General features: G+C 33.4%; 1 protein-coding gene across 1 annotated transcript; it reads left to right on the top strand.

Moving 5' to 3' along the window:
• The first annotated feature begins 2,785 nt into the window (after positions 1-2,785).
• LOC145319523 (uncharacterized) lies at positions 2,786-22,220 on the top strand. Its single transcript, XM_080161703.1, has 11 exons — positions 2,786-2,831; positions 13,585-13,696; positions 14,566-14,709; positions 15,211-15,300; positions 16,663-16,784; positions 17,243-17,363; positions 17,933-18,014; positions 18,522-18,657; positions 19,065-19,143; positions 20,012-20,074; positions 22,084-22,220. The coding sequence occupies exons 1-11, from the start codon at positions 2,797-2,799 to the stop codon at positions 22,177-22,179; spliced, it is 1,080 nt and encodes a 359-aa protein (XP_080017829.1). The 5' UTR covers positions 2,786-2,796; the 3' UTR covers positions 22,180-22,220.
• Positions 22,221-61,713: the final 39,493 nt, after the last annotated feature.

The following is a 61,713-nucleotide window of genomic DNA, read 5'->3' as shown; positions in this document are numbered from 1 at the left end:
GTGTCCACCTGGAGGCCTGTAGGACCTGAACCTGGAGGCCGATTTTAATTTTTTCAGCGGATATGTCAATAACATCCAAAAAGAAGAATATTTGGTTAAATAAGTGTACCTCTAACTCTTCAAATCAGTAATTTTAATTTTCACCTGTCGAGAGTGGACCTGGAGGCCTGCAACACCTGAACCTGGAGGCCGATTCTAATTTTTTCATCAGATATGTCAATAAAATCCAAAAAGTAGCATATTTGTTTAAATAAGTGTACCTCTAACTCTTCAAATAAGAAATTTTAATTTTTACCTGTCTCCAGAGGGGACCTGGAGGCCTGCAGCACCTGAACCTGGAGGCCGATTCTAATTTTTTCAGCAGATATGTCAATAACATTAAAAAAGATGCAAATTTGGTTTAATAAGTGTACCTCTAACTCTTCAAATAAGAAATTTTAATTTTACCTGTCTCCAGAGTGGACCTGGAGGCCTGCAGCACCTGAACCTGGAAGCCGATTCTAATTTTTTCAGCAAATATGTCAATAACATCCAAAAATAAGCATATTTGGTTTAATAAATGTACCTCTAACTCTTCAAATAAGAAATTTTAATTAAGGTTAGGTTCATTTTTAGGTTTTTTTGAGCCACGGGGGGCTAGAGGTTGGTGGCAGGGGGCTTCTTCTAAACTTAAAGTTAGTTTATAACCATAAAAGCTTAAGTTTAAGAAATCATCTCTATTAGTCAAGTGGTTCCTGAGAAAATTAAGGTTAGGTTCATTTTTAGGGTTTTTTTGGAGCCCCAGAGGGCTAGGGGTTGGCGGCAGGGGGATGACTTCTAAACTAGAAGTTAGTTTATAAGCATAAAAGCTTAAGTTTTAAAAATCATCTCTAGGTCAAATGGTTCCTGAGAAAATTAAGGTTAGGTTCATTTTTAGGGTTTTTTGGAGCCCCGGAGGGCTGGGGGTTGGCGGCAGGGGGGTGACTTCTAAACTAGAAGTTAGTTTATAAGCATAAAAGCTTAAGTTTAAAAAATCATCTCTATTGGTCAAATGGTTCCTGAGAAAATTAAGGTTAGGTTCATTTTTAGGGTTTTTTGGAGCCCCGGAGGGCTGGGGGTTGGCGGCAGGGGGGTGACTTCTCAACTAGAAGTTAGTTTATAAGCATAAAAGCTTAAGTTTAAAAAATCATCTCTATTGGTCAAATGGTTCCTGAGAAAATTAAGGTTAGGTTCATTTTTAGGGTATTTTGGAGCCCCGAAGGGCTAGGGGTTGGCGGCAGGGAGGTGACTTCTAAACTAGAAGTTAGTTTATAAGCATAAAAGCTTAAGTTTAAAAAATCATCTCAATTGGTCAAATTGTTCCTGAGAAAATTAAGGTCAGGTTCATTTTTAGGGGGTTTTTGAGCCCCGGGGGGCTAGGGGGTGGGGTTATCCAAAAAATGATTAAAAATACGTGAGCTACTACCCAAAAGTAAACTTTTATCCCAAATAACCTATAGTCTAACTTTAATACCTAGCCCAATAATCACGGAGTAAGCGAAAGTGGCAAAACTTCCCCCCCCCCCCCTTGGCTGAAATGTCCTCACTTATTTACTTACTCTAAAACTAATTGTTGTTGGAAACATGTTTTCTAACTATATAAAGAAATTTTTAAAATTTCTCTCTTCCTTGTGATTTTTATACGTTTATCCCTAAACAATAAGAAAAAATGGATAGCAAGGAAACCTAAGCAATGTAGAAAAACTATGCAAATTAAAAACATTTTGTAAACAACTTTTAGTTTAGTGATACTGATAACAATCAGCAAAAAAACAACAAAATATGCTAGACAGTTTTATAAACATGATATAATATTTCTTATGATTGATTATTACATTTATTTTTATGAGATATAAAATCCAGGGATCTAAAGGAATAAGACAATGGCAGATAAATTATTGAGATCCCCAAGGAGGATACACAACATCACCCTTTCTATAAGTGAGAATTAGTGGTTGAAACGTTCGAACACTCAGCTTAATGAACCATCAATTCAAAATAAACTAAAGTCCCCCAAGTTGTTATGTCAACGAGAAAGAAAACGTTATTTTAAACTTTCGGGACTACAGTATTAAATAGCCCATTGTCCCTTCCCTCTCGATGCATAAAATCTATCTTCAACAAGGATGAGAATCTTTGAAGCAAACATAAATTGTGGGAAAAGGGTTAAAAGGGATCAAGAAACTCCATAAGCATAGATTTACTCAGATGATCTATGATCTATGATTTAAGTTGTCAACACTCCCATCATTATGGGGCATGATTGTATATGACTTTGATAGCAGCCTGCTTTTTAAAGCATCCTTTAGCCGCTTTTATATTTTTTACCTTTTTTTTTAAAAAATTATCTTTGGAGTTTTTGATTCGATTTTTAGAATTTTTGTTGTTAATAGTACAACAATTGTATTTCCCTGTCGATCTTAGGGATTTTTGCGTTTTTGATGAAAGGACAAGTAGCTTTCTTTTTATTTGAATATATTTTTCATTTTTTCTGCTGCTATTGAAGATTTATTGGTGATGGTTTTTTGAAGGTTCTATTTTCAATATACAACTTTTTTTTCGCCAATAGATTATCCAAAAAAAATAAATATAATTTTTTTTATGATGGTTTCGCGATTTTTATAATTCTTAATATCTTTTATTCTCATGTTCTTCTTTCCCTTTCTTATTCTTAGTATCTTTTTTAAGACACAGAACATTTGCCTTATTCACTTTGTCCGTTTGTCAATTCATGTTATTTTCTGCTTCGGTACTTCGTTTTTTTTTCAGGTTCTTAAAATGACTGCTGAAAATGTTATTTCCATTGACCTTAGGTAGCTTACTTAATTTGATTTCGATGAAATAATTTGGTTTATTTTATATTATTGCAAAGTTGCTTGATTTTATATCAAGAACAGTTTTATCTGTCTGTAAACTTATTAATTTTTTATCCTTTGAGTATTTCTTTATGTACTCTTTTATACAAAGTAGTAAGCTTTTTTTGTCTGTAGCAAAGGATCTCGCTAACCGCTTAACCAAAATGGCTCTACTTAACATTGAAGGCTTTTTTTAAGTCCAGGAAAGGTTTTTAACTAAATGGGGGGAGGTTATCTCCACCCTCCAGAAAAACCGATCCCCACTACTTTAAAAAAAATTCTTTCAAAAAATTAAAAGAAAATGTGGGGATGGGGTGGAACGCCCTTCCCCCCCCCCACCTTCAAGGCTTCTAGGGGCATAGCCGCTAGTATCTGTATAAGTTGTCAGTAATGATGTTATGGTTATTGCCAATGAGAGAGGGTAAATTAAACTGCATATTACACTGGTACCCAAACTTTTATAATCGTATTAGTTCAACAATTTGGTTTGTTGGTTTCCAACTAGTAGTGTTCAAACTTTTCAAACAATATTTTTTAACTACAGAGCGTGTAATTTTGTCAGAGATGATCCTATACTAGTACTGAAGTTAGAGATGATGTTTTAGAAATGATCCTATACTACTATCTAACTATATATCTGCCTCTGAGATAAAATCAACCTTATTCGACGTTCACTCAAAGCCCAAAAATAATGGACTTAAAAGTGTATTAAACTGTATATAAGACATTCGCAAATATATTGATACCATTAATTTGCCTCTTAGATAGAAAAAAAGTATGTTTTTTTAATATTTTTCTCTTGCTACAAATCAAATTTCAAATTTGAGTCACCAAAAATGCTAAACTAATTTTTGCTCTAGAAGAATCAATTTTTGGAGTTAGAAAGTGCTTAATACCTCATTTTAATTGCCTGGCATTGCTTTATAATATACAGGTAATGACTTGGTTTTTTATGGAACAGCTGACTAAAAAATCGAGGTTTTGTGATAAACCCACTTTTATTGTTGCTCCATAAATGATATTTTTTTTCCCAATTTTTTTGGCTGTAAAGAAGCTTTATATATTCATATAACATCCACCTAAATTTGACTTTTGATATTTCATTTATAACATCACCAGAGGGAATTGAATTTTGGAAAAAAAATATCAATTTATATTTTACACTACTATGCATTGTTCTCGTTCTTGTTTCTAAAAAATATTTTTATAATTAAAAAGAGAATTATTTAATGCTTCTATAGGTATGTTAATCATTTTTCTAGTCTAAATATAACTATAATTTCAGCATTTTTTAAACATCATTATGTTTAAGTTATTGTAATTTTTAAATAAAATATCAATATCAAGAACTATTGGAACAATTTTTACCATGCAAAACAAGGTGTTATAAAGTGTAGGATCCCTCACAATATCTATCTGTCTGTCTATAATGCATTACACATGTAATGCTAATAGAGAGGATGCTATAAGAGTGCTCTTATAATGTGAACTTCTCATAATTGAATGGGCTTCCTGAAACCAGAGACCATAAAGTTGGCCTAGTCACTACAAGGGGGAGTGCAGGAGTATCCAGGGGGAGGTGCTTGTAAAAGGGTAATTTTTTTAGGGATGGGGGTAATCACCCCCCGTAATATATTATGGGGGGTATAAAACCAGCCTTTTATTAGGCTGGCAACCCTTAAAACAGCTGCATTTCATTATCCTATTATAGATAGTAATTATTATATGTATAAACACACTTAATTTTTTAACTTTTTATTGATGGAATACATATGTTTCTCTATAAAAATAGATCATCAGTTCCAATTAAGATGTATAAAATAAGAGTTAAAAAAAATATATATATATGTCAATGCATTTTGAATCCTTTTAAAAGAATAAATAAGAAAGAAGTGTAAAATAAAAGAATAAAAAATATTAATTAATTTGGGGCAACCCCATAATTTTTAATCTTCCCCTTCCCCCCCCCCCCAAAAAAAAAAAAAATATAAAAAGCTTTGACGTCCTTGCCTCTATTATATAAAGATTACCCCACAAAATGAACATGGGGATGCCCAAATTTAGATATTTCAATTCCCCCCCCCCCTTCCCCCCAAATCCAAAAGCTTGTACGTCCTTGATTAAGTAAGCTCATTTAAAACATACTGAAATCAATTTGTGTACAACAATTATCCTATTTAGTTTTTTAATAGTAAAGCTACTCTATAATTCAAAATATTTGTCCGTCCATTGTCTGTCCATTCATCTGTATGTCTGCTCATTGGTATGTCTGTCTGTCTGAGACAGAAAGGGGAAAACGATATTTTCTCGGCTTCTATAAAAGATAGAAGGCTGAAATTTTCATGGATTGAATATTCTCTCTCTCTATCAATACTCCATATTTTCATCAAGTTTCATTAGGATTTGCCAAAAAAATGGGGTGGGCTATATCGGTTCCTACATTTCAAGTTTTCATGATTTTCTCTACTCCTATTCAAGTTAGATGGTTGAAATTCAGGGATTGAATACTTTGATATTTTGCATAATTTTATCAAGTTTTATTGAGATTTACTTATTTGGGTTCTACCTCAAACATAGGAGTCCCAAATGTCGGAGTGGACAAATGCAGGAGTCCTAAACATCGGAGTGGACAAACATAAGAATGGGACAAACGTCAGAGTGGACAAACATCAAGGTAGACAAACGTTGGAGTGGAAAACATTGGAGTGGACATTGCTTAAATAAAACCTAGGAGTGTCTACTATTTTATAATATTACAATTTTGAAATTTTTTATACCCTTGTCTACAAAATAATGACTATGGCTGCAGCGCTCAGCCCCCTAGCCTATATCCTAACCTAACCTAACTAAGAAAAGTAACAGGACGAAGGTAGGGGGGGCTGTGTTTGTATAAAAAAAATTCAAAATTGAAAAAAAAGTTTGGGACTCCTGTGTTTGTCCACTCCGATGTTTGTCCCAAAAATCCTGCGTTTGTCCACTCCAACGTTTGTCCCACTCCTGCGTTTGTTCCACTCTGACGTTTGGGACTCAAGCATTTGTCCCTCCAATGTTTTTCCACTCCTACATTTGGCATGGAACTGATTATTGGTTGGGGTGCTAGTTTGATTCCTAGATTTGTAAGTTGTAAGGATTTTCTTTACTCCTATTAAAAAAAATTTAAAAGGCTGGTTTTATACCCCCCATAATATATTACGGGGGGTGATTACCCCCATCCCTAAAAAAAATTACCCTTTTACAAGCACCTCCCCCTGGATACTCCTGCACTCCCCCTTGTAGTGACTAGGCCAACTTTATGGTCTCTGGTTTCAGGAAGCCCATTCAATTATGAGAAGTTCACATTATAAGAGCACTCTTATAGCATCCTCTCTATTAGCATTACATGTGTAATGCATTATAGACAGACAGATAGATATTGTGAGGGATCCTACACTTTATAACACCTTGTTTTGCATGGTAAAAATTGTTCCAATAGTTCTTGATATTGATATTTTATTTAAAAATTACATTAACTTGAATATAATGATGTTTAAAAAATGCTGAAATTATAGTTATATTTAGACTAGAAAAATGATTAACATACCTATAGAAGCATTAAATAATTCTCTTTTTAATTATAAAAATATTTTTTAGAAACAAGAACGAGAACAATGCATAGCAGTGTAAAATATAAATTGATATTTTTTTCAAAATTCCAAAACTATCCAGGGTCCTATAAGAAGCATCCATAAAACACAGAACTCAATAGGTACTGTAATGGTCGAAATTTTAAGCTGAAGACAAAAAAGATTACTACTTTATATAATAGGATAATGAAATGCAGCTGTTTTAAGAGTTGCCAGCTTAACCCATTAGTGCCGAACTTCCCCCCTGTCGTCAGAATCACTTGAAATTTTAAACACAGCTTCCTTGAGGGATTGTAAGACATTTGTATTTTTAGATTTTTTGATTTGTGGCATACCAAAGAAGTTTTTTTTTTGCGTCGTTTCCGACGCATTCGGACTAATCATTTTTCCCATGCGTCTATTATGTACCATATCGGACTAATCATCTTAAGCTTTTACTGTATAATCTATTAGTTGCTTCGCCCCTAACCTCTAGGGTGGGTGGGGAATGTCAGAAAAATAGCATAAAACCATCCCAAGATATTTATAAAGCTTCCTGATAAGTAAAACCAATTCAGACCCGAAATTTCTATAATCTTTAGCTTCAGACAAAAACCTTACTACTTTATAGTATGGAACACTATACTAGCAGCGGCTACGCCCCTAGAGGCATTAAGGGACCCTTGGGTTGGGGGGGAGTCAAACCCCCTCTTTTAATTACAGTTTTTAGAGAAAAATTGAAAAAAAATTTTGAGAGGGGTTTATTATTTTCTAGGGGTGATTTCTCCTAGGGTGGTTGTGGTACTCTCCCCCAAAATAGTTATAAACCTTACCAGGTCCTATGAGAAGCTACCATGTAATGGAGAACCATATCGGTTCAGTGGTTAGTGAGATTCCTTAGTACACACAGACACATATATATAGAATGTATATCCTGTTACTTTATTATAAGGATACATAACACAGATACTTTACAATCAGTGTCTGTCTGTACGTCCATTTGTCTGTATAAAACAATTCAGAATATAATTATTTGCTACTAATGACTACGCCCCTAGAGGCCTTTAGGGGCATTTGAGATGGGGAGAGGTCATTGAATTCAACAACAATATTTTTATTTTAGATTTAAAAAGAATTAATTTAATTAAGTTAATTCTATTTTTTCTTGTGTTGGCGATTTCTCTTTGGGGGGTCTTTTTTAAGGGGCGATTTCTCTGTGGAGGGTGGTGTTACTTTCCCACAAAATAATTATAAACCTTACCAGGTTTATGAGAAGCTACCATGTAAAGGAGAACCATATCGGTTCAGTGGTTAGTGAGATTCCTTAGTACACACAGACACATGTAGAATCTATATCCTGTTACTTTTTTATAAGGATACATCACACATATACAATCAGTGTCTGTCTGTACGTCCATTCGTCTGTATAAAACAATTCAGAATATAAGTATTTGATACCAGTGGCTACGCCCCTAGAGGCCTTTAGGGGCACTTGAGATGGGGAGAGGTCATTGAATTCAACAACAATGTTTTTTATTTTAGATTTAAAAAGAATTAATTTCATTTAGTTTATTCTATTTATTATTTTTCTTGTGTTGGGGGTTCTTTTTTAAGGGGCTATTTCTCTTTGGAGGGTGGAGGTAACCTCCCCAAAAATAGTTATAAACCTTCCCAGGACCTATGATAAGCGACAAAATAAAAAAGAAGCATATCAGTTAAGCAGATACACAGAGAGATATCCTTTCACTCTATTACAATGCTTTAGCTAAGAAATATGATTTTGTCGACAATTATATTGAACAACCCAATACATGACAAACCCTCGACCCCCCCCCCCCCAGCCACTGATAGTCCCCAAAGTTTTATAATAACTTTTTCTTATTGTTGTCTTGACAACTTTGGGGAATTGTTTATTAAGTTAAGTGTCCAAATGTTTCAACCACTTAATGTAATCTACAGAAAGATTTGGTATGATAGCCCTGAGTAAGTACATCATTTTATTGGTCATTGACTTATTACTTTAGATCCCTAACAAATACATTCCTTAGTTGTAGAGTAGTTGTTAATTATTTGGATGCAATTGTATATATACAGACGGACTTATATACAGACAGACCATAATTGTAGAGTATCTGCGCTATTTTTATGAATCCCTTAACAGCTAGGCTGCAATAAAAATTACAGAAGTATAAACATATTTACAGTCTTTAATTGGCTGTAATTTTGATATATAGACAGACATACATACATTCCCTAGTTGTAAGGTAGCTATTATTTATTTGGATGCAATTATGGAAATACAGACAGGTGGACGTACAGACAGACCCTAGTTGTAGATTATCTGCGCTACTACTTTTATATCCTTAAAATAAAGTAACATGTTATTGTATGTCTTTGTGTGTGTACCAAAGGACCTTGCTAACCACTGAACCTATATGGTGCTCCGTTACATGGTAGCTTCTACTAGGTCCTGGTAAGGTTTATAGCTATTTTGAAGGAGGGTACCACCACTATCCCAAGAGAAATCACCCCTAGAAAATAAATTAAAAATAATTTTTTTTTAAAATTTTCTTTAAAAAATTTTAATTGAAAGAGGGGAATTGACTCCTCCCACAACCTAAGGTTCCCTAGATGCCTCTAGGGGCGTAGCCGCTGCTTGTATTGTATTCCATACTATAAAGTAGTAAGGTTTTTTGTCTCAAGCCAAAGATTATAGAAATTGAAGGTCTGAATTGGTTTAACTTATCAGGGAAGCTTTATAAATATCTTGGGATGGTTTTATGCTATTTTCATGACATCCCCCATCCGCCCTAGAGGTTAGGGGCGAAGCAACTAGCAGATTTAAGGAGATTATACAGAAAATTTTAACATGATTAGTCCTATAAGGTCAAAAAGGACGCAATGGCTAAAATGATTAGACCGAATGCGTCGAATACGACGCACAACAAATTATCAAAAAAAAGTATGTAAACTAACTAAAATTAAAGAAAACTTAGCAGAAACTAAAAATATATAATAAATGCTATAATTAATTATGAATAAGTATGTTTTAATTCTTTAATAGAAAAAAGTTAGACCTGGTGTGGAAATATTTTCCTATTTTTTCCACCTCTGCCATGAAAATATGATTTCATCTGGTCATCGAATTAAGTGAGAGCCCAAGCAATGTAGAGGCCAAAACTTGAAGCTCTATTCAGTTATTTACAAACATTTAAAAAGGACAGCATAAAAAAATAGAGTGATAGTATAGGTTTGAATTTGTGCGTCGTTTAAGACCCTATTGTCATTAATGGGTTAATAATACAGACCGATTCAATAATTGTGTTAATATGTTATGATGTCTAACTTTAAAATGGTGTAATTATAGTTATATTTAGCCTAGAAAAATGATAAACATACCTATAGAAGCGTTAAATAATTCTCTTTTTTATAATATAAATTTTTTTTAAAAACAAGAACAAGAACAATGCATAGCAGTGTAAAATATAAATTGATATTTTTTTTCCAAAATTCAATTCCCTCTGGTGATGTTATAAATAAAATATCAAAAGTCAAATTTAGGTGGATGTTATATGAATATATAAAGCTTCTTTACAGCCAAAAAAATTGGGAAAAAAAATATCATTTATGGAGCAACAACAAAAGTGGGTTTATCACAAAACCTCGATTTTTTAGTCAGCTGTTCCATAAAAAACCAAGTCATTACCTGTATATTATAAAGCAATGCCAGGCGATTAAAATGAGGTATGAAGCACTTTCTAACTCCAAAAATTGATTCTTCTAGAGCAAAAATTAGTTTAGCATTTTTGGTGACTCAAATTTGAAATTTGATTTGTAGCAAGAGAAAAATATTAAAAATACATACTTTTTTCTATCTAAGAGGCAAATTAATGGTATCAATATATTCGCAAATGTCTTATATACAGTTTAATACACTTTTAAGTCCATTATTTTTGGGCTTTGAGTGAACGTCGAATAAGGTTGATTTTATCTCCTCTAGGAGTGATACAGTTACTAAGCCCTCTGCAGAGATGAGAGCAGCTATAGCTAGTACTGAAATTAGAGATGATGTTTTAGAAATGATCCTATACTACTATCTAACTATATGTCTGTCTCTAGAAGTGATACAGTTACTAAGCCCTCTGCAGAGATGAGAGCAGCTATAGCTAGTACTGAAATTAGAGATGATGTTTTAGAAATGATCCTATACTACTATCTAACTATATATCTGTCTCTAGGAGTGATACAGTTACTAAGCCCTCTGCAGAGATGAGAGCAGCTATAGCTAGTACAGAAGTCAGAGATGATGTTTTAGAAATGATCCTATACTACTATCTAACTATATATCTGTCTCTAGGAGTGATACAGTTACTAAGCCCTCTGCAGAGATGAGAGCAGCTATAGCTAGTACTGAAGTTAGAGATGATGTTTTAGAAATGATCCTATACTACTATCTAACTATATATCTGCCTCTAGAAGTGATACAGTTACTAAGCCCTCTGCAGAGATGAGAGCAGCTATAGCTAGTACTGAAGTTAGAGATGATGTTTTAGAAATGATCCTATACTACTATCTAACTATATGTCTGTCTCCAGAAGTGATACAGTTACTAAGCCCTCTGCAGAGATGAGAGCAGCTATGGCTAGTACTGAAGTTAGAGATGATGTTTTAGAAATGATCCTATACTACTATCTAACTATATATCTGTCTCTAGAAGTGATACAGTTACTAAGCCCTCTGCAGAGATGAGAGCAGCTATAGCTAGTACTGAAATTAGAGATGATGTTTTAGAAATGATCCTATACTACTATCTAACTATATATCTGTCTCTAGGAGTGATACAGTTACTAAGCCCTCTGCAGAGATGAGAGCAGCTATAGCTAGTACAGAAGTCAGAGATGATGTTTTAGAAATGATCCTATACTACTATCTAACTATATATCTGTCTCTAGGAGTGATACAGTTACTAAGCCCTCTGCAGAGATGAGAGCAGCTATAGCTAGTACTGAAGTTAGAGATGATGTTTTAGAAATGATCCTATACTACTATCTAACTATATATCTGCCTCTAGAAGTGATACAGTTACTAAGCCCTCTGCAGAGATGAGAGCAGCTATAGCTAGTACTGAAGTTAGAGATGATGTTTTAGAAATGATCCTATACTACTATCTAACTATATGTCTGTCTCCAGAAGTGATACAGTTACTAAGCCCTCTGCAGAGATGAGAGCAGCTATGGCTAGTACTGAAGTTAGAGATGATGTTTTAGAAATGATCCTATACTACTATCTAACTAAACTGCGAACCAAAAAAATAAGCAAATCCGAATTTTCAAAATGGCAGCTTCATTATTCATTTGGGACGAATTTACTGTAAATATAATATGTAGATGCATCTTTTTGTTACAAGTTTCCACCGTTGATTTTTTATTAATCAGCACCAATGAAGCACAAGATCTCAAAAACAGCATTTTGGATAAAAACTGGTGAACCAAAAAGATATGCAAATCCAAAACAAATCAATGGAAAAACGATTTTTTTGCACTTTTCTTCTGTTTTAAAGATTGATTCTGATAAATTCACAATTTTTTAAGGGATTTATGCATTAATTATTATGAAATGTAGTATAAGGTAGAAAATAATGATTTTTTAAAATAAAAAATATTAGAAAAAAAGAAATTCATCCCCTATCACTTTAGAGGTCAGCTGCTGACCTCCAGTTTAATAGATGTAGCCTAATACATGTTAAAGATAAAAATTACCCTGAAAAGTATACAAAAATGCTTTTTAATGTGTTAAAAAAAAATATTTTAAAATCCTGATTTTGAGAATGATGTCCTTTCAGATGCTCCTATTGGTGATGACGGTGAGCCAAATGTTATCTAAGTACATGCCCATTACAACAACTTGTCTATCAACCTATGTACCATTTTTTGTAGTCATAGCAATCTCCACTGGAGCCAGCCGACAAGAAATATATTCATCTTCTTAAAACGACAGTATTTACCTTATGCATTGGAGTAATTAAAATTGCAATTTTTTTCTTTTTTAATACTGCTTGGCTGGAGGCTGCTATGAATACAAAAATTGGACCATAGTTCAATATATAAGTTGTCATCATGGTCATGCACTTTGATAACATTTTGCTCACCATCACTACCCATAGGAGCATCTTAAAGGCCATCATCCTCAAAATCAAGATTTTAAAATGGATTTTTCAACACATTAAAAATCATTTTTGTATACTTTTGGGAGTAATTATTATTTTTAATATGTATTTAGCTTCATCCATAAGACTGGAGGTCAGCAACTGTCCTCTAAAGTGATAGGGGTCGAATTTCTTTTTTTTCTAATATTTCTTATTTAAAAAAATCATTAATTTCTACCTTATACTACATTTCATAACAATTAATGCATAAATCTCTTTAAAAATTGTTAATTTATCAGAATCAATCTTTAAAACAGAAGAAAAGTGCAAAAAAAATCGTTTTTCCATTGATTTGTTTTGGATTTGCATATCTTTTTGGTTCACCAGTTTTTATCCAAAATGCTGTTTTTGAGATCTTGTGCTTCATTGGTGCTGATTAATAAAAAATTAACGGTGGAAACTTGTAACCAAAAGATGCATCTACATTTTATATTTACAATAAAATAATCCTAAATGAATATTAAAGCTGCTATTCTGCAAATTCAGATTTGCCTATTTTTTTGGTTCGCAGTTTATATATCTGTCTCTAGAAGTGATACAGTTACTAAGCCCTCTGCAGAGATGAGAGCAGCTATAGCTAGTACTGAAATTAGAGATGATGTTTTAGAAATGATCCTATACTACTATCTAACTATATATCTGTCTCTAGAAGTGATACAGTTACTAAGCCCTCTGCAGAGATGAGAGCAGCTATGGCTAGTGCTGAGGTTGGTGATGATGTTTTCAGAGATGATCCTATACTATCTATCTATCCATCATTCTATTATTTTTCTGTCTTTTGGAGTGATACAGTTACTAAACCTTCTGCGGAGATGAGAGCAGCTATGGCTAGTACTGAAGTTGGAAATGATATTTTTTGTGATGATCCTACAATCTATCTATCATCTTATCTGTCTGTCTCTAGGAGTGATACAGTTACTAAGCCCTCTGCAGAGATGAGAGCAGCTATGGCTAGTGCTGAGGTTGGTGATGATGTTTTCAGGGATGATCCTACCATTCTTGCCCTTGAGACTAGAGTAAGTCTTTAATAACATAAATGTATAACCATTTATTAACATTATTACAGTGTCAGAAATTTATATTACTATTTTTCGTTTAGAAATAATATTTTGGAATAGTTATTTCTCGCATCGTATTATAAACAACTTTCCGCGGATATAGAATGTACAATTATAAGATTAAAACTAGTTTTTTTAGCCCCGAGGTGCCGGAGGCACCGGCTAAAAAAACTGGTTTTAATCTTATGATTGTACATTTCTATATTCGTAGAAAACTGGATAAAATACGATGCTAGACATAGTTTTTTCGTATGGATGAGAACCGGTTCCTATCCACCGGATTCGAATGAATACGAGAAAATTTATTAAAATAATTGCTTCCTAGATGGCTAGGATGTCAGGAAAAGAGGCAGCTTGGGGCTAAAAAAACTGGTTTTAATCTTATGATTGTACATTTTTATACTCGTAGAAAGCTGGATATAATACGATGCTATACATAGTTTTTTTTGTATGGATGAGAACCGGTTCTTATCAAACAGATTGGAATGAATACGAGAAAATTTATTTTCGTATTCATGAGAACCGGTTCCTATCCACCGGATTCAAATGAATACGAGAATAGTTATTTCTCGTATCGTATTATAAACGGCTTTCCACGGATATAGAATGTACAATTATAAGATTAAAACTAGTTTTTTTAGCCCCGAGGTGCCGGAGGCACCGGCTAAAAAAACTGGTTTTAATCTTATGATTGTACATTTCTATATTCGTAGAAAACTGGATATAATACGATGCTAGACATAGTTTTTTCGTATGGATGAGAACCGGTTCCTATCCACCGGATTCGAATGAATACGAGAAAATTTATTAAAATAATTGCTTCCTAGATGGCTAGGATGTCAGGAAAAGAGGCAGCTTTGTTTGTGCCCAGTGGAACCATGGGGAACCTTATCTGTGTACTTGCACATTGCTCGGAGAGGGGATCTGAAGTTCTCTTGGGTGATAGAGCTCATATTCATCTTTATGAACAGGTTTAACATTTTTGTTTTGACTTGTGGAAATGTAACAGGCAAAATATGTTTTTTCTTTTCTTTTTAAAATACACTGATATTTATCGGTCCTAAAGCAGGCACGTTTCTAATGATAGCAGTACATTTTCAGCACTGAGGATTAGGTGGTTAAAAAAAACTATTAGTTTTCAACAAAACAAGGATGACAACACTCATAAAAGCGAAGCTCTGAAATGTTAAAACATAAAACATTAACACTGTAGGATGCCAGAACTAAATAAGCAGAACATATGTAGATGTATGAGTCTTAATAAATTTGCACGTTAGTAAATTTTAATGACATACTTTTTGGACCTGAATGAATGAGATAATAATTTCAAATAAAAAATTAAAAAAAAATTCTGGTAGCGATTATAGAGGTGCTGCGTTTTCTAAATCGTACTTAACTAGTACAGGAATGACCTTGTCAAGCTTGAAATCAGAAAAAGAACTTGTCAATATTTAGACAATTCAAATATATAGGGAGGAGTGTCTCAGTTAGGTGGTGTACATCCAAGAACAGTCAAGAACAACGATGATGGCACTTTTTGCCTAAAAGAACTTGAACTCAAGGTAAGCTATGTCCTAAATTTTCCCCATTGACTAATACTAATTGAATCCTTATAATAAAGTAACAGGGTGTTTATCTGTCTGTCTGTACCAAAGAATCTCGCTAACCACTGAACACATAGTTCTCCTTTACAGGGTAGCTTCTTATGTGAAGATTTATAACTATTTTGGGGGAGGGAACCACATAAAAACATAACTAACCCCATCTAGAGGCCGAGAAAATATTTTTGGTAAACAGCTGGAAGTAAATTAGAAAAAATAAACATTTCGTTCGGTTAGATGTCTTTATGGTCGTTGTCGCTAGTAAAAAATAAAGGATTAAAATATCATAGCAGCTGTTCTTCAAATGTTTAAATTAACGGTAATTGCCTAAACTATCCAGTGACATTTAAGATATCTTTTCATAAGCGTTTTAAATATCTAAACTGTCCGATGTAGCAAAAGGCAGAAACAAAATCATATTCTATTTTTATATAACTGTTTAGATTCGTGGTGATGACCCTCACTATCCACTTGAATAACTGTTTAGATTCGTGGTGATGACCTACACTATATACTTGATTAACTGTTTAGATTCGTGGTGATGACCTACACTATCCACTTGAATAACTGATTAGATTCGTGGTGGTGACCCCCACTATCTACTTGAATAACTGTTTAGATTCGTGGTGATGACCCTCACTATCCACTTGAATAACTGTTTAGATTCGTGGTGATGACCTACACTATCCACTTGAATAACTGTTTAGATTCGTGGTGATGACCTACACTATCCACTTGAATGACTGTTTAGATTCGTGGTGATGACCTACACTATCTCATTGATTAACTGTTTAGATTCGTGGTGATGACCTACACTATCCACTTGAATAACTGATTAGATTCGTGGTGGTGACCCCCACTATCTACTTGAATAACTGTTTAGATTCGTGGTGATGACCCTCACTATCCACTTGAATAACTGTTTAGATTCGTGGTGATGACCTACACTATCCACTTGAATAACTGTTTAGATTCGTGGTGATGACCCCCACTATCTACTTGAATAATTGTTTAGATTGTTTGTGATGACCTACACTATCCACTTGAATAACTGTTTAGATTCGTGGTGATGACCTACACTATCCACTTGAATAACTGTTTAGATTCGTGGTGATGACCTACACTATCCACTTGAATGACTGTTTAGATTCGTGGTGATGACCTCCACTATGTACTTGAATAATTGTTTAGATTCGTGGTGATGACCCCCACTATCTACTTGAATAATTGTTTAGATTCGTGGTGATGACCCCCACTATCTACTTGAATAATTGTTTAGATTCGTTGTGATGACCTACACTATCTACTTGAATAATTGTTTAGATTCGTGGTGATGACCCCCACTATCCAGTAACAAGACTGGTGGCATTTGAAAATTCACAAAACAAATGTGGAGGACGTTCAATTCCTGTTCAGTGGATTAAACAGCTTAGAGAACTTTGCAAGTAAGATCAAGATAAAGAAATAGCATAGCTACACTGCAATTATCTTTTCTTAAAGCGAAGTTTTCTATGATTAGGGTCAGTTCGTCCGTCCGTCTGGAACGGATAGCTTGTTTTTACAGTACAACTTATTGTATTAGAATACTGGGAGGGAGTGGACATCAGGCTGTCTATTACTCTAGTCTCCAAAGTCTTATTATAACGTTTTCTTATTTGTTTGCCTAACAACCTTGGGACTTTTATTAAATTTTGATTGGTTGGTTTATTTATCTGAGTGTCCAAACGTTTCAACCACTAATTGTAATCTGCAGAAGGGGTAATTTTGTGTATCATCATTGGCAATGTACATCAATTTATCGGCCATTGTCTTATCCCTTCAGATCCCTGATTGGAATATCGCATTCACATTACTATGACCAAGCCTTATTTCTGAAAATTCTACAAATCATTATTTTTTTTTGCAAATATGGACTGGCACTGCACTGTGATGGAGCTAGAATATTTAATTCTTGCATAAGCCAAGGCATATCCTTGGAAACTTATCTTGAGGACTGTGACTCGGCTTCTATTTGCTTTAGCAAGGTATATTCAATTTTAAGAAGGTTGGTTATATGTTTTTATGGTCAGATTTATTATCTATTATAGAAGTAATTTTTTTCGGAATTGTTTATTTATATCAATTAAAAATTTTCATCCTCTACTTAAAAGATAAAATTAGCTTATTCATTATTTTTAAAATCTTAAACCTGAAGATTTTAAAAAGAGTTTTATGGAATATTGCAGTATATTTGCTTTCAATAAGATGTTATTGCCTAATTTAATTTGCCCTAATTAAATTTAAGGTTTTTAAAGTAAGAACAATATTGCAACAAAATTACCCTCATACATATAACATTATGAATAAAACAAGAATGGCAACATCCATAAGTAGCGAGGCTCACAAATTTCGATTTAGTTTCAAGAATGGCCGACATACATATAAGAACAAAACATTGTATAGACCAGATGCACATAGGTATATTTACTGAAAATTTCAGTTGTTTACCTTCAATAACAGCAGAAAAATCACATTTCATCATTGCGTTACGGACTGATGGACTGAGAGACAAATTAAATACAGAGTAGTTTTGTTTAAAAATCTGTTTAATAAGGGTCTCGGTTGTCCAGTTGGATCTGTTATTGTTGGAACTAATGAGCTAATTAGAAAAGCTATCAGGCTCAGAAAAGTTCTAGGTATACATCTTTCAAAGTTTATTTTTCATTTCAAATATTTTACATAAAGTAGTAAGTTTATTTTTGTCTGTAGCAAAGGATCTCGTTAACCGCTGAAACGATATGATCCTGTTTTACAGTGAAGTTTTTTATAGGTCAAGGACTTTTTAGGGGTTATTTAATTTAAGTCTCGTTATGGTTTGAGCCTATTTTTCTGCCCTTCCATATCCCTTTTTAGATTTCCTAGATGGTAGGGGCACAGCCGCTAGTGTATTGCAATGCAATTATATTCTTATTCTGAATTAATTTATCTTTGTAATATATAAATGTATTTTCACTTGGATGTTGCACCAGATTTTTATTTACATTAATCTAGCGATACTTACAGCTGTTTAAAAGTAGCGATACCCTTACTACCACCCTCTTTAAGCCATCCCCATCCCAAATAAGACCCCTAGTGTATCCCATCCATTTTAGGCTATCCAAGGCTAACTGAACCATAGTTTTCAACAAAAGAAAATATTTTAGGTGGTGGTATGAGACAATCTGGAATATTGGCAGGAGCGGCTATCTATGCTCTTGATAACATGATTGACAGGCTTGCTGATGATCATAAACATGCTAAACAACTTGCCCAGGCTATCAATGATTCTGGAAAAAACAGGTGATTTTACTTCAAACACATGAGCATCAACATCAAACCGTATATTAAAGTAATAGGAACCCTGTTTGTCTTACAACTAACCACTGAACCAATAGGGTTCTGTTTACAGTGTAGCTTCTCATAGGCCCTGTGAAGGTTTATAACTATTTTAGGGGTGGGAATCCCCCCCCCCCCAAAAAAAAAGAAATCGCCCCTAAAAAATTACCATGAAATTATTCCTGAAATCTGAAGCTTTTTATAGTGCCTATAAAAATGACGTCATACTGGCCTACTATTGGGTAATTCATTCTGTGTAGTTACCTTGGCCCATCATTTGTCATTTGTATTGTATGACGTCATTTTTATTGGCACTATAAACAGGTTCCTGGAATCAAATATTTTATTCTTAGAAAGTTATTTATCTGCAGGTTTAAAGTTGATCTGAGTGGAGTGGACACAAATATTGTTATAATGTGGGTAGATCCTGACACAACTACTCCTGATCAGGTACACATTTGTCAATGAAGAGCCAGGATGTATGTCTGTATGTCTTACATCTTCTTAGTAGCAGCTTATAGTGCTTAAAAAATGTTTTACCATACAATGGAAATGACCAGTAATAGTCCGATACACAGACCTAAATACCAATGGCAGGCCAGTATACAAAATTTTAATTGACCAATGGTAGGCCAGTATGCCGTCATTTTTTATAGTCACTTTTGTAAAGCCAGGATGTATGTCTGTATATCGAGTTTTCTCACAGCCAAGTATAGAAGTCGCATAAGGATTACCATCCCTAAGCATTAAACATAATCTTTGCTAAATGTGTAATAGAATTATTTGAACATTTGGATCATGGAAATAAAACAAAGTATTTTCATGGTAGCCTTTGATAGGCTATTTTAGGTTAGGTTGGGTAAATATTAATGATTGCCCCGCATGGTTAGGAAATTGTCCCCGCAGGGGTTAGCAATAGGAGAAAAGCTACTGTGAAAATACAACGAAACCCGTTACTTCATTTGCTTTACATGATCTGAACATTTTTATACTTGAACTGTTTCAAAATAAATTTTTGAATTTATACTTCAACCTTAATTTTGAGACATTTACAAAGGTTATTGTTGTCCATGTGAGCTTTTGAAAAGGAAACCCTTAAAGACACTTTAACGTTAAGTCCAACACCCAACATGAACTAAGGAAGAAGTCTCTCCTTTTTCAAACACCCGGAGTTTTAGGTCTGGTCAAGCAGCCAATAGACAACTAACAATTTATGTCACGCACCTGACATGACATCCATAGGTACATTTTTAACGTCTCTAATATGACGCAGACACCTCCTCAACAAAGAAAATACATGTTAGTTTGCATATTCTAGGTTGTAAAGGCCTTGGAAGAAGGAGAAGTTAATGTGAGAACAATTCAGTTTGCTGCAGACCTTGTGAGTAGTTGTTTTAAGCTTATACCAACAATAAAATTAATTCGGAAAAAATCTCGAGACCTATACTTGACTTTCCAGCTGTCGTTGGAAGGCAACATTTATTAGAATTGACAAGCTTTTTATCTGCCCCCCCCCCCCTCTAAATATTATATTAGTATTATTTTGCTTTTTGGCTATACGTTATTTCTGAGTTGTTTTAGTTTATATTAAACAACTGATATTACTGTATGAATAAGGAATGGGTATTATGATAAGGAAAAATTAACATCAATTGAACTCGTTTATGAAAAAGTAGATAAAAACCACTACCTTGGCTTATTACAGGCAGCCACACACAACTCAGCACTCACCCCCATCTTCCTAGGTTCTGTAAAACAACACATATTCGTGTAGGACACCTGCCACAGGAATAATACAAAAACCCAAGGACTTGTGTGGAATTGGACAAACATTAAACATATTAAAATGCACAACATAGTTTATCTTACAAGTACAAATAGTGTAATAATCACGAGGTAGATTGCTTTGCTAAAGTGTTGATGTATGTATGTATGTATGTAGCCTTGATTCTCTGAAGTTAGGATTCAGATGCACGAGGAGATTGGAGGTGAGAATCCTTTGATCAATCCTAGATTGGTAAGCCTCGCGCACAGCTGAGTGTATTCTATGTTACATTACAAGCTGACCCGCAATTCTCGTGGAAGCTACTCAATTATTACATCACCCTGGCCTAGAGTTTTGGCAGGTGTACCATATTAAGCCACCCTAATTAATGGCACTCTCATATGAATGAGGAGCATGGACGAGGGAAAGCACGATTACAGTTGCTTGATAGGTAGGATCCTAACTTCCTACAAATCTCCCTCCTCACAACCTAAGGGCATCACAGGGAAGGTTGCGTGATTATATACTGACAAATTGCAACAGCATTTGTCATCCAAGTACAATATCTATGAGGGGACTTGAACTCGGATTTTCCCAACCACAGCGTAGTGCGCTAACCACTACTCCATGGGACACCCTTCTAAAGTGTTGATCTTGAGTAAGCTTGGACGTCCTCTCCTCCTCGGTAAAGTCCTAGATCAACATCACAGATAAATATAAAGATTCACAGTTCATTGGTCAGTTCGTTCATCTAGTAGGAGGGGACGGGATGGGGTAAAGAGCGCGGAAGGGGAATTCTTTATTTCAGCCCGCTGAAGTTTCAATTTATTAGAGGTAGAATCTTTATAATCAAGTCATAAAAATGTATGTAAGTTCTAAAATGTATTATCTATTTTAATAGTTTTGCAGCAAATTTATTTAAAATTTTGTTTACACCTTTATATTCCTCTTTCCAGTTCTGATACTCTACAAGTGTTAGTATTCGCTTGTCCTACCGTTTCAAATCTTTACTTTTATGTATGTTGTCATCCTCGTTTACAATTTTTTTGGTTTACCAATATTTGAACGACTATTTACACAGCTGACTAATCACATGAAAAAATATCTTTACTTTCGTAACATTCTTTGAATACTTCTTAACCAATAATGTGGGCAACTTGTTCCTTTTCTTATTGGTCAAAAAAATGTGAATGATCAATGATCATCTAGACTTTTGTTTCTATATTTATCACTAGCAGCTACGCCTTTGGAGGCCTTTAGGAGGAACGAGATAAATTCGTTAAGCCAATTTTTAAAAATTAAGTTTAAAAAGGAAAAGTAAAAAAATAGTTGGGGGGTTAGAATTTTTTTGAGGGGAGGGGGTTGATCCTACCTTATTTTTTTAGTTTAAGAAAAATTTTTAATTTTTTTTTAGGGGGGGGGGTTGGATTTTTTTTCTACAGGTGATTTCTCTTGGAAGGGTGGTGGTACCCTCCCCCAAAGTAGTTTAAAATCTTCCTAGGACCTGTAAGAATTTACATTGTACCAAATAGGTTCAGCGGTTAGTGAGATCCTTCCTTACAAACAGACAAACACACACACAGATCCTGTTAATTTATTATAGGGATGAATATTGTTTTGTTTAGGTAAGATTTGTGTTTCATGCTATGATAAGCACAGCAGAAGCAGAGATGGCCACCAAGAAGACTGTTCAAGTTATTCAACAATTTATCAATCAATAGATTTATTTATGTAGAGAAAATATAGGATATAATTACCTAAATTCTATTTTATTAAAAACATTTAGAAAAACGCTTAAAACAGCCTTGTTTTAGTGAAACAAGGATGACAACAAGTGAAGCTTTAAATCAGAAAAAGGACAAACAAACAATAACTTTTGTAGAGTGTCAGAACATAATAAGCAGATCATTGATTTGTAAGTCTAAACAAAATTGTAAATAAAGTTGTGGCAAAATTGCAGGATACAGTTAAAAGACATAATTTTATTTTTACCTTGGTGTTTTAGGAATCATTATTTCAAATATCAGATTTATCGGTTCTATGCCATACTGAAAAATCATGTATGGCATCCGTATTACAGGCAATTTTTCATAAATATTAAAATACAAATGGTAATATGAATACCAGCTTTGTTTCTCATCATTTTTCATTTTAATATCCGCGGAAACTTTCCAATTATCATTCTGCAGCTACCAAGTGCCCACCACAAAATTGGCGGTTAGAGAACCCTGAATAAATCGCACAATAGTACCAGATATATGCATTTTTTTTTTTTTTTTTTTAAATATTTCAGCAGATATACAATCGACAGGATTTGTAAAAGTATAAATTCCTGATTATATTCGCATGAAAATAATTTGATCTAAAAGTAAAGAATCAAATTCCTCACAATTTCAAACAGGAATTTTTATTCCTTGGTTTTAATGTTACAAAGTTTACATTTTCTTAATATTCAAAAAAAAGTTTTGAATGTGTTTTAGTTGATATTAATCTACACTGTGTTTACTTTCTTTTCCTTTAAAATTTTATTTTCTATTTACAATACTGTCCTTGTTTTAGCTAAAAACAAAGCAAGCCTTTCTGTAACATTTACTGCGCCCATATGCTCTACAATCGGACAAGCCATTTTAGTGATGAGAAATAAGAGTAAGACAATAAACGATCAGGCACAGACAGACAGACACAGATCCTGTTACTTTTAAGTAAGGATATAATTGGATTTGAAATTTTAAGGAAGTTTTAAAATTGTGAAGTCTATTGTCATACTCTTCGGCCAATTTATCGGCATAGTATATAGACATAAAAGAAAAAAAGGTTTGAGTGTCAAATTATCAATGATTACCATAAAGGCGCATGCATAGAATTTTTCTAAAGGGGTGCGCGAATGTAAATTTTTTTTACATTATTAAAGATCTTTGGGGATAAGACAATGGACGATAAATAAATAAAAATAATTGACAATCGATATTATTTATTTTGTATAATTATTTATGGAATAATATAAACTCTGCTAGTTTATACCAACCAATCAAAATTAATAAAATTATCCAAAGTTTTTAAGCCAACAAATAAGTGAACTTGTTTAAAATAAACTTTTAGTATCATCCTATTATATAAAGTAGCAAGTTTTTTTGTCAGAGGCTTAAGATCTCAATTACTGCTGTACTGATTGGATTCTCTACTTTAGGTAAGCTTCATATTGGTCCCGTAATGGTTTTAGGTTTTAGGTTTTAGTACATAAATTTACTTAAAACTCCCATATTTTTCAGAGAGGGTTATATGTTTAAGACACCCTTCCTGCACGCCCCTGTTACCCCATTATCATGCCTATTACCTGTAATATTACCAAATATGCAAGGCCTACCAATTTGATTTTATCCTTTCATTGCATTTGTAAAGAATTTTTCAAATTAACTTCTAAATTGTTTATTTTCTTGAATATATTTTGGTAGCTTTATTCTGTACGTGCAATATTTCATTGTTTTTTTTTGTATAAAATATTACATTTTAATTTTGAAAAATAAACGGGACAGTGGAAAGTGTCATGTGTGACGTCTTAAAAATACGTCCAAAAAAAGGAAGGATGAGAGGAAAAGTATGAAAGGAAACCCTAAAATAGAAATGGATAAAAGAAAAATCTTTATGACGTCACAAATGACACTTTCCGCTGTCCTGAAATAAATAATCAAAATTATGTTTGGAGATAAAACTTTTAGAGTTGCTTTGGTTACTAAGGTTCTTGTTGTACTAATTGCCATTACAAATTATTTTGTAATGGCAATATAATGTGTCTAATTAGAGAGTTTTTTTATTTTAGGGGGGGGGGGGGGTAATTGCCCCATTACCCCCCCCCCCCTTGGACGTCTATGATAGTAATACTAATATTTTTTTTTCAATTTTAGTTTCTTCTGTTTGACCCCTTTGAAACCTCCTGTATATGTTAAAACAAATGGTTTCTATAGCCGTTTTTAAGTCGCCAACAGTTTTGAAATACATGTATTAAATGTCAGCATTAAAATGTAAAATGAATGGCTGCTTAACATCTTATTACATATTATATTATTTTATATATTATATTGTCATTTAGACAGCCATATGGCTGTCAACTGCCGGCTAGTTGGCTATGGACTACAGGAACTACAAGCAAATTATAGTGCCTAATAAAAAATGACGCCATACAAAACAAATGACCAATAATAGGTCAGTTACTATACATTTTACGATTGGTCAATCAAAATATTTACTGGCATATCATTGGTCATTTATAATGTATTACGTAATTTTTTATTAGGCACTATAAGCTTCTCCCAGAAAATACAATATTTTGACAATAAGTTTAAGCACCCCCTAATTCACCATAAAAAATATGACCCTCCCAATCATTAACCTTGTAACTTGTTTATTGTTTAAACACAAAAAATAAAAGTTACAAAAATTCCCTCCTATTATGTAATAGGTTTTTTTGTCTGAAGATTTCAATTACTATTGAAGTTAGGCTATTTTTCTTTCCCCTTCTTATTAAGTTAAATACAGAGCCTCTAGGGGCGCAACCGCAAGCATAGGCGTCCAAGGGGGGGGGTAATGGGGCGATTACCCCCCCCATTTAAAATTTACTCCTACTATGGGGGTGCCGTAAGCACCCCCAACCATTTAGGAGGGGGTATTTACCCCCCCCCAAACAATTTTGGGGGGGTAAATACCCCCCCCAAAATAGAAAATCTCTAACAAAAAAAATTTTTGCGCGCTTCGCGCGCATTTTTAATACTGAATTTTTGATAAAATTTAAACAAATTTTACCCCTGCCAACAGATTTCAGGGGGGGTAATTACCCCCCCCCCAAGCAAATTTTACCCCCGGGGTAAAAATTTTGGGGGGGGTAAAAAAAATTTGCGGCGCGCTTCGCGCGCCATTTTACCCCACCCAAAACCGAATTACCCCCCCCTGAAAAAAAATTTTACCCCCCCCCCAAAATAAAAAGCTTGGACGCCCATGACCGCAAGTCCTTAAAAAGTATGTTTTCGACTTACAACTATTAAAAGTTTATGTGGATGCTTATGTTTATGAACTTGATCTTTAAAAAATTCAAAGAATCACATGTAAGGTTTATAGCTACTCTTCATTTTATTAGCAAAGCTGTTCTATAGGTCTACAGTTCTAATTGATCAGTTAAATTTAGTCATCCTTGATCGTGGTATATAAGTCAAAGTTGCATAAAATAATCTTGAATTTATTTGTTTATTGTGAATTTTATAAGAAAAAAAAAATAATATTTCCTTAGAATATTCTCAATAAAAACGATAACATTCTTTATAAAAGTTAGTCAGACTGGAAGTTTGACTGATAACCAGATTATCAAAGGAAGCAACTTATAATGTCCTTTAAAAATGACGTTATACAATACAAAGGGCCAATGATAGGCATTTTACCGTTAGCCAATTAAAATGTAAACTGGCCGATCGTTGGTCAAATGTATTGTATGATGTCATTTTTTACATGCACTATAAGCTATATCAAAGAAAAATTATAAGTTTAATTATTATATTTTTAAAACAATAATTTGACTATATACTATAGGACAATTTTTTTCAACTAGATTACTAACAACTTATAATCCTGCGCTACTTATGGACATTATTATCCTTGTTGTTTTTATCTTAACTGGTTGAGATCAAAGGTTTGTGTAACAATAGTAGAATAAATCAAAAGTATGACAGTTATATCTCACTGGTCAACACAATAGGCTTGCCTAGGCATACGTTGAAACACAGGGCGAGATACCATTTATCCGCAGGGATCTAATGCAATAAGACAATGGAGGATAAATTTATGTACATCCCCAAAGCTGATACCCAAATTACCCCATCCGTAGATTACAATAAGTTGTTCAGACGTTTGGTCACTTAATTAATAAATCAACCACTTAAAATTTAAGAATAGACCCTAAAGTTTAACAGCAAACGAATAAGAAAACGTTAGAATTTGACTTTGAAACTACACTGTTAAAAATAAAAATAAAAATTTAGCATCAGATAATACTATATATTCATTTCATTACTGTATAGCATCATCCCATACGTTCTAGCAAAAAAAACTCATTATGATATAAGGAAGATTCCAATACTGTATTGAGTATTACTTAGTGTTCTATGGAGTAATATGTATTACAAAATAAAGATTGTGCATTTTATAGTATTATCTAATACTCTCTATGGAATAAAATTCAATACGCTAGAAGGAAGTTTTTAATACTCTTGTTTGTAATTTTTGTTACTCTTTAGGGTAAGAATTGTTGCTAAAAACATAATATCTCTGTATAGTAATAGTTATTATGGTATATAGAACTACATGGTGTTTGTTATATATTCATTTTGTTGTTAATACAGCACACTTACGGGTCCAGGTCTAATACAACCCCAGCGTATCAATTGATACTAAATGAAAAAATTATTTTTTACAGTGTAGTGTAATAATCCGCTCCCCCCCCCCCCTCCCTGATTTTCCAGCGTGACTTAACTAGAGCTTAAAATCATTTGTGCTTTTCCTCGAACTCAAACTGGATGTTATTTTTTATCGAAATGAAAGATAGGGGGGGGGGGGGGGGGGGGGTTGGATTTTTTTCCTATGTCTAAAACCTGCGGAATGACCTAACCCTTTACTTTACGCGTAGATACTCAGCACCTAACATAACATAACCTAGTCTGACCTATAAATAAACAAAAATTATCCAACCTCTTAATAATTTCAATTTATTTCAAAATAAGGAAAAGGGGACACTTTAAGAAAAATCGACATTGTCCTTTGTCATATCTCTTAACAGATATTAATTCTTTACATTACAGATGAATTCTAATATGTGTTTTCGAATTTCTTCTATAACACGAATTATTCCAACACTCCCTTCCTATTATAGTAAATTTCATGGCTTCAGGATACAGCAAATTTATAAAATTAAAATCAATATAACATTTTCCATTATGACTCTAAATCTGATTCATGTCCTTTTGATTAAAACTGGTTCAGAGCAATACAGAAAAATAATGTATCATAACATATTATTTACATTTTTGCACGAAAAATAAAATAACTATTCTACTCGTTTTCAGTAGCAAAGCTACTCTATAATTCTTAACTCCTTTCAAAGTATCTTCAAGTATGTCTGAACCGTTCATGTAAAGAATAGATTTCTTGAATTCCTTGTGAATCATTCCAATATTCATCAAGAATCTAGTCTATAATTAGGTTTGTCTGATCATATGTTTATTACAAATTAGAATATGTGGTGTTTTCTTCCATATTGCATCTGGACCACAAATAATTTTTTTGAAGAATTTTTAATGTTTATATCAGGTTAGGTTTATTATGAGATTCCTGCAAGGATAAAAACCTGTAGGGATAGGATATTCGCAGAATCTTGGATATTTCTTTTTCTCAAAAATTGAATGGGGAGCTTGGTGGTTGAGAAATAGTACTAAGTAAAAGCACCGAATATATGTGAAATAAAAATTTATTTTAATTTCTAATGATCCATCCCTTAATCCCTGGTATCTACCCATTGTTTGTATAAATTAAGTTGGTTTAAGTTTATGTATATTGTATTATTGTGTGTATAACCCCCTGTCAAATCTAATACAAATAATCATAAGAATTAACAAGCACAAAAATCTCCATAATAACATAAAAAAATTAAATCTCTGATAAAAGGAAAATACATAGACATACATTATCTGTATTAAACATTTCCTTTTCAAATATATTGGCGTTCTTTTTGCAATTTTAAAGGCTTATGTCGTATGTATGGCTTTAATTAAAAGTGGTTATAGCTGACTAAATTTAGACACTTTAATGATATTATAACTACATACCTAAATTAACATAATTACGACACATTTCTAACAGTATTGGAATAGCTACTGTAAGCGTGTACTTTGTAAAATATGATGAATACACAAGAAAAGTTGTGACGTACGGACCCACAGGAGCTAGTAATAGAGTAGCTACGCTACTACTAATAAAAATAGCAGGCAGATAATCATCATCTCACGATTTTAAATAAAAATCTGCTCATCAATTTCCTAGCTTAGTTTTCCAAACAATATTATTTCAGTATTTTTTACAAATAAATTGAAAATAATTGGGGGGGGGGGGAGAAGGTGGTAGTTTTTAATGTGTTTATGTTTTACTTTAATACATGTTAGGTTATGCTATATTGGGTACAGAATATGCCCCACATGGTAGGGGACTGGAGGTATAGACCCTGTAGGGTTGGGGCAACCCTACAGAGATATACCATATTTGCATTAAAAAAAATAAGGCATTTAACTCTTTGTCAAACTTCAACATCAATCACAATAACTACTTTTTGTTCTACTTTTGAATAATCATTGCTGTGCTACTTACAGTATTATCAACCTTGTTTTATGTTGTTACTTGCCAATAAAAATAAATCCTTTAAAGTAGGCTACACTTTTTATATATGTTGTATATAATATTAGTGCTGTTATATCTGTTATTTTCAAGAAAACAAGAATAAAAATTACCTAATTATGTTTTAATTTTCATCAGCTTCCCTGTACAATTACATTGACCCAGGGCTTTGCATTCCCATATAAACAACCCCTTTTAATAAATGTATGAATAAATGATGACCTATCGGTCCATCATTTATTCCCTCGGGTAAGAAATATTCATTCCTAAACAAAAAACTGGACAGGAATACCCCATTTACTTCCCTGGTATCTCATTTATATCCCTGGTATGATTTTAGAAGATTTTTATTTTTTTTGGAAGATTTTAGAATTTTTATTAATTACTAAAAGAAAGAAAAATGAAATAAAAGGAAATAAATGAGAATTAAAAACCAAAATTAAACCACATTTTAGCATAAAAAATGAGTTTTTTGTTTAAATGAGAATGATATTCCTATCCAGTTTTTTGTTTAGGAATGAATATTTCTTACCCTCGTGAATAAATGATGACCTATCGGTCCATCATTTATTCCCTCGGGTAAGAAATATTCATTCCTAAACAAAAAACTGGACAGGAATACCCCAGTGGCCAAAACGCCAACATGCCAAATACGACAATCTTCAATCTAATTTCTACAAATATGAAGTTTGACGTTCATAGCAAATCTTTTTTTATTTATCTAGTTTGAAAAGAAATAATAAAAAATCTACTAATAAAATTTTTACAAAGGGGTAGTTGCACGAAATGCATTTAAACTTAATTTAGTGAACCGCATTTTTTTTCCTGGTCAATGGTTATGGCATATATTTTAAATAATTCCAATTTTCTACCACGTAGTTTTTAAAATATTAAGACTTAAAAATCGTATTTTTGTGATATATACAATTTATAGAGCTTGATTATATTCACAAAATAAAGCATGGCGACTAATTTAGTGATGTCTAATTGCTTGTTATTTATTGTATTACAAAATGAAAAATGTTTGATAGTATATTTGTAACTTTTGCTTAAAATAAATTTTCGAAATGCACTTCATGCAACTATCCCTTTAGAGACTTTTTGATAATACCTTTCAAAATGACATATAGACGGATGGTCTAGATAAATTGTAATGTAGTAGAACTGATAAAAATGCATAATAATTTCTGTTTGCACTTTTTAACATACACTCAAAATTTATTTTGATTGATGGACGTGCTCTTACTTTACAGCTATCTGAAGGGATTGGTACAAAGCTTCACTAAATTTTTAAGCCGTCTTTTTTTGTGTTACTTAGCCGTTATGTTTATTTGTTAATTAAATTAATCAGACAATTTTACAAATTGCTCTGTTACCAAAATTAATGTGTTTGTATTGAAGAAACATCTATTGGCTGTAATATTATACCAAAAAATAAAGTTCTTTAGAATTATTATATTTAGGTAAAAAAAGAGGTTAGTTGTTAGTCCGTTATGCATTGCTATGCAGATGGAAAATTTAAAAAAAAACACAATTTTATGGATATTTTGAGTAATTGATTCTTTAAAGAAAACCTTTTTATAACAGGAACTGAAAATGAATTAGATTATTACATTCTAGCTAGATGGAAACAATTGGTGGAAAAGTTTGGACAAATATCTAGTTTCTACCAACTAATCAAGATTTATTAAATCTTTGGTAAGTAGTATGATTTACAGTTCTTTGTCCCCTCCCTGCCGCAAATCAGAGTTAAAATTTAACTTTTAACAGGCGTTGAAATATAGATAAATGCACCCGAAAATTTTGACAAACCTCTTAGGGGGACGTGAAAATGTTCGTTTGTCTGTCTGCTTTTTTGAGTTTCGTTTTTTTTTGGATATTGTCCTCCTTGTTAGTTTAGTAACTACATCCATCCAACCTTTTGGCATATTTTAATTTTGCATATGTACGTAAATGCAACTAAATGCACTTTTACAGTACTTTTATATTTCATGCAAATACACTGTAAAAAAATTTTTAAAAAGAACGTCCAATTGAGTATGGATAGAAAATTTAAAAAGAATATCAACCCACCTTCCCACTAACAAAAAACTATCCCCTATAAGTTTTAGGGGAGGTAACCTTCTGAAAATGTTTTAAATGATTCCAAGCTTTTAAGGTAAAGAAGTTGTATCAACTTTTTTTTTTATAGCTAGCCGGTTCTTTTAGTAAGTAGTAGATGTAAAATTTTTCATAGAATTCAGATATGCAATCGGTTTTTTTGTAGACCTCTTATTTTTTAAGTAATTTAAGTTTTTTAAAAACATAATTAAGTCGGTTTTAAGGTACTAAAACGCAACAAAATAAAAGAAGAAAATGGCCAGTAAGAACAAAAATAGTAAGATCTTTAATTTGACACCTTACTTTTAAAATTCTGTTGAGTAATTATTGAAAAAATCTATTTTTTTAACCTCGGTATAATAAAAACTTTAGACCTAAATATTTTCTCAAACAGACATAAAAAACATGGGTTCATATATACCTTCAGAATCAGAAAAATATTACGAATCCATTGTAAGCAAAATTGAAAAAAATTAAAAAATTAAAAAATTAAAGAAATGGCCAATTATTTTTTTTGTTCAGACAACACTATTGTCTTTCCTTTTTTACCCCCTCTTTACCCCCTTCCCATTTTTATACTCAATTGAAGAATTAAGACGTTGCCTGTACAATATAATATGATATTTTCATATAATTCCTTTTATTGTAGTTTATATACTATATTGTAAACTTTTTTTTTCAATTTTGCTTACAATGGATTCGTAATATTTTTCTGATTCTGAAGGTATATATGAACCCATATTTTTTTATTTGTGAAATAATAAAATTAAGTTCAAAGTTTTTATTCTCGTGGGTTAAAAAAAATCGATTTTTTCAATAATTACCTGACAGAATTGAAAAAGTAAGGTGTCAAATTAAAGATCTTACTATTTTTGTTCATAATGACCATTTTCTTTCTTTTTTTTGTTGCATTTTAGTACCTTAAAATCGACTTAATTTTTTTTTTTTAAACTTAAATTACTTAGAAAATAAGAGGTCTACAAAAAAACCGATTGCATATCTGAATTCTATGAAAAATTTTACATCTACTACTTACTAAAAGAACCGGCTAGCTATAAAAAAAATAGTTGATACACCTTCTTTCAGATATCCCCCATATTTTTGTTCAGAAGGGGTGGGGAGGTTATTGGATCAACATTTCACCCTCTTAGTCATTTTACAACATACAGAAAATTGTAGAGTAGCCTTGCAAGGGAGAAAAGTAGATCCTAATTTAACTTCTATATTATTTTTCAAAGAAACATCAAATAAATAGATAATCCAGATAAATCTAGCTATGTTTAAAATGATTAATAATTATGTGCCTATAACTTTTCCACCAATAGAATATGCTTATTAACTTGCCTTCTTATTTATGATGAAATTATATTTAGAACAAAAAATAATTCTTTCAAAAATAAAGATTTATAAAAACATCTGGTAAAGTACGAATTCAATAAGCTGAAAGGCACCATAAGAGTTTTCCACGAGTTAACACATGAAAAAATAAGCCTTCCCCCATGTCATAATTTTACCCACATATGTGCAAATTAACACTTCCCTTTAAAGATATCTCCTTTATGCATTTACTCGTTGAATCAAAACTTAATCCTTTTTATGGTAATTCATACAAAACCACGAAAATAGTTAAATCAATAGTCAAATATTTTCTAGTATAACAATAACAATGGTGTGGATTTTCTGGTTTCAGAGAGTTTTTTCTTGTGATATTATATAAATTTAATAGTTCTTTAAGACCACGAGAAAAGTTATTGGCTTAAATCTCTCAAGCATAGGACTCGTTGAAATCACTGATTCCATATCTTCATGTTTAACATGTGCAAAAATACAATGTGATCACTTTACAATTTTTAATTTATTATCTTATCACTTTGTATAAACACTCAATGATTTTTCAAATGTCTCAAAGAGAAGTTAAAAGAGAAGCATTTGGTGATACTCTGCTTGGATAGTAGGCTCTGCCCAGTTAGCTGGGAAGTCAGGCCTATAAAAGGTGGCCCATTCGGGCTATACAGTCAGTTGTGATATAGCAAGACAAATCACCAGTCGAATTTCTTAAGGGATAAGTTGGGGTAAATCTTTGACTAGAACTTAGCTTGAGTAAAACTTCTCTCTGAGATTTTTGGCCATAACATACCTAAAATAAAATAAATTTTGTTAAATAAAATTATTCAATTTCCTTAAAAATAAAGATCTGAGATATTACAAAACTTTGTTTGTATTTTAGGTATAGGGGGGAAATAATAGGGTTTAAGCCCCTATGGGCTAATATTAATAGGTAGCTATTAAGATTAAGTACAAAGAATAATATTTGTTCGGACCTTAAGATATCACAATAGATTCCATATTCCGGAATCGCCTGATGGATCTGAGGCTCTGACAGGTCTTATTTCTTTAGCAGTATAATTCCTATACCATAAGATAACACCAAAAGACTGACATATAGTTGTCTAAAGGCTGGTTAGTGAACCCGAGCGGGGATCTTACTCTGAGGTTGGACGGAATTTTATTTCTCAATAATTTTGTACTAAGTTTCTGACATAACACCAGAGACGACCTAACGTTATCTCACGGATGGTTAGCCGGTCTGTTAGCTCAGATCTGGCTTATTCGACGAACCTTAGTATAAAATATTAGGGAACTTTTGTATATTTGACGCCAAGACTTTAAGATAACACCGTAAGCCGACTAAATTATCGTGGTCGCAGGTTGGTTAGTGAATCCGCCACATTATCGTGTAAGTCGGTGAGATCTTAATCTATAGATCTTGGCCTAAAATATTTAATTAAAATTTTATATAGGGCATCAATAACTTAAAAGTTTGGTTTCCAATAGACGTATGATCGTCGATATACATTCCTGAAACCGTTAATAACACGCAATTTTCGGAATAGGGTTTTTAGGCAAATTATATATCTACTGCTTAGTAATCTATTATCTAGTGATTTGGTTTTTAAGTATAAATAGTCATTTCATTGGATGGTATTTCTAATCAGACAGATATTAGTGTTTCACTGAATTGAGCTTGGACCGGGAGAGGAGGTGAGAGCGCTGCGCCTTGGCCATAGTAGTGTGACTGAAGGACGCGACTGTTCCGGGAACCGGGTAGTGAAGCATAATAATTGGTTCCGTTACCTACGGATTAACCCAGGTAAGATTTAACTTTTTTTCTATTTAGGGGAGAAAATGGCTTAACGCCACTAAAATCTTATCAGTAAAAACATCCATAAAAAGCGAAATATAGTAAAATTAAAGTTTGTCTACCAAAAATAGAGGCAACAAAAGTAAATTTATGTTCCATTACATTTTTAGGTTGATAATAAACATCTTTGAATTAATTATTATTAAATTTTATATAAGAAAGAAAACTCTAAATCAACCAATAGATCAAAATAATACTCTTTATGTTTATGAAGCAAATTTCTCAATTAAATTTGGGGAAAATACAAAATTTCTATATCAAGCAGTTAAAAGATTAATCCGAAATAGATATAATTTAATAAGACAAGACAATACAACTACAGGAGATAGAGATACAAATAGAAATCTTGATAATAATTCACCATATGATAATCTAGAAGTAAATCCAGAAATAGCAGGCCCATATGCCTTTAGTCATCTTGGAATTAATAGAACTCTAGAAAGATATCCTGAGTTTAGAGATTATTTTAGAAATTATATAGGTGGATCAATAATAATTGGAGGTAATCCACCTGATAACATCTATCATTCTGACTCGGAATAAAGAATAAAAAGTCATATAAAAAATATAAAAAATTAAAAAGTTGAGAAATTTTTAACTACCTAACATCTTAAAAATTGTTTTAAATATCGAACACAAAAAGAAAAACTCAACAATAAGCTAAGATGGAAGATTATCGATCAGATAGATGATGAAATATTAAATCCACCACCCTATAATCCAGACTATCAACCTGGACTAAATAATGCAGTAAACCACTATTTAAGACTTGATGAAATAGAAGACGAAATCGAGGAAATACCTCGAGTACATGTTAGGCCAGAAATTAGGGCAGCCACAACAATGCTTGTACTAAACAATAGGCCGCGGCGACATAATAATCGCATAATAACAAGGCCACAAATTCATGTACAAAATACTTCTCCAATACTTGGAGAAGAACAAAATATCCAAACAATAAAGCAAGAACACAATACCACTAAACCCAAAAAAAGAGTAAAACCATCATCTGATTTTTCGGGTTATGAATCAGACTCTAGCTATAACAGTGAATATTCTGACAAAAAGAAAGATAAAAAACATTCTGAAAGGCCCGATAGAATGTATGATCCCCTTAATCCTCATGGTCATGAAGATCATGAACGCCATGACCAACATCATGATAGACATGGCAGTCGTTATAAACACGAAAAGGACAAGTCAAAGTCAAGACATAATAAGGATAAAGACAATAGTCACAAGGACAGACAAAGCTTCTCCATGCCAAGAAGAATGAATAGGCACGACGACAGTAGTGGTCCTAGTTCTAGTACAAGTTCGTCAGATACAGAATCAGATAAAAGGATTCCAAGAACAAATAGAGATAACAGACATAGAGAGACATCTCAAGACAATAACTTACTTGGAAATATGTTCTCCCAGTCTCAAATACACATCCTCCAGACACTGTTACAGCAAAATGCTACAGCCACAGATCTAAATATTGCAAAAATATTAAAATTAATACCAAATAACTTAATTTGGGGAAGTTGTCAACATGATTGCATCTTCAAGCAGATAAAAGTGCTAGGTAAAATACCCAATAGCTACGGGGAAAGCACCAACCCGTATACTTTTTTTAGCACTTTTAAATACTTGGAAGAATACGAAGACCCCTTCACCCATAGTTCATATAATAATATTCTTATTCACTACTTTAATACAGAATCAAGGAATAAACTAGATATGCTAGAAATAGATCCTAATGCCCTTAGTGCTCAGGACTTCGTAAAATCAATCTTAACTACCATAGGTGCCGAATTGCTTAATCCTCAGGACTACGAACGGAAATTCCATACCTATAGAATTTCCCCTGAGGACGAAGACAGACCTAACAGGACAGTAATAAATTTGGCAGCCATGTTGCAAAAAACAGGCAACAGTCAAGAAAATCAAATGGCAAAACTTAGGGAAAAAATATGTACCTATCTAGTACCACCATTATTGCAATCTGCATTTTTGTCTAGTACAAACGTACCTAACTGCTCGAAAGAGACAATCTTGAGCTGGTTTAGTAATAATAGAAGCTTTTACACCTCAGCAATTGAAAGAAAAAGAAAGATGGACAGACAAAGAAATGCAAATGTAAACCAAGTAGGAAAAGAGGACAAACCAAAAAATGACAAACCAAAAATTGAACAAAACAAAGCCAATAATAATAATAATAAAGGGGGAAATTCTAAAAAGGACCAAAACCCCACACAGGAAATATCAACCAAACCAAAGCCTACTTGCGAACATTGTAAAAAGCCTCACTGGAGCAAACATTGTCTTAGGCATCCAGATCCAGAAATAAGGAAGGCAAATGCAGAATGGTGGGATAAAAAGACCAAAGAAAAGGCATTAAACAACAGGATTGTATGCCTTTTGTGCAATTCTGACACCCATGGTAGCGCTGATTGTCCTACGTATCCTAACACAACACCGGCGCAAGAACAATGCCCACGTTGTATGCATTATGGCATTACAAGACGACATCATCCTTTGTCGTCTTGCAAGCTTCCTGCGCCGGCGGAAAAAAACGGCTAAGGCCGCCGAGTATATCTCAAGAAATCAAAAACATACAACTTATAGAACAGTTACCGTATATTGCGAATTCTTGGGACATACCCGGCACCCCTGTTCAAGGGAATAATTTACCTAATATAGACGGAGCCAAGTTAACCATTCCATTCTCAATCTCATTAAGCCTAAACACAAATAATAATAATGTAGATAAAGAAACAAAAAATACTGAAAATTCAGATATTAAAGGTCCTCTAATCAATAGTGTAAATAAAGAAACAAAAAATGCTGAAAATTCAGATATTAAAGGTCTTTTAATAAATAATATAGATAAAGAAATAAAAAGTGCTGAAAATTTAGATGGTTCCACGAATAAAGGTCTTGTAAATAATGAAATTAATTCTGTAAATAATATTATAGAAAACGAAAGTGGAACAAATAATACTCAAACAATAGAAGGCCCGTCTATAGAAAGTAATAATATTAAAGAAACAAAATCAGAAAGCATATTATTAAGTTCTGATAATAAATTAGCATGTCTCGATGAAAAATTAACTATAAAAAAAGTAGAAACCGAAATCCAAAATAATGAAAATATTACCGGTCAAGATACTGAGACCCATGAGTTACAGGCCGGTCAATCTCTCCAGAATAATTCTGAACAAAAAAGTAAATTAAATATTAATACTAGCTCCACAGATTCATTGTATCCAAAAGTCTGTGTTAATGAAATAAAAAATGTGACTGAAACGCTTCCATTGGACAATAATGATTTAAGTAATCTTTTTAACGAAAATCCTTTAATGGAAGATACCCCTGATTATGATATAAATGAAATGGACTTATTAACCGAAATTACAGGTTTAAGTAGGGAAGAAATAAAAGCTGAAATTGACAGAATAGATCTAAGCAGTGATACAGACTCAGATACAGACATGAGTGACTTAGATAGTGGCGATTTAAGCTTAAATGAGGATGAAGCCAAGCCTCCCTCAATATCAGTATCAGGGTTAGATAAGATTTTTGAAGGTTTTGAATATAATGGCAATAAAACCGTAGAAGAACATTTAAACAGTTTAAATCAAACCATAGCAAAAATCGATTTGGACTTAAAACAAAATACAGGTGAAAAAACAGAGGTCCAAACTATCTATACAGGAAGTATTTACCTGGAAACGTTAGAAGACCAAGACAGGATAAACAATGGGCCACATGAATCCGATGAAACGTCGCGGTCATTATCTGATTTTGATAAGTATGAAAGCAGTATAAAAATTAAGTCACATTATAAAAATGCTCTAAACTGTGAAAGTCGCGCAAAAATAGCTAAAGCAGTGTCCTTTATTAGCTATCTGCACGACTTTCCTTCTCAAAATAAGTTCATGGCAATATTGCTGGTCCTGATGACAACGCTTATACTGGGTCATTCTCTCGCGCCGATTGGTCTGTTGGCATTAATATTATTTTATGTCAACATACCAAACGGGAGACAATTTCTTCTGTATTTAGCGGAGCGCAGGACCGACATTATCGATATGGACAAACTTGAGGAACCAATCACTATAAAGACAATAAAATCAAATCTTGGCGTCCTTGACAAGATCCAAATTCCCATGGCAATAAATGGCAACAAGATTATTTTTGAATTGGATACCGGAGCATCCGTAAACTGCGTCTCCGAAAATTTATTACTAAAAGTGTTGCCAAATTACCATGAGATGGAACTTTGTTCGGCTTATAGGCTTTCCTCCGTCGAAGGAAAGCCTATAAACGTCATAGATGCAAGGCGCCTGGGGTGTGAGTTCGAAGGTGTGGGAAAAGTGTTCTTAGATTTTCATATACTAAAAGAGAAAAATATATGCCTATTAGGACGCCCTTTCCTTGTCACATGCAATATTAGTATGCAAGTGAAAGGCGAGCGAGTTTTTATAGAGTTAAACCCAAATAGAAGACAAATAAAAAACCCCTATGCAGTTAATTTACACAAATTAGATATAGCTCAAGGGGAAACAAAATTAGTTGAAATGGAGGTCAAAAATAAAAATAGTAATGAACACTTTATACCACACCTATCGAATCACAACCATCAAATTAAGCTTAAGTATAGGGTCTACAATATTAGACGGGAAGGGAAGGATCAACTCGCTGTGTATGTAGAAAATATCAGCAGCAAACCACTGGTTCTTCATGAAGGAGGATTCGTGATATCTCTAATCCCTTTCCAACCTGAAAATAAAACACAAATTAAAATTAAAGGCTTTGAAGCTCCAAAAATGGGTTCAATAAAATCAATTGCAATAGTAGGAAAAAATACTGGAATTAAAGAGCAGCTTAATAAAATAAATAAAAATTCTAGCATATTTTCCAGGCTCGGCAAGTATTTTATTAAACCCATCCTAAATAAAATAAAAAATACATTTAGATATATTAAAAAATATAGTATGAATATAGTAAAATATATAGTAGATAAAATACCATTCAAGATTGTTAGAAAAAACTGACAAAGCCCCACTCTAAGATCTTCAAAAAAGATCAAACTTATGTTAAAATAAATAATGTAATTTCTAAAGTAAAAATAAATAATGTAAACTCTAATGTTAATAGCTCTAATAATGAAAATATAAATGAACTCAGTCTAGAAGAAATAGCGGATATTTTTGGGGATAATAAAGAAGGGATAGAATTGACTGCGCCCCTACCCCCACCTCCACTAAGTCTAGAACAAATATTAGAAAAGTTAAAATACATAGAGGACCAAGATGTAAAACTTAGAGTAGCTAAGCTCTTATTAAAGTTTGAGAGCGGAGCTTCTCATAACTTTGATATCGGGGAAAGTATAGAAGAAATGGACTTTCCATGCCCTGAAAATTATGACAAAAATACAAAAATTTATAATTTGTCATTGACGGATACTTTGCATTTAAGATATTTTATAGATCTTTGTTTAAAATTAGACATAATAGAATGTTCCCCTCCTAGCCAACAATTTGGATCGCCTGTTTTCCTTACCAGTAGGAAGGATAAACAGGCCCCTCCCCGAATAATAATTGACTCCCGGGGGGTTAATGCAAGTATACCTTATAGCGTGTCATCGATCACAATGGATCCGATGAACACGCTAAAAAATCTACTGCCTAAAGTAAGATATGGAACTTTTGTAGATATAAAAAATGCCTTTTATAACTTAAAATTATCTCAGAAAGTATTGGACAGCGGTGTGTCCTGCATAGTTACCAGCTTCGGCTGCTTCCGTTTCAAAAGGGCAATAACGGGCTATGCAGGAACACCTAGTTTATTATTGCACTACATATTGTCCAATATTCACCTTAACAAGATGAAAATAAATGAGATAATAGAACTATTGCTAGTTTGGTTCGATGACCTCTCAATCTTCTCACGGCTTGAAGAAGACATCGAGGAACACCTTGCCAAACTAGAAATATTTCTAGAAAGACTAAATAGGCTCAACTTAAAACTAAATCTAGATAAATGCACTTTTTGTACAGATTTAACTAAAGATAAAGTAATAGTACTAGGGTACGAAATTGGCCAGGGGCGTATTACAATGCCCGATAAAAAGGTCAAATATATCATGCAGCTAAAAGCACCAAAGAACTTAAAGGAACTCCAATCATTTATTGGTAACCTGCAATATTATCGCAGTTTATTACCCCTACCTATCCATGGTCATATGAATGCTTTATTTAAACAGGTTAGAAACTTTGATTGGGACCTCGAGGCAGAGGGCCATTTTAATGCCATTAAGGAATTACTCGCCTCGGGTGACCTATTCAATGAATCTACCAGGAATGTAGATCTTCAACTGTTATACACGGATGCCAGCAAGCATGCCATAGGGGCAAGCTTGCTGGGCTTCGAATTAAAAGATCTTTTTGAACAGGAGATTCCTACATTCCAAGAAATGCCAATAGAATTAAATGAATACTTTGGCAACCATGAACAGATAGGGGTATTGTTCAAAGACGCAAATTATTTAAATTTATTATATCAAATAACTATCTTTTTGAAGCTAGATTTATCTAGTTCATTCAAAGGATGGTATAAAATATTTTCGAATCATTTTACAATGTATAGTCATTTAAGCTACCTTTTAGAAGTTACCTCCGACGGAATAGAGAGGACTAAAAAGGAGTTAAATAAGTTGTATATAGAAAAGATCAACCATCTTAGAGCTGGGGCGCTTGAATTAAATGATCCGTACGTACAGACATTCCTGTTACTTTCATATTCTGTGTTTACGAAACACCGATTAAGATTAATTTACCTGTCAAGTAAAGATGGTTCAGTTCTCGAGTCCTTTGTTAGCCAGCGGTTCTCGGAGACCTCGAGCTCTGAAATAATAATTTTTATTAATAAAGAATATTATTATTATCTTGGAGTACGAGAAAGTTTTGAAAATAAACAGACCACTTATAAAAAGACAGTAAAAAACTTAGATGTCTCGGACAGAGAAGTCTATACTTTATTAGAAAAAAGTATGAAAAATAATTTAAATGATATTGGCTTAAGAGGAAAAATCTTAGGTTTCTTTTCAAAAACAGTGGCCCCCAAAGTTATGGAGACCACTGGTATAGTGTACTTGGAAATTTTAGCCATCTACGAAGGACTTACGTTCTTCGAGGTGAAAATAAAACAAACAAGAACACTAATATTAACAGATAACGTAGCATGCTTCAAAATTCTCAGAAATAAAAAGATAGAAAATCGCAAATCCAAATTGGATTACTTGAGCCAAAAAATATTGTATTGGTTCGGAAAAGCTGTTTCTTTCCTTAGTATTCGAACAGATGAACAACTAGCCGATTTTATTAGTAGATTAATGCCCCATGCTTCTGAAAGGCTAGACCTTCAGGTGGAGGAAATAAAACCAGTCTATCAAGGGGAAAATTTTGCAATATATGATGCAAATCCCATTACTCGAGATAAGGAAAGTTTCATAAATAAAGAAGTTAAAATTTTGGCAGTAACAAGAGGTAAAGCTGAAGAAGTATTAAAAAGATATGAAGAAATGACTAAAACAGCTAAAAATAGGAGAAATAAAAAAGATAAAAAACTTGTTAAAAAACAAGAGGAAACAGTTAAATCTAAATCCTTGCCTCAGCAATTAATGGATCAACTGTTACCTAAAGCTCCTACAGTAAATAAAAGCAATAAAACTACCGAGCAAAATAACATAGTTTACTCGGATAAAAATAAAACTATCCCTGTCCCTGAAATGTCCGAAAATAAAATGAATGATTCAAATAATGTGAACACACAAAATAGGGACACACTTATCTTAACAAATAAAATGAATGATTCAAATAATGTGAACACACAAAATAGGGACACACTTATCTTAACAAATAAAATGAATGATTCAAACAGTGTGAATACACAAAACAGAGATACACTTATATTAACAAATTCACAAACAAGGGATATTTCCATGAAAGATAAAAATGAAATAGTTTCATCACAAAAGTCAGAACCAAATATAGTTATAAATTCCCCAATTATCCCTGAAGGAAATACAGTTCCCATAAATAATCCTATAAATATTTTGCCAGAAAATGATCAATTTTTAGAAAATAATCCTATACCTACCCTCCCTGAAATCTCTGAGAAAAATACAAAATCAACATTTGAAAATTCAAAAAGTACAAATAAAGACATAAATACAGATAGCATAAAATCTTTTTCTGAAGGGCTGTTAAATACTCAAGATCATAGTACAGTGGGACATAGCTCAAACAAGGCCATGAAAGATCCAAAAATGGGAAAATTTGAGCAAATGTTAAATAAAAAACCTGACAGGGAAGAAAGGGAACAAATGAGACAAGATGTAATAAACAACTTTCTAAACCAACCCCATGATAATGAACAAAACTTATCTAATACAACTTTAAGCTCCTCTAAAGATAATGAAAGTGAAATATTGTTACCAAATGCCAATGCAACTTTTGAAAGATTGAGAATATTTGAAAGATCTACCTTTATTCAATTACAAATAAGAGAAAACTTATCAAATGACCTGAATCCAGCCACACTTAAGTACAAGAATAACTTATTAATCCTTCCCTACCCACTATATGGGTTTTTAGTAGCCACTATGCACAGGGATATGGTACATGCTGGAGAATCAAGGGTATATAAGAATATTATATCCACTTTTTATGTACAATATAAAATGAAATTATTTAAAATAGTCAAGGCCATAGTTAGTCTATGTTATACATGTATAAAGAGTAAATCTAACCACTTAAGGTTAAAAAGAATGACTTCTATAAATAGAAATAATCAATTTAGAAATAATGTTGTGGCAATGGACATTCTGGAATTTTCAAAACTGTCTGACATAGATGGAATAAGCGGAATTTTGGTTTTTATGGACGTGTGTACCCAATATATTACACTACATTTCTTGCCCAAACTAAATTATGCTGATATTGAAAATGGTATTGCCCAATATATGTTATTACATGGTCACGTTAAATATTTTTGGAGCGATAATGCTGTAAATATTAAAAATAGTAAAAGTAGAGAATTTTTAATGAATATTGGGTCAAGATTTTTAGACAGTGCTGCTTATAAAAGTGCCTCAAGGGGCAATATAGAGAATAGGATAAAAATTATCCAAAATTTAGTAAGAATTGCTAGAGCACATTCAGATAAAGTTAAAATAAAAACAGCCCTATGTACAGTCATTCATATTGTAAATACAATTAAACTAATTGGCACTAAGCTAAGCCCTTATAATTTGCACTTTCTCTCCCTCTATGGCTTTGAGGGAGGAATAGTGCAGAATGATAATCTATTTAGGCCTAATTTCTTATTTGATGTGAATTCAATGTCAGACAGATTTGAAAATGCCCAGACCCCTTTTCTAAAACTACACAAAGAAACACAAGATTTTATATATGCTAGACAAGAAAAAATTATAAAAAGATTAAACAAGAATAGGCATGATCATAATTATAAAGTGGGCCAGTTTTGCGTACTAAGGCGTGACAACCTAAAAAAGTTTACTACGCAAAAAATAAGCCCCTATTTAATCTAATAGTTTATGTAATACTACATATAGGAAGACCATTAGTTACCATAAAGAACATATGGTCAACCGAAATAAGAAAGGTAAACCCTACCCAAATAAAGATAATAAAAGAGGACCTTATAGGGGATTACCAATTACCCGGTAAAATGGCTAGGTATTTTAGGCTCATAACCATCCGGGACATTAAAAAATTCAATAAAATAAATAAAGCCAATAGAATATTAAGAAGCATATCAGACAACATATCTAGTTCTAGAGTAGATTCACTATCAAGTATTTAATAGTAGCTAAATTAAAGAACGATATCCTCTGGAAATAGAGTAGCTTTGCTCCTTTAAAATAATGAATAAACCCTACCTTCCAGCAGCAGTATCAAAAATAGCAACTTCACAACTCTCTGGAACAGGTGGTAGCTCGCGTTGAATCTCCCGCCTCCTGCTGGAAACCTCGTATATTTCAGCATAAACAGCGTCAAAACCCAAGTCATCCAGAGGAATTGCCGGCTCACTCGTGGTTTGACTCAAGGGTCCCAAGGGATACAATGTGGGAAGGGACTTGGATGTGGGGTTACGCAAGCTCGATGGAAATCGCTCCAACTGAGCGCTAACCACCAGAAAACGGCTATGATATTCAACCCAACCAGCCTTTAGATCCATGCATTCATTGAACAGACGTTTTTTATCCTCACAAACGGTTTTGTTTTTCTTCAGCAGAATGTCGTTTTCCTCTTTAGATTGCGAAATCTTCCTTTTTAGGCTCCTCACTTCGCAGGCGAGCCAAAGCACATTTCCCAGACAAGAAACCTGAAATAAAATAAAAAGAATTACTAAAGTAGGTAAGATTAATTTTAGCTGGTTTAGTGAAACACTAATAAAATTAATAAAATAAAAAAATCAGACAATAAAAAACCTAAAATAAAATGTGTAACCTAAAGTCACGAGAAGTAATTGAAATAAAACAGAACCTATCATTAGAATTGAATGTTATATATATGGAGCTACTTCAAATTTATAGACAGTTAGAGCTTATGCTTGAAATACTACAAAACAATACTCCTAGTTCAAAAGCCTACACTGACCCCCTAGTAGAACATTGGAAAAAATCCTTCCAATCAGCGGTGTTCTTTTTTAATTACCTACAAGAAAGTTCAAGAAAAGCAACAAGGCCAATATTGCTAAAAGTACTTCTTCACCTCGCCAAAAGATTTTCAAACAGACTACGACACCCATTTTTTGAAAGGAGACTTCCATAATATTCCGATTCAGTTATATGCATATATAAATCTATAATACAAAGTAGAACGATGTCTGTCTGTCCGTCTGTCCGTCTGACCGTCTGTCCGTCCGTCTGTCTGTCTGTCCCTTAAGATCTCGGTAACCACTGAACCGATCGGATTCTACTCTTCAGGGTATCTACCTATTGGTCCTGTGGTGGTTTTAAGCTATTTTCTCGGGGGGTGGGACACCCCCAACCCCCCCAAAAACCAAAAAATCCCCCCCCATTTTTTTTTCTTTTTTTTTTTTTTTTTTTGAAGGAGTTTCCATGGTCCTTTATGGTCTCTCGCAATAATTTTTTTTTATCACCTCTTGGGCAAAGCCCCTAGAGGCTAGGGGCGAAGCCGCTAGTAAATTAAAAGCAACTACAATAAGTGAAAAAATACGCAATTGCAGAATAGTTAAAATGTACGGTGACCCAATCCCCAGGTTGCGTATGCATTACGCAAGAGGATCCCTGGCCCGCAGCATCAACCACAACCTCACAGCATATGATGCCAACAAAATAGCGCTGGAGTATATGAGTTTCCTGGAACAGATGTACCGTGATTATACAATAGTCTTGCATCACAGCCCCGACGAAGATCTGAAGAGCCAAGTGGCGCACAGGCTATATAAAACGGGCCAGTGGCGGGCCTTCGTCAAGAACCTTGTCTACTGGTACCGTGAAAGCCCCAACAGCCAGCGACTACCACAGGTTTTATATCAACACGCATCACAATTGGATCATGAAATGGCAACTTTCAAACGCATATGCCTGCAATATGAAAGAGACCTGTGGGATCTGCCAGAAAGGAGAAGACCTAGATTTTACATCAGAAGATCAGACCAATACCACTATCTACCACACTGGGACGGCCGCAGACATACCATCTCCAGAGACGAGAGGCCACGACCCATCGGCAGCATGAATAGGCATCAATAAAACAACTGCAACTGCATAATATAGTCTTAGTATAGCAATAGATAAAATATTTATCCAACATTTAATCTTATTTAACCTATATTGTAACCAATATTTAATCATATTTAATCAATGTTATTAATGTCATATTTAATCAAATATATTAATTGCAAATTGTAACAAACTGTTATTTATTCGGGTACGATTAAAATAAACAAGAGTAGCATCGCTCCTATATATATAAAATAAAACTCTGTATAAAAAGATCGGAATGTAAGAATTAAAAAACATGTGTTATTATTCAAACTTCTCATAAAAATAAGATTTTCTGTATCTCTAAAAAACTCCAATGCATAAAAAATGCATTATCAACAATCTTTTTATAAAATAGTAAATAATGTATGAAACCGAATAAAATGTTAATTCTATCTATCTTTCACTCGACTTTTAGACTATATCACTTTTCGCTCACTCTAACTCTAACTCTATTAGTCAAAAGGCCAAAATGTCTATCTTCTCAAAATACTCTAAAGAAAGAAAGAAATTAAACTTTTTAATACGTTTTATGCAAAAACATTTTCCATAGGTAATACGCAAAGTGGCAAAAAATAATAGAACTAAAATTTTTAGAATAGGTACCTAATTTAAAAAAAGCAGCAATTCAAAAATAATCTAAATTTAGTTTAAATAACAAAAAAGGTAGGCCATATAGGCCTAAATAGATAAGTCAAATAAAAAACAGCTGACAACAGCTTAATGAAAGGGAAAATCATAGGCTACCTAGCAAGGAAAGCAAAATCACAACATTTTGATGGCGCTACCACGGACCGGATAGAAAAATCTACACAAAACCTTTTCCGTGTAATCAACAAAATCGCAGCTTAACAATTACGCGATCATATACGCAAAATGAAAATGAAAGTACAACAGCAGCTAACAGCTTGCAATAATAACCAACTTGCAATTCTTTCAAAAACAAGGAAGCAACAATGCAATTTTTTTGCAAATAACAAACAATTAATAATCATTTTAGCATCTTTATTGCAAATACAAATTAATCATCATAATCTAAAATCTCTACATTTATAATTTCGCCTTCGTAAATTATATCAGCCCCACATTTTTCTTGGATTTCCTGGATAAACAGTTTTAGCTGCAGACAAACATTATACAACCTTCTTTTTATTAAAGCCAAATCTTCTCCCACAATAGGACGGGATAATGCCAATAAACTGGAAATTTCAACACTTCTATTCCTCAAAACTTCCAAATCGTCAGCGCTAAGATTCCTCGTCCCAATATGTCTATTAAGGAAATCCAAAGTTTCCCCAAATTTTCCCCAAAAAGCCAAACAATCAGCGAAGGTTTCCATTACTTCTTTACACAACCAATATAAACAACAAACTAGAACTACATTAAATTAATTATTTACAGGTAGGATTAATTTCCAGCCAACAAATATCATGACAAAATAATAAAATTTACAATAGGGTATCCAACTTAAAAGAACTTTCCACAAATTAATCATCTCCAGTGAGCTGGGTGCGGATTGATACATCCAACCTGGCCAAATCACGATATAAATCCCATTTTCTCAAAATATCCTTTTTAGTATCAGTTTCCTCTGGCCTGGACAACATCAGCTTGTTCAAAATAATGTCCAACTCCACCTTAAAATAACGCGCCTGACATAAAATGTCAGAAACATGCTCCTCATAAGGCTGGGGACAATATTTTTCAGGATGTTGCAAAACATCAAGAACTTTAGCATTCCTAAATCTCCACATTTTACGCATGGAATGCCAGTAATCCATCAATTCATCAAACTCAGAACCAATCATGATTGAATACACTAATAAACTAAATATTTTTCCAACCCTTCAATGAATTTAAACTAGTAAAACACGCCAAAATCAGATAAACAATCACGAGTAAAAAGCAACTCAAACCTGTACATCAAACCTGAACCAATGGATACCCCCCCCACAAAAAGGGGGACCTTTGTTATAACAACAGAGACAATAAAAAAGAATAAAAATAAAATAAAATAGCAAGAATTAGGCCAACTTCAAAATAATTTTTTCCCTAAAAATATAAATTTTAGCAACAATAAACATTAACCGGTTTTCCAAAAAAAAAAAACAATTTAAACAAAAACTTTCCTTCAAATACTCTCTTTATAAACCTAGATAAGATAATAACAAAATCCTTTTTAAACAAACATCTTACTACTTCAATATTTCCAACCTCTATATAAATTGAATAAACAAAATCCTAAAAAGAAAATATTAACAAAGCAAACTTCATTTTAGACAAACATCCTACTACCTTACTTTTCCAAATTTTTATATAAATTGAGTAATCAAACAAATAAAAATAAAAAAGGACTACAAATTTTTATTAATGCATAAAGTAACAACATAACTAAATTATTGACTACAAATAATACAATATACTATACTTTTTCTAATATTACTCTAAAAGTAATTAAGTCCTTAAAATCATCATACATAGCACTAATATCATCTATAATAGGATCCAATTTTAATCTAGTATCTTCAACGACATCACCATATTCTGGTCTAGCAAGGCTGAGACAATTGAACAACGCCTCTAACTTAATAGAATAACTCTTTGCACAATCTCTAACAAACTCCTTGGGCCCACATTCAGGAGGGTCGTGAATATGCGTAGTTAAAAAACTTCTAAAATGATCAAATAATTCACGAACATCTTCCCACAACTGATAAGATATCTCAAAATGTTTGTCTACATTAAATTCCGACATTTTCCTTACTAAAAAGCAAATGAAAACACTATAAAAATAATAAATATAAAAAACAGATAAAATAAAACAAGTTTAAAATATGCGCGCAAAATCAAGTGCTCATAATAAGTAGGACAAATAAAATACTGCAAAATAAAAAACATTAATCACACCCCTCCTAAAAATAAATAAGACAAATAAATAATCATTCCTCAAATTAGGATGAATCCATATGAATACCGCGAGCTACATGACAGATGGGACGCCCTCATGGTTAGGATGTTGAGACTCTTCTCCAAGCTAAACATTCGAGTTCAAGAGGAATCCTGTGGCATTGATGACAGTGCTGAAGTAGTAAAATTGTTATACCATCACGGCTGGGTAGAAACACATTTAAAGAAGAATGAACCTATGCCAGAGAATCTCTACGAGAACGAGAGGCCCCGCCTGGATGAAACCGAGAGACGTGTCATTGACCATGAAGCCGACTGTGCACCTTTCCTAACCAATGTCAGCCCTTTTTTCTAATTAAAAACCCATAAGGGCTAAGACAAAAGGTATTATACAGGAAAAACTTGCATAGCTTAGCAACCAAAACTTGTAAAACTACAAATTTTCCAAAAAACACAATACTCTTAAACATAAATAAACAATAAAAACAAAACAAAAAATATGTGCTCAAAAACTTTATTTAACACAAAATTAATAATAACAATTATCTCTTTTTAATCTTACTCTTCTCATACTCTATAGTCAATTTATCATACTCCTCAACCACAGGCATGAAGCGTTTAAAAAACTTATCATAACTTTCTCCATATACTGGACGTGATAGCATAAGATGGTTAAAACAAACATCAACACGCCTGGAAAATTCAGCCAAAAAGCCTGGAACCACACGTCTAGGAACTTCAGGATTAACATTATCCACGTACGCTTCATGTTCTTTCTCCTCTTCAATTTTTTCACGCAACCAGTCAACACAACTCCTTATACCCTCCCATCTTTCACCAGCTTTGTTGTAATCTCTAACCAGATCAGACATTTCAACTCAAGAATCAACCAAACAATGATAAAACATAGAGAAAATGAAAACTATTTATACTCCTTAACACATAAGTAAAACAATAATGCTCAAACCTGTACTTCAACCCCACACCCCACTCAAAATAAACAAAACACATCACCTAAAATTTTAATTGGTCACAATACAAAAAACCAAATAAAACAACCAAAATAAAATAAAATTAAACTAACAATAAATACAAAAACACAAAACTAATACCAGCTAAAATCAAATCTCAAAACCAATTAATTAAAAACCGAACCAAAAGATATATCATAACAACTCTCTTTCTTTCCGTCAGTCTCTACAAATATATACTAACTGTCTGTCCGAATTTATGCGCACCCAAATTAGTCTATAATAAAAACACTAACTAGAAAGAGAGAAAAATGATATATAATCATATAAAGAGGATAAAAGACGAAAAGGCTAAAAATTATACCCCACCCAACCACAAACCCTAAAATAAATATATATGGAACAAAGCTACACAACATACACATCTGTATAAAAATCGAAACCTCCTAGAAAGACAAAATCTTTTGCTTAGGGGGGAAAGTATTTGCATAAAAGCAAATAACATTAAATCTTTCTGTTAAAATACTATATAATAATCATATCCAAAGTTTCGAGTAAAATAAAAACATTGTGCATGCATACTTTATTTCCCCACAAATAGATAAAAGGTAAATCTATAGGGGTCTTTTCTATATTATATAAAAAGCTCTAAAAAGTTTTATAAGGGAATAAAACTGAGCAAAGATGGTTCTTAAAGCAAAGGATCACAAATAAAGAAACTTAAAATATGAAAATAGTACTCACCAAGAAAATAAACAGGACACAGGCGAGGCCCCCAGTCACAAGCAAGTATGCCGGACATAAGGCGGCCAACTGCCCGGACTCAACCGCCCGGACAACCGGAGCGGGAGTACTAACAACCTCGACAGCTCCCAAACCAGAAGCACTGGAAATCACGCCAGGTTTTGTAGTTGTAAACACGTCGCTTCGTGCCTGATGGTAGCGGCTAAAAACAGAAAGAATAGTTAATAACAAAAAATAAAATAAAATAAAACCGAAAAAAGAAAATTAAATCTATTAAAGTTTAAAACTAAAATGTTATATTACCTACAAATTACGTCTACTATTTTGGGATCTAAACAGTGGAGAAAATCCCCGTGATAATCTAACCGACCATCACGGGGATCTTCCTCATATTCCTCACTGTCCTCGACATATAAATCCTCATATAAGGGATCCATAACTTTTAAATAAAGATCAAACTTATTTCTAAAGAAAGTGTTTAATTACACTGACTATTAAAAACTAATTAAAATAAGATATTATTACCTCAAAGTTGCTAAATAGCAAATCACACCAAAATCAAGGGTGGAACAAGAAAAAAGTCAAATCTGAAAATAATTAAAGAATTAAAAGGACATAAAAATAAAGGACTTAACTACCTAAAAAAGGACTCATACAATTAACCAAAAAACCATAAGAAAGTTTATAACCAAAAAACAAAAACTTAGACACAATTTTTGAGGTTTTGAATAAATACTACTTAAAGCTTAATATTGAAATAAGTCCAATACTTAAAAATACTCACCACATAATAGAACAATAAGAGGTGTTGGGAGGAGCATTCTCTCCATCCCCACCAACAGAAGCAACAGCTAACTCCGGGGGTGACAAAGGGACAGGGTCATCTGATGGTCCCCTCTCCAAATCTTGAAGGGGGAGGACGGCAGGTGTCTCACGGACCCGCGCCCGCAGGGAAAAGCGACGCCCAAAGCTAGCGGACAATCGCCGAGAAAGCTTGACGACATCTTCGCGGTTTAGAACTGAAAAAATAAAAAACAGTTAAAAAACTTTAAAAAACAAATTAAAATCAAACTTTTAAAGATCGGACTGATACTCATAAATCTATTAGCTAAGAGATTTAAAAAGCAATTATTTCTATTTCAGCACAATCAATTAAATTGGATGAATAAAAGATGGATAAAGAGTTATCAAGAAGAAAGATACTATGCATTGGAGGAAGCTACTTCAAAAGAGTGCAGTCCGAACTTGAAAAGATTGGGTATCGCTATATATTTTTAACAAATGTGCAACTGCTATTTGCCGAAGACCTGCCCCCCAGGAAAAGAGAAATTAAGAGAAATTTTTTCAACAACCTCAGAAATGAACTAGACGAAAATACTATAATATTATTAAATTTAACAGGGAATTCACTTTTTTTAAATAGATGTAGGCAGAATCACCATAATCCGGAAAGTAGGCTATGTTTTGACAATCAAAAAATGGAATCTTATCTAAGCAACATGACCAGTCTAATAAGATTCATGCTAGCAGGACTCAAAGGAAAAGGCTTAAGTTGGGAGGAACTTAAAGAAAGAGTGGTGATTTTGCCCACATCTCCACGTTTTATATTTAAGTGTTGCAACAATACACAACACCATGTTCAGGATATGAAAACCATCCATGATACAATAACAGATCTACAAAAACAATTGAAAGATCACTTTGTTACCAGAAATATACCAATGGTAAAAGTAATTCCTTTGCGACATTGGATGAACTTCATCTTGTTGAATGTGGGAATATACAAAATTTTTGGAAATGATATGACTATATTAAAAAACTTAAGCAAGAAAAAATTCCAGTTCTCATTCAAGAAACTAGGTGGACATAAAAGCGCACAAAAAATAATATTATACCACATCATGGACATGGAAAGAGATAACGGCCTACATATATGGCCAGAATATAATGAACTTTGGATTAATTATCTACATAACCTAAAAGATCCTGATTTCTCTCCATATAGCAGAACTTATAAGAAATTGAGTATTTACTATGAAGAAATAAAAAAATATTACTAAAAAAGATAGGGCTTACAGCGGATGATAAAACTTTAATCTTTATTTATTTTTAGGCCATGATTTTGCTTATCCTAATCCTCCTAGTGGGTGAAAGTAGTGGTGTTTTACAGAGGGAACAAATTAATTTTCTAGGTGAGTCTCATTACCTTCCCGTGGAAAAATACCCCTCATATTATCAAGATGTGGTAAAATTCAAAATTCAAATATTGGGAGAAAAAGAGTTCAGAACCATCTTTAGGGAACACCTAGAATATGGATTGTGGCATGCAATTAGGTTTATGGCAAGAGGATTAATCCTTAATGATAAAATTAACCACATAGGAGTTGGGCTTTTAAATTTAAAGGAAAGTTTAAGCAGAATCAAAAATGGCACAATAACTTGCCAAATCTCAAATGTAGAAGACCTAATAATTGAATTGCACGATATGATAAAAAACAGTAAAAGTACATCCACTGATAGCCCTACTAGAAAAAAGCGCCAAGTTCCAAAAAGGCCTCATCCAGATCCTCCACCAAGTAATATACCCGATAAAAGGGATCGACAGGCTTATCCAGTATACAAAATGAGACAAATCATGGAAACAATATTTGACAATGGATTAGAAAATCCGCCTACTCTTTATAACGACAGACCAAGAACAGAGCAATTAAAATTAAGTATATCAGTATATATGGGAATAAAAAAGTTAAAACGAGAACAATTATTTAGAGTAGGGAAAGTAGGAAAACTAGAATTGAAAAAATATACAAACAAAGTCTTAAACAAAAAAGTAAGACAAGGGATAGCGAGACTACTGGGAATGGAAGGTATGCCAGACAGTACATATGACAGGTACATTGAACAATCCTCTATAGGATTAGCAAATTTCATGGATGGAAGTAACCTCCGATTACCTAGTGGAAGTACCGTTAATCCCTCTACTTCAGACGATGATAATGATAATAATGATGGATTAGTGGGCATAGACAATCTAGAGGACGAGTCAGATTTAAATATACCAGAAGGTGAGGAAGAATTCGACTATTCTGACTATGACAATGAACTGGACGATCCCACTTATCAACCTAATCTAGACCCAGACATTGACATGGACTCAAGCGTTGATTCCGAATTTGACGATGACTCCTCAGACAATGAAAACGACACCGAAGATCAAGAAAGAAATCCGAAACCGGACAATGATAGAGATCATACTAATCCTACTCCTGTCACAAATCCTACTACTGAAACTACTGTTTCTAAGGTTAATCCCAACACTCCTAACACTCCTGTATCTGATCCTATACATGTTACAAATCCTATCCCTGATACAACAGCCTCCAAAATTACACCAACACAAACGCCACCCACACAAACACCACCACAATCACCACCACAAACACCACCCACACGAACAGCAACACAAACACCACCCACACAAACACCACCCACACAAACACCAACACGAACACCACCCACGCAAATACCATCACAAACACCCACACGAACACCACCCACACAAACACTACCCACACAAGCACCACATACACAAGCACCTGTAGATGCACCACTTACACAAACACCACCTACCCAAGCACCTATAAATACACCACCGACACAGACACCACCAACACCAACATCTCCTACTCAAACCCCTCCAAATACACCACCTACCCAAACACCACCTACTCAGACACCTCCTACTCAAACACCTTTAACACAAACTCCTAAAAATACTCCATCTGCCACAACACCTGAAAACTTACTACCTACCCAAAGTCCTGGAGATGTATCTCCTTCACCACAATCGGAAAATTTAACACCTATGTCAAAATTGGAAAAATCAAGCCCAACCTCCGATAATTTCACTCCTCCTCCTAATACAGAGGATACTCCATTACCATCAAACTTAGATGTCAAGCCAGAAACACCTGAGGCTAAAACACCATCTCCACCAATCAATACACCAAAAGTAGAAAAACAAGAAGAAAATCAACCACCACCAATAACAGGCAAACCAGAAAATCCAGGTGACTCTGAAAACATACTGGTGAAACCTGACATTGATTTCTTCCTGCCAGAAGAAAAAGGGGTAGATCCCCTAGCTCCTGAAAATACACCTAACCCAGAGGAATCCGGAAACTATGAAGAAAATCCCGATCCTGTTAACAACCCACCTAAAAAGGAAGAAAGTGGAGAAAATAACCATCAAACCTTACGGTGTGTACATATTGACAGACTCACGAGTGAAATAATGGAGGTAGATCTCACTCTTTGTGATGATCCTAGCCATGTAGATTTACCAAAAACAATACTGGACTTGAGGCAACAAGTCCTATCATTATCAAATGAATTAGAAAATAAAATTAAAGAAATAAAAGAATTAAAATTAAGTATTATAAATATAGAAGGATCCATAGAAAACGAAAAACAAGAAAGGATTAGGCTAGAAAATCTACAAAAAGAATGTGTGGAAAAATTAGCTACATTAACCAACCAATTCCAGGAATTAAGTGAATTATATAATCAACTAGGCACACAATATCAAAGCCTACATGAAGAAAAATTAACATTAGAAAGTAGGGTGTCAGCAGAACAAATTAAACATAAAACTGCTGAAGAAAAATGGACTGAATTAAATAATAAATATTTACAATTGTCCGCAGACAAACTGGCTACAGAATTAAGTTTGAATGACTTAAAAAGTAAAGTAACATCATTAACAATTGCCAACACCCAAATAAAAGAAGAGAAAGAGCTTATAGAAGCAAAATTAGATAACAGGGAAAAAAGGATAATCACTCTCGAGAATAATGAAAGGGAACTAAATAATGATATTCTAAATCTTAAAAAGATGATTAATAAACTGGAATTAGCTAAAGAAAAAGCCATAAACGAAAAATCCTCTCTGCAAAACCAGTTGGATGCCGCCATCCACACCAAAGATAGATTTAAAGATGATAAAGTGGAATGGTTAAATAAGGAAATAAGAGAAATAGAATTAAAAAGGGCACTTTTAGAGGGAAAATTAGCAGAATGTAATAAAGCAAAAAGGGATCTAGAATTAGAACAGGATAATGCACAAAAACAATATGGCAGTAATATAAGAACAATGAAAAAAGAATTAGAAGATAAAATTTTCAAGTTACAGAACCAGCTTCAATCTGCGACTTTAAACATAAATAAAGGGATAGAAACTGTTCAAAACTTGGAAAATGAAAAGGCTAAAGCAGAAAATAGGGAATTAACGTTAATTGCTCAAAAAATAGAGTTAGAATCTAACATAAAAACACTTAACAAAACACTAGCATCAAAATTATTAAAAAATCGATTTTTAAGAACTCTATACACAAAAACCAATAGACATAACATAAAACTAATGAAAGAAAATAGGATACTAAAAAATAGACAAGTACTAGACAATAGCAACCTTCCGCTTTGATCTGACAATACACCAAAAACAGAAGACGATGCCCCAGAACAAAACTCCGGTACTCCAGAAACACCAGCTCTACCTAAAAGTGATCCAGCAGGATCAGTGACAGTACCATCAGACTCATCTAAACCTCCAGGTACACCCAATCCTCCCACTGGAGACAATAATCCGCCGAATTCCTCAACTGAAAATCCTAATGAAGAACAAGAGGAAGACAGCAGCGATTCATCAAAAGAAGAAAATAATCAAAATGAGCTTGATTTTTCAGGATTGAGAACATACGAAGCAATATCAGGGAAAATAGCAACAAATCTAGACGAGATAAAAACATTAAAAAATCTAGTTACACAAGATACTGAGACAAAAGATAGACTAATAAGACTAGAACATAAAAACAATATACTTGAGGAACTTTTAAATAAAATAACAACGGATAATGAAAAAACACATGATATAATAGATTCACTGCCAAACAGTGGATTTACACCCCTCTTTTCAAAGATAAATTTTAGACACACACTAAAACTCCAACCATTCGAACTAAAAGACAAAATGCAAGATATTTATGACGTCCTGAGAGGATCAAAATCAGTACTACAGAAAAGAATTTACGAAAGAATAATGGCTGAACTAGACCTACTATCTAACTACCTTATCAATATCATACCACTAGGAGATGGAACTATGGTGATCGATCCCTCCTTATTGAGGGAATGTGTGGACCTAGTGGCAACAGAAAAACCAATAGCTAGCATGTTGTACCATAATGACTATCTTTGGGCCTTTAATACGGATAAGCATTATGGATACAAATACAAAGCGATGTGGTTCGGGGGAGTGCCACAGTGGAGCCTGAGGGAAAGGACGATTTACTCGTCTACCTTTCCCCCAGAACTCCTCTGTGACAAAACCCTCGTCCACCATAACTCTGTTTATTGCTTAAGTCAACATACTAGAGCATCGGACTACAGCTGCATTAAAGATGTGGAAAAGGCCTGTAATTATACCTATTCATTCTCAGCTGACCCTCACATGGACTTAATAGAAGACCTGGTTTATGCCTGTAGCGCCAGCTGTGAAATCTACCTACACAAAGGAACACCTATCGCAGAGTTCATCATGACTCCAGATATTGTAGCGAAATATTTCGGAAAAACTGGATCCGCCAACGATATCCTGGGTGTTATGTATGATTTCTTAATGCACCATTGGTGGTCAATATTTGTATGGCTCAGTTTCGGGGGCTTCAACGTCCTAATTGTTATCCTGACCTGTTTCAGCAACTATTTCATCAGCAATCAAGGAGAATTTAGATGGGTTCCATGCAATAAAACGGATATGAAAAATCTGGCAAAATGTTGTTGTTGTAAACCTCAGGATATCAGAAGCTCAGAATACGAACTGGTCCCCATACAAAGATCAACAGACCAAACTTCCTAGAATGATAAACCATAATACCCTGATCCTCAGACCTACAAATGACAAACGAACAAATAGACATCATATTACTTTACTGAGTCTAGTGACTTGAGAACGGTGAAAATGACCTAGGATCCTAAAAAGATTTTTAAGAAAGAAGACTGGCTTGTCAAGGAATATCTGGAAGTTAATTCATTTAGGCAATAAAAATCAATAAAATATCCTATCCTCTAACCAAAAAATACGGAATTCATTTTTCTACCACCTTATTGGACAAAAAGACCATTTGTTGACAAAGACTCTACTACCAAACCTTAAAAAACAATGTAGTAATTTTTATTAATAACTAATTCTCAGCAGTGACAATCCAAGACGACATTTAAAGTATTTTTCTTTGACATTTAAGGACATCAAAATAGAAATCAAACTATATCCACTTTTTACACCAATAATAATATGAACCAATTTTTAGATCAAGAACCAGCAGAACTAGTGTGTAAACTAGTCTAGATAAACTGACACCTTAGGACAGCTGCCAGCTACAGAGTTGAAACTACTTATACCTGCCCCTCTTTGGTTCTATTGCTCGTATAAGACCAGTAAGTAAACTCTCTTTCTTCCTAAAACGAAGACTCTCGAGCCATACCTGTCACTCTTGTGCTTAGCTACTCGTTGGCCGAGAGTGCTGCCTGCCCCGCCCATTTTTGTGAGCGTATAAGTGGGTTGGAATAAACAGTTGAAACCATCACTATGTCAGACTTGTCATCACTAGATGTTTTAACAAACCAACTAATAATAGCGGACGGTCCTTATGACATTGGAAGATACCAAAATGTCTTGGCGGATGCACTGAATAACCTAGTCCTAATGCCAAATAACACTGATTTTACACCACCAGAGTGGAGAGACTTAATCGACAAAAACCAAACTATATTTACACCTAGACATGAACTTCCGCTTACACCATCAGATATGATCACCCTGTATCCCAACAAATGGATTTCAGGAGAAATTATATTTGCATACTTAATGGAAGAGCTAGGATATATAGAAGGGCTATCAATTTTTGATACCTATTTTGGGGATATGTTACATAAATACGAAAAAGAAGTATTAAGCCAGATGCTCCAAGATAAAACCAGATATTTACTGAGTAAAGAAGTTTTTATTATACCCCTACACATAAGAGGAAACCACTGGGCTTTTGTAATTGTTCACAAGTCATGCGACATGATTGAGTATTATGATTCTCTACTACAATGGGATATAACAGAACACCGAGCCTACATAACTAACCTTCTCAGAAAACTACATGATTTTCTGATCTTCGAAAAAATCTTAACAAGCCCTGTCACCACTAAAATAGTGACAGATACCCCACAACAACCTAACTTGACAGACTGTGGACTGTTTGTATGTCGCACGGCAGTGGCAGTGCTAAGAAATTATCCTCTGGATTTCAATCTACGAGACTTGGGATTTTTTCGAAGAATCATAGCAGACAAACTACTTGGACGTGACACTGCAAAATTACTGTTACTACAACCACAGCTACTTAAAGAATCTTATGACAAACAATCAAACAATCAAGCAGATAATACTACACCAGTCAACAACTCACCACCCCATCAACAAATAGAGAACAGAATTTGCAGTACCGCGGAAAGATTGTTCAAGAAAAGACATGAAGAACTACTTGAACATTTGAGAATGACCGACATACCTTACCTGGATTACAACAGCAAAGGAAAGCTCGTCACACAGAACTTCACAGGAAATTATACAGATTGCAGAAAGATGAGTGAAGTACTTTATGTTCTGCGTAAAAAGACAAAGAAGAATGTAACTGAAATATGGAAATACTTGGCTGAAGAAGTTAAAAAAGATGACCGGTTCTTAATTGAATGGGTCTCAAAAATAAGTGACACAACAACACCGTTTAGTTTCCTACCTGGATCCAGAGGAAACAGCCAAAGGCTAAGAAGACTTATGAAGCTAGGAAATATAACCCATCTAAACCGACCACCATATACAAAAAACAAATTCAAAAGCAAGCGGAAAAAATCATCCAAGAAGAAAAATAAGTTCCAAGTATCTGACCTCAACAAATAATCAACTATCCTACCCTATGGACTACCAGACATTGGACAACTATGAAGACAACACCTCAGGAAATATAAAAACTATACTAAAAAATTTAGACTATCGTAAAATATTATACTTTATGTCCTTAAACACTTATTTATACTAACTAATTTATGTCACGAGTAAAATTAATGAAATTTTTACTATTTTAATTCAGATTTAGCACGAGTAGAACTAAAAAACTCTTTATAATATGATAAATAAAACACGTCCTAGCATAAAAATCTTGTGTAAAGTAAAAAGTCCACAGCAAATTTAAAAACAAAAATTGTAAAATAAGCCGCGCTAATGCTATGTTGTAAAAAATTAAAAATTAGAAGACCAAAACTACTCTATAACTTAGTTTTAAGGTTTTTAATCAAGTATAATATAATTAAAAAAGGTTGCCTAGCCCATAACGTTATATCAAAAACCTAATAAATAGCTGCTCTTATCAAAGAAAGGTTGGTGATAAAAGTGTTATTGGCTACGTAACCTCTTAAAATACTGTAAAACCAGCGGAAAAAATGCATAAATAAAAAAGAGGTTAAAATATTAATGCACTTTCTCAATTGGTTATTATTTATAACATATTGATAAAATAATAATATGAAAAGATTATTGTAACGAGTTATTAAAAATAATTGATACTCACCACATTTAAATAAGAATGCTGACAGTAATACACTGCAGAGGCCCAAAATGGCTGCTATAACAGGACCGCGGTCAGGGTCACCCGAGCTGACCCAGCTGACACCCGACTGGGCCAGCTGGTGAAGCAACAGCTGAAAAATAAAATAAAGTCATATTTTCTTAAAGTCTTAATCATAAAAGTTAAAAACTAAAATTATTTGATTAGCCATAAATTCAATCAAAGAAGAAATAATTATATTTCAGGATATAACTCAGGAATGATTGCAATTATATGGAAAAATAATAGATAACTTTTAAGAATACGTATAAAATTTAGTCAATAAAACATTTATTCAGTGACAATTGAAAGGAAGACTAAATATTATATATCCAAAAAGCGTTACATAGGATTAAAAAAAAAAAAAAAAAAAAAAAACCCAAAGAAAATGAACTTTTAAACAGTGACCAAATGACCGAATCATATGTAAATACTTGTTGTAACGGATCGGACGTAATAGATAGCTTTTTAAAAACTATTAAAGCCCGCCTCGAGCGGTGTGGCGGCACTTCACGTTGGAATGGTAACGTTGTGGCTGAAGCGATTCAAGAGCGAAGCAACTCGTTCCCTTCGTTTGTACGTCTCCGCTAAGTTAAATAACGAATACTACACGCAAGTACCCACAGGGGATTTTATATGTTTCTGGATAATTAATTGCAGCTAGGATTAGCTGCCCACAAATTGGAGTTGATACTCTACTAACAACTGTTTGTGCGGAACTGATGTATTTTCAATAGACAAGTATAGTTTACACAAAATTAATGAATACATATTATATCAATATACATATAGGAAAATTACAGAGAGTATTGAAGTATTGAGGGGGCGTTTCTGATCATACAGGGATGGCAAGGGATACACGTAGGTCTGCGTAGGATATATCAGCAGGCCGGAGTGTATGTTGAGTTTCCCGTTTAGTCACGTTCAGTTGTGCAAGGGAAATCTCCGTGATGCATTGAGGATGCCAAATCCCTGGATAACTGGAGCTCTCTTCTACAAAAGTACATAAGTTAAATATCGCCTAAAACCTACACGCGTAGATGATAGAAAGGTCAAATATACATATAAATGCGGAGCATTATATGTATATTGATTTCTTGGAAAAATATGGCCTCATATGAGATATCACAAGATTTTAACAGAATATAATAAGTACAAATGTTTCATAATTAAAACTCGGGATCCGTCATTTGTGGGCTTAAAAATTCAAATAAAAGAAAAATCAATAGAGAAAATTTAACGCTTTAAAATGGTACTAATTTCTTAAAAATCTATCCACTCGTTTAGGATCACGAAAATGCCATTCTGCTTATTTCACAAGTATCTCAAGTAAGACCCACTACACTTGTAATTTAACTATCATTTTATTTTGCAAAACTAGGCAAACG

The sequence above is a fragment of the Acartia tonsa genome, chromosome 5 (genome assembly GCF_053477335.1).
Source record: "Acartia tonsa isolate MP-2025a chromosome 5, ASM5347733v1, whole genome shotgun sequence".
NCBI lineage: Eukaryota > Metazoa > Arthropoda > Copepoda > Calanoida > Acartiidae > Acartia > Acartia tonsa.
The sequence above is the reverse complement of the archived record's forward strand: the minus strand, read 5'-3'. Positions and strand labels throughout refer to the sequence as shown.

Bases quoted from the DNA above. Each gene is read 5' to 3' on its own strand.
- LOC145319523 (XM_080161703.1), top strand. From the start codon at position 2,797: ATGACTGCTGAAAATGTTATTTCCATTGACCTTAG. The intron at 14,710-15,210 runs GTTTAACATTTT...TCAAATATATAG, and splicing joins ATATTCATCTTTATGAACAG to GGAGGAGTGTCTCAGTTAGG. The intron at 18,658-19,064 runs GTGATTTTACTT...ATTTATCTGCAG, and splicing joins AATGATTCTGGAAAAAACAG to GTTTAAAGTTGATCTGAGTG.